Here is a 72,089-nt window from a genome sequence, read left to right as displayed (position 1 = left end):
ATTTCTGTGTTTCATCGTCAATAAGAAGGTCAGAGGGATAGAGAAAATTATAGTCAAGCATCGGAATCTATTACTAGTGTCACATGAATGGTTCAAAATATAGACAGTAAGAAGAGTCAGTTTACTTGTACTTAAGTCAGCATTGTGCCTTTTGTATTTAATTCCGATGCCATTTCTGTGTTTCATCGTCAATAAGAAGGTCAGAGGGATACAGTAAACCTGAAGTGAAGCATCGGAATCTGTAACTGGTGTCACAGGAATGGTTCAAACATAGACAGTAAGAAGAGTCAGTTTTCTTGTACTTAAGTCGGCATTGTGCCTTTTCTATTTAATTCCTATGCAATTACTGTGTTTCATCGTCAATAAGAAGGTCAGAGGGATACAGTAAACCTGAAGTGAAGCATCGGAATCTATAACTACTGTCACAGGAATGGTTCAAATCATAGCCAGTAAGAAGAGTCAGTTTTCTTGTACTTAAGTCGGCAGTGTAACTTTTGTATTGAATTGCGATGCGATCTCTGTGTTTCATCGTCAATATAAGGTCAGAGGGATACAGTAAACCTGATGTGAAGCATCGTAATCTATAACTAGAGTCACAGGAATGGTTCAAAACATAGACAGTAAGAAGAGTCAGTTTTCTTGTACATAAGTCGGCATTGTGCCTTTTGTAGTTAATTCCGATGCAATTTCTGTGTTTCGTCGTCAGTAAGAAGGTCCATGCGATACAGTAAACCTGAAGTGAAGGATCGGAATCTAAAACCGGTCTCACAGGAAAGGTTCAAAACATAGACAGTATGAAGAGCCAGCCCTCTTATACTTGAGTCGGCATTGTGCTTTTTGTATTTAATTCCGATGCAATTTCTGTGTTTCATCGTCAATAAGAAGATCAGAGGGATACAGTAAACCTGAAGTGAAGCATCGGAATCTATAACTAGTGACAATGGAATGGTTCAAACATAGACAGTAAGAAGAGTTAGTTTTCTGGTACTTATATCGGCATTGTGCCTTTTGTATTTAATTACGATGCTATTTCTGTTTTTCATCGTCAATAAGAAGGTAAGAGGGATACAGTAAACCTGAAGTGAAGCATCGGAATCTATAACTACTGTTACAGGAATGGTTCAAATCATAGCCAGTTAGATGAGTCAGTTTTCTTGTACTTAAGTCGGCATTGTGCCTTTTGTATTGAATTCCGATGCAATTTCCGTGTTCAATCGTCAATAAGAAGGTCAGAGGGATACAGTAAACCTGAAGTGAAGCGTCGGAATCTATAGCTAGTGTCACAGGATTGGTTCAAAACATAGTCAGTAAGAAGAGTCAGTTTTCTTGTACTTAAGTCGGCATTGTGTCTTTTGTATTTAATTCCGATGCTATTTCTGTGTTTCATCGTCAATAAGGAGGCCGGAGGGATACAGTAAACCTGAAGTGAAGCATCGGAATCTATAACTAGTGTCACATGAATGGTTCAAAACATAGACAGCAAGAAGAGTCAGTTTTCTTGTACGTAAGTTGGCGTTGTGCCTTTTGTATTTAATTCAGATGCAATTTCTGTGATTCATCGTCAATAAGAAGTTCAGAGGGATACAGTAAACCTGATGTGAAACATCGGAATCTATAACTAGTGTCACATGAATGGTTCACCACATAGACAGTAAGAAGAGTCAGTTATCTTGTACATAACTCAGCATTGGGACTTTTGTATTTAATTCCGATGCAATTTCTGTGTTTCATCGTCAATAAGAAGGTCAGTGGGATACAGTAAACCGGAAGTGAAGCATCGGAATCTGTAACTAGTGTCACATGAATGGTTCAACACATAGACAGTAAGAAGAGTCAGTTATCTTGTACATAACTCAGCATTGGGCCTTTTGTATTTAATTCCAATGCAATTTCTGTGTTTCATCGTCAATAAGAAGGTCAGTGGGATACAGTGAACCGAAAGTGAAGCATCGGAATCTATAACTAGTGTCACAGGAATGGTTGAAAACATAGAGAGTAAGAAGAGTCAGTTTTCTTGTACTTAAGTTGGCGTTGTGCCTTTTGTATTTAATTCAGATGCAATTTCTGTGATTCATCGTCAATAAGAAGTTCAGAGGGATACAGTAAACCTGATGTGAAACATCGGAATCTATAACTAGTGTCACATGAATGGTTCACCACATAGACAGTAAGAAGAGTCAGTTATCTTGTACATAACTCAGCATTGGGACTTTTGTATTTAATTCCGATGCAATTTCTGTGTTTCATCGTCAATAAGAAGGTCAGTGGGATACAGTAAACCGGAAGTGAAGCATCGGAAACTATAACTAGTGTCACAGGAATGGTTCATAACATAGACAGTAAGAAGAGTCAGTTTTCTTGTACTTAAGTCGGCATTGTGCCTTTTGTATTTAATTCCGATGCAATTTCTGTGTTTCACCGTCAATAAGAAGGTCAGAGGGATACAGTAAACCTGAAGTGAAGCATCGGAATCTATAACTAGTGTCACAGGCATGGTTCTAAACATAGACAGTAAGAAGAGTCAGTTTTCTTGTATTTAAGTCGCATTGTGCCTTTTGTATTTAATTCAGATGCAATTTCTGTGATTCATCGTCAATAAGAAGGTCAGAGGGATACAGTAACCCTGAAGTGAAGCATCGGAATCTATAACTAGTGTCACATGAATGGTTCAACACATAGACAGTAAGAAGAGTCACTTATCTTGTATATAAGTCAGCATTGGGTCTTTTGTATTTAATTCCGATGCAATTTCTGTGTTTCATTGTCAATAAGAAGGCCAGTGGGATACAGTAAACCGGAAGTGAAGCATCGGAATCTGTAACTAGTGTCACAGGAATGGTTCAAAACATAGACAGTAAGAAGAGTCATTTTTCTTGTACTTTAGTTGGCATTGTGCCTTTGTATTTAATTCAGATGCAATTTCTGTGACTCATCGTCAATAAGAAGGTCAGAGGGATACAGTAAACCTGAAGTGAAGCATCGGAATCTATAACTAGTGTCACATGAATGGTTCAACACATAGACAGTAAGAAGAGTCAGTTATCTTGTACATAACTCAGCATTGGGCCTTTTGTATTTAATTCCAATGCAATTTCTGTGTTTCATCGTCAATAAGAAGGTCAGTGGGATACAGTGAACCGAAAGTGAAGCATCGGAATCTATAACTAGTGTCACAGGAATGGTTCAAAACATAGACAGTAAGAAGAGTCAGTTTTCTTGTACTTAAGTTGGCGTTGTGCCTTTTGTATTTAACTCAGATGCAATTTCTGTGATTCATCGTCAATAAGAAGTTCAGAGGGATACAGTAAACCTGATGTGAAACATCGGAATCTATAACTAGTGTCACATGAATGGTTCACAACATAGACAGTAAGAAGAGTCAGTTATCTTGTACATAACTCAGCATTGGGACTTTTGTATTTAATTCCGATGCAATTTCTGTGTTTCATCATCAATAAGAAGGTCAGTGGGATACAGTAAACCGGAAGTGAAGCATCGGAAACTATAACTAGTGTCACAGGAATGGTTCATAACATAGACAGTAAGAAGAGTCAGTTTTCTTGTACTTAAGTCGGCATTGTGCCTTTTGTATTTAATTCCGATGCAATTTCTGTGTTTCATCGTCAATAAGAAGGTCAGAGGGATACAGTAAACCTGAAGTGAAGCATCGGAATCTATAACTAGTGTCACAGGCATGGTTCTAAACATAGCCAGTAAGAAGAGTCAGTTTTCTTGTATTTAAGTCGCATTGTGCCTTTTGTATTTAATTCAGATGCAATTTCTGTGATTCATCGTCAATAAGAAGGTCAGAGGGATACAGTAAACCTGAAGTGAAGCATCGGAATCTATAACTAGTGTCACATGAATGGTTCAACACATAGACAGTAAGAAGAGTCACTTATCTTGTATATAAGTCAGCATTGGGCCTTTTGTATTTAATTCCGATGCAATTTCTGTGTTTCATTGTCAATAAGAAGGCCAGTGGGATACAGTAAACCGGAAGTGAAGCATCGGAATCTGTAACTAGTGTCACAGGAATGGTTCAAGACATAGACAGTAAGAAGAGTCAGTTTTCTTGTACTTAAGACGGCATTGTGCCTTTTGTATTTAACTCCGATGCAATTTCTGTGTTTCATCGTCAATAAGAAGGTCAGAGGAATACAGAAAACTTGTAGTGAAGCATCGGAATCTATTACTAGTGTCACATGAATGGTTCAAAATATAGACAGTAAGAAGAGTCAGTTTTCTTGTACTTAAGTCGGAATTGTGCCTTTTCTATTTAATTCCTATGCAATTACTGTGTTTCATCGTCAATAAGAAGGTCAGAGGGATACAGTAAACCTGAAGTGAAGCATCGGAATCTATAACTGGTGTCACAGGAATGGTTCAAAACATAGACAGTAAGAAGAGTCAGTTTTCTTGTACCTGAGTCGGCATTGTGCCTTTTCTATTTAATTCCTATGCAATTACTATGTTTCATCGTCAATAAGAAGGTCAGAGGGATACAGTAAACCTGAAGTGAAGCATCGGAATCTATAACTACTGTCACAGGAATGGTTCAAATCATAGCCAGTAAGAAGAGTCAGTTTTCTTGTACTTAAGTCGGCAGTGTAACTTTTGTATTGAATTGCGATGCGATCTCTGTGTTTCATCGTCAATATAAGGTCAGAGGGATACAGTAAACCTGATGTGAAGCATCGTAATCTATAACTAGAGTCACAGGAATGGTTCAAAACATAGACAGTAAGAAGAGTCAGTTTTCTTGTACATAAGTCGGCATTGTGCCTTTTGTAGTTAATTCCGATGCAATTTCTGTGTTTCGTCGTCAGTAAGAAGGTCCATGCGATACAGTAAACCTGAAGTGAAGGATCGGAATCTAAAACCGGTCTCACAGGAAAGGTTCAAAACATAGACAGTATGAAGAGCCAGCCCTCTTATACTTGAGTCGGCATTGTGCTTTTTGTATTTAATTCCGATGCAATTTCTGTGTTTCATCGTCAATAAGAAGATCAGAGGGATACAGTAAACCTGAAGTGAAGCATCGGAATCTATAACTAGTGACAATGGAATGGTTCAAACATAGACAGTAAGAAGAGTTAGTTTTCTTGTACTTATATCGGCATTGTGCCTTTTGTATTTAATTACGATGCTATTTCTGTTTTTCATCGTCAATAAGAAGGTAAGAGGGATACAGTAAACCTGAAGTGAAGCATCGGAATCTATAACTACTGTTACAGGAATGGTTCAAATCATAGCCAGTTAGATGAGTCAGTTTTCTTGTACTTAAGTCGGCATTGTGCCTTTTGTATTGAATTCCGATGCAATTTCCGTGTTCAGTCGTCAATAAGAAGGTCAGAGGGATACAGTAAACCTGAAGTGAAGCGTCGGAATCTATAGCTAGTGTCACAGGAATGGTTCAAAACATAGTCAGTAAGAAGAGTCAGTTTTCTTGTACTTAAGTCGGCATTGTGTCTTTTGTATTTAATTCCGATGCTATTTCTGTGTTTCATCGTCAATAAGAAGGCCGGAGGGATACAGTAAACCTGAAGTGAAGCATCGGAATCTATGACTAGTGTCACATGAATGGTTCAAAACATAGACAGCAAGAAGAGTCAGTTTTCTTGTACTTAAGTTGGCGTTGTGCCTTTTGTATTTAATTCAGATGCAATTTCAGTGATTCATCGTCAATAAGAAGTTCAGAGGGGTACAGTAAACCTGATGTGAAACATCGGAATCTATAACTAGTGTCACATGAATGGTTCACCACATAGACAGTAAGAAGAGTCAGTTATCTTGTACATAATTCAGCATTGGGACTTTTGTATTTAATTCCGATGCAATTTCTGTGTTTCATCGTCAATAAGAAGGTCAGTGGGATACAGTAAACCGGAAGTGAAGCATCGGAATCTATAACTAGTGTCACAGGAATGGTTCAAAACATAGACAGTAAGAAGAGTCATTTTTCTTGTACTTTAGTTGGCATTGTGCCTTTGTATTTAATTCAGATGCAATTTCTGTGACTCATCGTCAATAAGAAGGTCAGAGGGATACAGTAAACCTGAAGTGAAGCATCGGAATCTATAACTAGTGTCACATGAATGGTTCAACACATAGACAGTAAGAAGAGTCAGTTATCTTGTACATAACTCAGCATTGGGCCTTTTGTATTTAATTCCAATGCAATTTCTGTGTTTCATCGTCAATAAGAAGGTCAGTGGGATACAGTGAACCGAAAGTGAAGCATCGGAATCTATAACTAGTGTCACAGGAATGGTTCAAAACATAGACAGTAAGAAGAGTCAGTTTTCTTGTACTTAAGTTGGCGTTGTGCCTTTTGTATTTAATTCAGATGCAATTTCTGTGATTCATCGTCAATAAGAAGTTCAGAGGGATACAGTAAACCAGATGTGAAACATCGGAATCTATAACTAGTGTCACATGAATGGTTCACCACATAGACAGTAAGAAGAGTCAGTTATCTTGTACATAACTCAGCATTGGGACTTTTGTATTTAATTCCGATGCAATATCTGTGTTTCATCGTCAATAAGAAGGTCAGTGGGATACAGTAAACCGGAAGTGAAGCATCGGAAACTATAACTAGTGTCACAGGAATGGTTCATAACATAGACAGTAAGAAGAGTCAGTTTTCTTGTACTTAAGTCGGCATTGTGCCTTTTGTATTTAATTCCGATGCAATTTCTGTGTTTCATCGTCAATAAGAAGGTCAGAGGGATACAGTAAACCTGAAGTGAAGCATCGGAATCTATAACTAGTGTCACAGGCATGGTTCTAAACATAGACAGTAAGAAGAGTCAGTTTTCTTGTATTTAAGTCGCATTGTGCCTTTTGTATTTAATTCAGATGCAATTTCTGTGATTCATCGTCAATAAGAAGGTCAGAGGGATACAGTAAACCTGAAGTGAAGCATCGGAATCTATAACTAGTGTCACATGAATGGTTCAACACATAGACAGTAAGAAGAGTCACTTATCTTGTATATAAGTCAGCATTGGGCCTTTTGTATTTAATTCCGATGCAATTTCTGTGTTTCATTGTCAATAAGAAGGCCAGTGGGATATAGTAAACCGGAAGTGAAGCATCGGAATCTGTAACTAGTGTCACAGGAATGGTTCAAAACATAGACAGTAAGAAGAGTCATTTTTCTTGTACTTTAGTTGGCATTGTGCCTTTGTATTTAATTCAGATGCAATTTCTGTGACTCATCGTCAATAAGAAGGTCAGAGGGATACAGTAAACCTGAAGTGAAGCATCGGAATCTATAACTAGTGTCACATGAATGGTTCAACACATAGACAGTAAGAAGAGTGAGTTATCTTGTACATAACTCAGCATTGGGCCTTTTGTATTTAATTCCAATGCAATTTCTGTGTTTCATCGTCAATAAGAAGGTCAGTGGGATACAGTGAACCGAAAGTGAAGCATCGGAATCTATAACTAGTGTCACAGGAATGGTTCAAAGCATAGACAGTAAGAAGAGTCAGTTTTCTTGTACTTAAGTTGGCGTTGTGCCTTTTGTATTTAATTCAGATGCAATTTCTGTGATTCATCGTCAATAAGAAGTTCAGAGGGATACAGTAAACCTGATGTGAAACATCGGAATCTATAACTAGTGTCACATGAATGGTTCACCACATAGACAGTAAGAAGAGTCAGTTATCTTGTACATAACTCAGCATTGGGACTTTTGTATTTAATTCCGATGCAATTTCTGTGTTTCATCGTCAATAAGAAGGTCAGTGGGATACAGTAAACCGGAAGTGAAGCATCGGAAACTATAACTAGTGTCACAGGAATGGTTCATAACATAGACAGTAAGAAGAGTCAGTTTTCTTGTACTCAAGTCGGCATTGTGCCTTTTGCATTTAATTCCGATGCAATTTCTGTGTTTCATCGTCAATAAGAATGTCAGAGGGATACAGTAAACCTGAAGTGAAGCATCGGAATCTATAACTAGTGTCACAGGCATGGTTCTAAACATAGACAGTAAGAAGAGTCAGTTTTCTTGTATTTAAGTCGCATTGTGCCTTTTGTATTTAATTCAGATGCAATTTCTGTGATTCATCGTCAATAAGAAGGTCAGAGGGATACAGTAAACCTGAAGTGAAGCATCGGAATCTATAACTAGTGTCACATGAATGGTTCAACACATAGACAGTAAGAAGAGTCACTTATCTTGTATATAAGTCAGCATTGGGCCTTTTGTATTTAATTCCGATGCAATTTCTGTGTTTCATTGTCAATAAGAAGGCCAGTGGGATACAGTAAACCGGAAGTGAAGCATCGGAATCTGTAACTAGTGTCACAGGAATGGTTCAAGGCATAGACAGTAAGAAGAGTCAGTTTTCTTGTACTTAAGGGGGCATTGTGCCTTTTGTATTTAACTCCGATGCAATTTCTGTGTTTCATCGTCAATAAGAAGGTCAGAGGAATACAGAAAACTTGTAGTGAAGCATCGGAATCTATTACTAGTGTCACATGAATGGTTCAAAATATAGACAGTAAGAAGAGTCAGTTTTCTTGTACTTAAGTCGGCATTGTGCCTTTTGTATTTAATTCCGATGCGATTTCTGTGTTTCATCGTCAATAAGAAGGTCAGAAGGATACAGTAAACCTGAAGTGTAGCATCGGAATCTATAACTAGTGTCACAGGAATGGTTCAAAACTTAGACAGTAAGAAGAGTCACTTTTCTTGAACTTAAGTAGGCATTGTGCTTTTTTTAAAATTCCGATGCGATTTGTGTGTTTCATCGTCATTAAGAAGGTCAGAGGGATACAGTAAACCTGAAGTGAAGCATCGGCATCTACACTCCTGGAAATTGAAATAAGAACACCGTGAATTCATTGTCCCAGGAAGGGGAAACTTTATTGACACATTCCTGGGGTCAGATACATCACATGATCACACTGACAGAACCACAGGCACATAGACACAGGCAACAGAGCATGCACAATGTCGGCACTAGTACAGTGTATATCCACCTTTCGCAGCAATGCAGGCTGCTATTCTCCCATGGAGAGGATAGTAGAGATGCTGGATGTAGTCCTGTGGAACGGCTTGCCATGCTATTTCCACCTGGCGCCTCAGTTGGACCAGCGTTCGTGCTGGACGTGCAGACCGCGTGAGACGACGCTTCATCCAGTCCCAAATATGCTCAATGGGGGACAGATCCGGAGATCTTGCTGGCCAGGGTAGTTGACTTACACCTTCTAGAGCACGTTGGGTGGCACGGGATACATGTGGACGTGCATTGTCCTGTTGGAACAGCAAGTTCCCTTGCCGGTCTAGGAATGGTAGAACGATGGGTTCGATGACGGTTTGGATGTACCGTGCACTATTCAGTGTCCCCTCGACGATCACCAGTGGTGTACGGCCAGTGTAGAAGATCGCTCCCCACACCATGATGCCGGGTGTTGGCCCTATGTGCCTCGGTCGTATGCAGTCCTGATTGTGGCGCTCACCTGCACGCGCCAAATACGCATACGACCATCATTGGCACCAATCCAGAAGCGACTCTCATCGCTGAAGACGACACGTCTCCATTCGTCCCTCCATTCACGCCTGTCGCGACACCACTGGAGGCGGGCTGCACGATGTAGGGGCGTGAGCGGAAGACGGCCTAACGGTGTGCGGGACCGTAGCCCAGCTTCATGGAGACGGTTGCGAATGGTCCTCGCCGATACCCCAGGAGCAACAATGTCCCTAATTTGCTAGGAAGTGGCGGTGCGGTCCCCTACGGCACTGCGTAGGATCCTACGGTCTTGGCGTGCATCCGTGCATAGCTGCGGTCCGGTCCCAGGTCGACGGGCACGTGCACCTTCCGACGACCACTGGCGACAATATCGATGTACTGTGGAGACCTCACGCCCCACGTGTTGAGCAATTCGGCGGTACGTCCACCCGGCCTCCCGCATGCCCACTATACGCCCTCGCTCAAAGTCCGTCAACTGCACATACGGTTCACGTCCACGCTGTCGCAGCATGCTACCAGTGTTAAAGACTGCGATGGAGCTCCGTATGCCACGGGAAACTGGCTGACACTGACGGCGGCGGAGCACAAATGCTGCGCAGCTAGCGCCCTTCGACGGCCAACACCGCGGTTCCTGGTGTGTCCGCTGTGCCGTGCGTGTGATCATTGCTTGTACAGCCCTCTCGCAGTGTCCGGAGCAAGTATGGTGGGTCTGACACACCGGTGTCAATGTGTTCTTTTTTCCATTTCCAGGAGTGTATAACTAGTGTCACAGGAATGGTTCAAAACATAGAGAGTAAGATGAGACAGTCTTCTTGTACTTAAGTCGGCATTGAACCTTTTGTATTTAATTCCGATGCAATCTCTGTGTTTCATCGTCAATATAAGGTCAGAGGGATACAGTAACCCTGAAGTGAAGCATCGGAATCTATAACTAGTGTCACAGGAATGGTTCAAAACATAGACAGTAAGAAGAGTCAGTTTTCTTGTACTTAAGTTGGCATTGTGCCTTTTGTATTTCATTCAGATGCAATTTCTGTGATTCATCGTCAATAAGAAGGTCAGAGGGATACAGTAAACCTGAAGTGAAGCATCGGAATCTATAACTAGTGTCACATGAATGGTTCAACACATAGACAGTAAGAAGAGTGAGTTATCTTGTACATAACTCAGCATTGGGAATTTTGTATTTAATTCCGATGCAATTTCTGTGTTTCATCGTCAATAAGAAGGTCAGTGGGATACAGTAAACCGGAAGTGAAGCATCAGAATGTGTAACTAGTGTCACAGGAATGGTTCAAATGATAGACAGTAAGAAGTGTCAGTTATCTTGTACTTAAGTCGGCTTTGTGCCTTATGTATTTAGTTCCGATGCAATTTCTGTGTTTCATCGTCAATATGAAGGTCAGAGGGATACAGTAAACCTGAAGTGAAGCATCGGAATCAATAACTAGTGTCACAGGAATGGTTCAAAACATAGACAGTAAGAAGAGTCAGTTTTCTTGTACTTAAATTGGCATTGAGCCTTTTGTATTTAATTCCGATGCAATTTCTGTGTTTCATCGTCAATAAGAAGGTCAGAGGGATACAGTAAACCTGAAGTGAAGCATCGGAATCTATAACTAGTGTCACAGGAATGGTTCAAAACATAGACAGTAAGAAGAGTCAGTTTTCTTGTACTTAAGTAGGCATTGTGCCTTTTGTATTTAATTCAGATGCAATTTCTGTGATTCATCGTCAATAAGAAGGTCAGAGGGATACAATTAACCTGAAGTGAAGCATCGGAATCTATAACTAGTGTCACATGAATGGTTCAACACATAGACAGTAAGAAGAGTCAGTTATCTTGTACATAACTCAGCATTGGGCCTTTTGTATTTAATTCCGATGCAATTTCTGTGTTTCATCGTCAATAAGAAGGTCAGTGGGATACAGTAAACCAGAAGTGAAGCATCGGAATCTATAACTAGTGTCACAGGAATGGTTCAAAACATAGACAGTAAGAAGAGTCAGTTTTCTTGTACTTAAGTCGGCATTGTGCCTTTTTAATTTAAATCCGATGCAATTTCTGTGTTTCATCGTCAATAAGAAGGTCAGAGGGATACAGAAAACTTGTAGTGAAGCATCGGAATCTATTACTAGTGTCACATGAATGGTTCAAATTATAGACAGTAAGAAGAGTCAGTTTTCTGGTACTTAAGTAGGCATTGTGCTTTTTTTTTAATTCAGATGCGATTTCTGTGTTTCATCGTCAATAAGAAGGTCAGAAGGATACAGTAAACCTGAAGTGTAGCATCGGAATCTATAACTAGTGTCACAGGAATGGTTCAAAACTTAGACAGTAAGAAGAGTCAGTTTTCTTGAACTTAAGTAGGCATTGTGCTTTTTTGTAAATTCCGATGCGATTTGTGTGTTTCATCGTCATTAAGAAGGTCAGAGGGATACAGTAAACCTGAAGTGAAGCATCGGCATCTATAACTAGTGTCACAGGAATGGTTCAAAACATAGAGAGTAAGATGAGACAGTCTTCTTGTACTTAAGTCGGCATTGATCATTTTGTATTTAATTCCGATGCAATCTTTGTGTTTAATCGTCAATATAAGGTCAGAGGGATACAGTAAACCTGAAGTTAAGCATCGGAATCTATAACTAGTGTCACAGGAATGGTTCAAACATAGACAGTAAGAAGAGTCAGTTTTCTTGTACATAAGTCGGCATTGTGCCTTTTGTATTTAATTCCGATGCAATCTCTGTGTTTCATCGTCAATATAAGGTCAGAGGGATACAGTAAACCTGAAGTGAAGCATCGGAATCTATAACTAGTGTCACAGGAATGGTTCAAATCATAGACAGTACGAAGAGTCAGTTTTCTTGTACATAAGTCGGCATTGTGCCTTTTGTATTTAATTCCAATGCAAATTTCTGTGTTTCGTCGTCATTAAGAAGGTCCATGCGATACAGTAAACCTGAAGTGAAACATCGGAATCTATAACTACTGTCACAGGAATGGTTCAAATCATAGCCAGTAAGAAGAATCAGTTTTCTTCTACTTAAGTCGGCACTGTGCCTTTTGTATTGAATTCTGATGCAATTTCTGTGTTCCATCGTCAATAAGAAGGTCAGAGGGATACAGTAAACCTGAAGTGAAGCATCGGAATCTATAGCTAGTGTCACAGGAATGGTTCAAAACATAGTCAGTAAGAAGAGTCATATTTCTTGTACTTAAGTCGGCATTGTGCCCTTTGTATTTAATTCCGATGCAATTTCTGTGTTTCATCGTCAATAAGAATGCCGGAGGGATACAGTAAACCTGAAGTGAAGCATCAGAATCTATAACTAGTGTCACATGAATGGTTCAAAACATAGACAGCAAGAAGAGTCAGTTATCCTGTACTTATGTCGGCATTGGGCCTTATGTATTTAGTTCCGATGCAATTTATGTGTTTCATCGTCAATACGAAGGTCAGAGGGATACAGTAAACCTGAAGTGAAGCATCGGAATCAATAACTAGTGTCACAGGAATGGTTCAAAACATAGAAGGTAAGAAGAGTCAGTTTTCTTGTACTTAAATCGGCATTGAGCATATTGTATTTAATTCCGATGCAATTTCTGTGTTTCATCGTCAATAAGAAGGTCAGAAGGATACAGTAGAGCTGAAGTGAAGCATCGGAATCTATAACTAGTGTCCCAGAAATACATCAAAACTTAGACAGTAAGAAGAGTCAGTTTTCTTGTACTTAAGTCGGCATTGTGCATTTTGTATTTAGTTCCGATGCAATTTCTGTGTTTCATCGTCAATATGAAGGTCAGAGGGATAGAGTGAACCTGAAGTGAAGCATCGGAATCTACAACTAGTGTCACAGGAAAGGTTCAAAACATAGACAGTACGAAGAGTCAGTTTTCTTGTACTTAAGTTGGCATTGTGCCTTTTGTATTTAATTCAGATGCAATTTCTGTGATTCATCGTCAATAAGAAGGTCAGAGGGATACAGTAAACCTGAAGTGAAGCATCGGAATCTATAACTAGTGTCACAAGAATGGTTCAACACATAGACAGTAAGAAGAGTCATTTATCTTGTATATAACTCAGCATTGGACCCTTTGTATTTAATTCCGATGCAATTTCTGTGTTTCATCGTCAATAAGAAGGTCAGTGGGATACAGTAAACCGGAAGTGAAGCATCGGAATCTATAACTAGTGTCACAGGAATGGTTCAAAACATACACAGTAAGAAGAGTCATTTTTCTTGTACTTAAGTTGGCATTGTGCCTTTTGTATTTAATTCAGATGCAATTTCTGTGATTCATCGTCAATAAGAAGGTCAGAGGGATACAGTAAACCTGAAGTGAAGCATCGGATTCTATAACTAGTGTCACATAAACGGTTCATCACATAGACAGTAAGAAGAGTCAGTTATCTTGTACATAACTCAGCATTGGGCCTTTTGTATTTAATTCCGATGCAATTTCTGTGTTTCATCGTCAATAAGAAGGTCAGAAGGATACAGTAGAGCTGAAGTGAAGCATCGGAATCTATAACTAGTGTCACATGAATGGTTCAACACATAGACAGTAAGAAGAGTCACTTATCTTGTATATAAGTCAGCATTGGGCCTTTTGTATTTAACTCCGATGCAATTTCTGTGTTTCATTGTCAATAAGAAGGCCAGTGGGATACAGTAAACCGGAAGTGAAGCATCGGAATCTATAACTAGTGTGACAGGAATGGTTCAAAACATAGACAGTAAGAAGAGTCAGTTTCCTTGTACTTATGTCGGCATTGTGCCTTTTGTATTTAACTCCGATGCAATTTCTGTGTTTCATCGTCAATAAGAAGGTAAGAGGAATACAGAAAACTTGTAGTGAAGCATCGGAATCTATTACTAGTGTCACATGAATGGTTCAAAATATAGACAGTAAGAAGAGTCAGTTTTCTTGTACTTAAGTCGGCATTGTGCCTTTTGTATTTTATTCCGATGCGATTTCTGTGTTTCATCGTCAATAAGAAGGTCAGAAGGATACAGTAAACCTGAGGTGTAGCGTCGGAATCTATAACTAGTGTCACAGGAATGGTTCAAAACTTAAACAGTAAGAAGAGTCTGTTTTCTTGAACTTAAGTAGGCATTGTGCTTTTTTTTAAATTCCGATGCGATTTGTGTGTTTCATCGTCATTAAGAAGGTCAGAGGGATACAGTAAACCTGAAGTGAAGCATCGGCATCTTTAACTAGTGTCACAGGAATGGTTCAAAACATAGAGAGTCAGATGAGACAGTATTCTTGTACTTAAGTCGGCATTAATTCCGATGCAATCTCTGTGTTTCATCGTCAATATATGGTCAGAGGGATACAGTAAACCTGAAGTGAAGCATCGGAATCTATAACTAGTGTCACAGGATTGGTTCAAAACATAGACAGTAAGAAGTGTCAGTTTTCTTGTACTTAAGTTGGCATTGTGCCTTTTGTATTTAATTCAGATGCAATTTCTGTGATTCATCGTCAATAAGAAGGTCAGAGGGATACAGTATACCTGAAGTGAAGCATCGGAATCTATAACTAGTGTCACAGGAATGGTTCAAAACATAGACAGTACGAAGAGTCAGTTTTCTTGTACATAACTCAGCCTTGGGCCTTTTGTATTTAATTCCGATGGAATTTCTGTGTTTCATCGTCAATAAGCTGGTCAGTGGGATACAGTAAACCTGAAGTGTAGCATCGGAATCTATAACTAGTGTCACAGGAATGGTTCAAAACTTAGACAGTAAGAAGAGTCAGTTTTCTTGAACTTAAGGAGGCATTGTGCTATTTTTTATATTCCGATGCGATTTGTGTGTTTCATCGTCATTAAGAAGGTCAGAGGGATACAGTAAACCTGAAGTGAAGCATCGGCATCTATAACTAGTGTCACAGGAATGGTTCAAAACATAGAGAGTAAGATGAGACAGTCTTCTTGTACTTAAGTCGGCATTGAACATATTGTATTTAATTCCGATGCAATCTTTGTGTTTCATCGTCAATATAAGGTCAGAGGGATACAGTAAACCTGAAGTTAAGCATCGGAATCTATAACTAGTGTCACAGGAATGGTTCAAACATAGACAGTAAGAAGAGTCAGTTTTCTTGTACATAAGTCGGCATTGTGCCTTGTATTTAATTCCGATGCAATCTCTGTGTTTCATCGTCAATATAAGGTCAGAGGGATACAGTAAACCTGAAGTGAAGCATCGGAATCTATAACTAGTGTCACAGGAATGGTTCAAAACATAGACAGTACGAAGAGTCAGTTTTCTTGTACATAAGTCGGCATTGTGCCCTTTTGTATTTAATTCCAATGCAATTTATGTGTTTCGTCGTCATTAAGAAGGTCCATGCGATACAGTAAACCTGAAGTGAATCATCGGAATCTATAACTACTGTCACAGGAATGGTTCAAATCATAGCCAGTAAGAAGAATCAGTTTTCTTCCACTTAAGTCGGCATTGTGCCTTTTGTATTGAATTCCGATGCAATTTCTGTGTTCCATCGTCAATAAGAAGGTCAGAGGGATACAGTAAACCTGAAGTGAAGCATCGGAATCTATAGCTAGTGTCACAGGAATGGTTCAAAACATAGTCAGTAAGAAGAGTCATATTTCTTGTACTTAAGTCGGCATTGTGCCTTTTGTATTTAATTCCGATGCAATTTCTGTGTTTCATCGTCAATAAGAATGCCGGAGGGATACAGTAAACCTGAAGTGAAGCATCAGAATCTATAACTAGTGTCACATGAATGGTTCAAAACATAGACAGCAAGAAGAGTCAGTTATCCTGTACTTATGTCGGCATTGGGACTTATGTATTTAGTTCCGATGCAATTTCTGTGTTTCATCGTCAATACGAAGGTCAGAGGGATACAGTAAACCTGAAGTGAAGCATCGGAATCAATAACTAGTGTCACAGGAATGGTTCAAAACATAGACAGTAAGAAGAGTCAGTTTTCTTGTACTTAAATCGGCATTGAGCCTTTTGTATTTAATTCCGATGCAATTTCTGTGTTTCATCGTCAATAAGAAGGTCAGAAGGATACAGTAGAGCTGAAGTGAAGCATCGGAATCTATAACTAGTGTCCCAGGAATACATCAAATCTTAGACAGTAAGAAGAGTCAGTTTTCTTGTACTTAAGTCGGCATTGTGCATTTTCTATTTAGTTCCGATGCAATTTCTGTGTTTCATCGTCAATAAGAAGGTAGTGGGATACAGTGAACCGAAAGTGAAGCATCGGAATCTATAACTAGAATCACAGGAATGGTTCAAAACATAGACAGTAAGAAGAGTCAGTTTTCTTGTACTTAAGTTGGCATTGTGCCTTTTGTATTTAATTCAGATACGATTTCTGTGATTCATCGTCAATAAGAAGGTCAGAGGGATACAGTAAACCTGATGTGAAGCATCGGAATCTATAACTAGTGTCACATGAATGGTTCAACACATAGACAGTAAGAAGAGTCAGTTATCTTGTACATAACTCAGCCTTGGGCCTTTTGTATTTAATTCCGATGCAATTTCTGTGTTTCATCGTCAATAAGAATGTCAGTGGGATACAGTAAACCGGATGTGAAGCATCGGAAACTATAACTAGTGTCACAGGAATGGTTCAAAACATAGACAGTAAGAAGAGTCAGTTTTCTTGTACTTAAGTCGGCATTGTGCCTTTTTATTTAATTCCGATGCAATTTCTGTGTTTCATCGTCAATAAGAAGGTCAGAGGGATACAGTAAACCTGAAGTGAAGCATCGGAATCTATAACTAGTGTACATGAATGGTTCAACACATAGACAAAAAGAAGAGTCAGTTATCTTGTACATAACTCAGCATTGGGCCTTTTGTATTTAATTCCGATGCAGTTTCTGTGTTTCATCGTCAATAAGAAGGACAGTGGGATACAGTAAACCAGAAGTGAAGCATCGGAATCTATAACTAGTGTCACATGAATGGTTCAACACATAGACAGTAAGAAGAGTCACTTATCTTGTATATAAGTCAGCATTGGGCCTTTTGTATTTAACTCCGATGCAATTTCTGCGTTTCATTGTCAATAAGAAGGCCAGTGGGATACAGTAAACCGGAAGTGAAGCATCGGAATCTATAACTAGTGTGACAGGAATGGTTCAAAACATAGACAGTAAGAAGAGTTAGTTTTCTTGTACTTAAGTCGGCATTGTGCCTTTTGTATTTAACTCCGATGCCATTTCTGTGTTTCATCGTCAATAAGAAGGTAAGAGGAATACAGAAAACTTGTAGTGAAGCATCGGAGTCTATTACTAGTGTCACATGAATGGTTCAAAATATAGACAGTAAGAAGAGTTAGTTTTCTTGTACTTAAGTCGGCATTGTGCCTTTTGTATTTAAATCCGATGCGATTTCTGTGTTTCATCGTCAATAAGAAGGTCAGAAGGATACAGTAAACTTGAAGTGTAGCATCGGAATCTATAACTAGTGTCACAGGAATGGTTCAAAACATAGAGAGTCAGATGAGACAGTATTCTTGTACTTAAGTCGGCATTGAACCTTTTGTATTTAATTCCGATGTAATCTCTGTGTTTCATCGTCAATATATGGTCAGAGGGATACAGTAAACCTGAAGTGAAGCATCGGAATCTATAACTAGTGTCACAGGAATGGTTCAAAACATAGACAGTAAGAAGAGTCAGTTTTCTTGTACTTAAGTTGGCATTGTGCCTTTTGTATTTAATTCAGATGCAATTTCTGTGATTCATCGTCAATAAGAAGGTCAGAGGGATACAGTATACCTGAAGTGAAGCATCGGAATCTATAACTAGTGTCACATGAATGGTTCAACACATAGACAGTAAGAAGAGTCAGTTATCTTCTACATAACTCAGCATTGGGCCTTTTGTATTTAATTCCTATGCAATTTCTGTGTTTCATCGTCAATAAGAAGGTCAGTGGGATACAGTAAACCGGAAGTGAAGCATCGGAATGTATAACTAGTGTCACAGGAATGGTTCAAAATATAGACAGTAAGAAGAGTCAGTTATTTGTACTGAAGTCGGCTTTGTGCCTTATGTATTTAGTTCCGATGCAATTTCTGTGTTTCATCGTCAATATGAAGGTCAGAGGGATACAGTAAAGCTGAAGTGAAGCATCGGAATCAATAACCAGTGTCACAGGAATGGTTCAAAACATAGACAGTAAGAAGAGTCAGTTTTCTTGTACTTAAATTGGCATTGAGCCTTTTGTATTTAATTCCGATGCAATTTCTGTGTTTCATCGTCAATAAGAAGGTCAGAGGGATACAGTAAACCTGAAGTGAAGCATCGGAATCTATAACTAGTGTCACAGGAATGGTTCAAAACATAGACATTAAGAAGAGTCAGTTTTCTTGTACTTAAGTTGGCATTGCGCCTTTTGTATTTAATTCAGATTCAATTTCTGTGATTCATCGTCAACAAGAAGGTCAGAGGGATACAATTAACCTGAAGTGAAGCATCGGAATCCATAACTAGTGTACATGAATGGTTCAACACTTAGACAAAAAGAAGAGTCAGTTATCTTGTACATAACTCAGCATTGGGCCTTTTGTATTTAATTCCGATGCAGTTTCTGTGTTTCATCGTCAATAAGAAGGACAGTGGGATACAGTAAACCAGAAGTGAAGCATCGGAATCTATAACTAGTGTCACAGGAATGGTTCAAAACATAGACAGTAAGAAGAGTTAGTTTTCTTGTACTTAAGTCGGCATTGTGCCTTTTGTATTTAACTCCGATGCCATTTCTGTGTTTCATCGTCAATAAGAAGGTAAGAGGAATACAGAAAACTTGTAGTGAAGCATCGGAGTCTATTACTAGTGTCACATGAATGGTTCAAAATATAGACAGTAAGAAGAGTTAGTTTTCTTGTACTTAAGTCGGCATTGTGCCTTTTGTATTTAAATCCGATGCGATTTCTGTGTTTAATCGTCAATAAGAAGGTCAGAAGGATACAGTAAACTTGAACTGTAGCATCGGAATCTATAACTAGTGTCACAGGAATGGTTCAAAACATAGAGAGTCAGATGAGACAGTATTCTTGTACTTAAGTCGGCATTGAACCTTTTGTATTTAATTCCGATGTAATCTCTGTGTTTCATCGTCAATATATGGTCAGAGGGATACAGTAAACCTGAAGTGAAGCATCGGAATCTATAACTAGTGTCACAGGAATGGTTCAAAACATAGACAGTAAGAAGAGTCAGTTTTCTTGTACTTAAGTTGGCATTGTGCCTTTTGTATTTAATTCAGATGCAATTTCTGTGATTCATCGTCAATAAGAAGGTCAGAGGGATACAGTATACCTGAAGTGAAGCATCGGAATCTATAACTAGTGTCACATGAATGGTTCAACACATAGACAGTAAGAAGAGTCAGTTATCTTCTACATAACTCAGCATTGGGCCTTTTGTATTTAATTCCTATGCAATTTCTGTGTTTCATCGTCAATAAGAAGGTCAGTGGGATACAGTAAACCGGAAGTGAAGCATCGGAATGTATAACTAGTGTCACAGGAATGGTTCAAAATATAGACAGTAAGAAGAGTCAGTTATCTTGTACTGAAGTCGGCTTTGTGCCTTATGTATTTAGTTCCGATGCAATTTCTGTGTTTCATCGTCAATATGAAGGTCAGAGGGATACAGTAAAGCTGAAGTGAAGCATCGGAATCAATAACCAGTGTCACAGGAATGGTTCAAAACATAGACAGTAAGAAGAGTCAGTTTTCTTGTACTTAAATTGGCATTGAGCCTTTTGTATTTAATTCCGATGCAATTTCTGTGTTTCATCGTCAATAAGAAGGTCAGAGGGATACAGTAAACCTGAAGTGAAGCATCGGAATCTATAACTAGTGTCACAGGAATGGTTCAAAACATAGACATTAAGAAGAGTCAGTTTTCTTGTACTTAAGTTGGCATTGCGCCTTTTGTATTTAATTCAGATTCAATTTCTGTGATTCATCGTCAACAAGAAGGTCAGAGGGATACAATTAACCTGAAGTGAAGCATCGGAATCCATAACTAGTGTACATGAATGGTTCAACACTTAGACAAAAAGAAGAGTCAGTTATCTTGTACATAACTCAGCATTGGGCCTTTTGTATTTAATTCCGATGCAGTTTCTGTGTTTCATCGTCAATAAGAAGGACAGTGGGATACAGTAAACCAGAAGTGAAGCATCGGAATCTATAACTAGTGTCACAGGAATGGTTCAAAAAATAGACAGTAAGAAGAGTCAGTTTTCTTGTACTTAAGTCGGCATTGTGCCTTTTGTATTTAAATCCGATGCAATTTCTGTGTTTCATCGTCAATAAGAAGGTCAGAGGGTTACAGAAATCTTGTAGTGAAGCATCGGAATCTATTACTAGTGTCACATGAATGGTTCAAATTATAGACAGTAAGAAGAGACAGTTTTCTGGTACTTAAGTAGGCATTGTGCTTTTTTTTAAATTCAGATGCGATTTCTGTGTTTCATCGTCAATAAGAAGGTCAGAGGGATACAGTAAACCTGAAGTGAAGCATCGGAATCAATAACTAGTGTCACATGAATGGTTCAAAACATAGACAGTAAGAAGAGTCAGTTTTCTTGTACTTAAGTCGGCATTGTGCTTTTTGTATTTAATTCCGATGCAATTTCTGTGTTTCATCGTTAATAAGAAGGTCAGAGGGACACTGTAAACCTGAAGTGAAGCATCGGAATCAATATTTAGTGTCGCAGGAATGGTTCAAAACATAGACAGTAAGAAGAGTCAGTTATCTTGTACATAACTCAGCATTGGGCCTTTTGTATTTAATTCCAATGCAATTTCTGTGTTTCATCGTCAATAAGAAGGTCAGTGGGATACAGTAAACCGGAAGTGAAGCATCGGAAACTATAACTAGTGTCACAGGAATGGTTCATAACATAGACAGTAGGAAGAGTCAGTTTTCTTGTACTTAAGTCGGCATTGTGCCTTTTGTATTTAATTCCGATGCAATTTCTGTGTTTCATCGTCAATAAGAAGGTCAGAGGGATACAGTAAACCTGAAGTGAAGCATCGGAATCTATAACTAGTGTCACAGGCATGGTTCTAAACATAGACAGTAAGAAGAGTCAGTTTTCTTGTATTTAAGTCGCATTGTGCCTTTTGTATTTAATTCAGATGCAATTTCTGTGATTCATCGTCAATAAGAAGGTCAGAGGGATACAGTAAACCTGAAGTGAAGCATCGGAATCTATAACTAGTGTCACATGAATGGTTCAACACATAGACAGTAAGAAGAGTCACTTATCTTGTATATAAGTCAGCATTGGGCCTTTTGTATTTAATTCCGATGCAATTTCTGTGTTTCATTGTCAATAAGAAGGCCAGTGGGATACAGTAAACCGGAAGTGAAGCATCGGAATCTGTAACTAGTGTCACAGGAATGGTTCAAAACATAGACAGTAAGAAGAGTCATTTTTCTTGTACTTTAGTTGGCATTGTGCCTTTGTATTTAATTCAGATGCAATTTCTGTGACTCATCGTCAATAAGAAGGTCAGAGGGATACAGTAAACCTGAAGTGAAGCATCGGAATCTATAACTAGTGTCACATGAATGGTTCAACACATAGACAGTAAGAAGAGTGAGTTATCTTGTACATAACTCAGCATTGGGCCTTTTGTATTTAATTCCAATGCAATTTCTGTGTTTCATCGTCAATAAGAAGGTCAGTGGGATACAGTGAACCGAAAGTGAAGCATCGGAATCTATAACTAGTGTCACAGGAATGGTTCAAAACATAGACAGTAGGAAGAGTCAGTTTTCTTGTACTTAAGTTGGCGTTGTGCCTTTTGTATTTAATTCAGATGCAATTTCTGTGATTCATCGTCAATAAGAAGTTCAGAGGGATACAGTAAACCTGATGTGAAACTTCGGAATCTATAACTAGTGTCACACGAATGGTTCACCACATAGACAGTAAGAAGAGTCAGTTAACTTGTACATAACTCAGCATTGGGACTTTTGTATTTAATTCCGATGCAATTTCTGTGTTTCATCGTCAATAAGAAGGTCAGTGGGATACAGTAAACCGGAAGTGAAGCATCGGAAACTATAACTAGTGTCACAGGAATGGTTCATAACATAGACAGTAAGAAGAGTCAGTTTTCTTGTACTTAAGTCGGCATTGTGCCTTTTGTATTTAATTCCGATGCAATTTCTGTGTTTCATCGTCAATAAGAATGTCAGAGGGATACAGTAAACCTGAAGTGAAGCATCGGAATCTATAACTAGTGTCACAGGCATGGTTCTAAACATAGACAGTAAGAAGAGTCAGTTTTCTTGTATTTAAGTCGCATTGTGCCTTTTGTATTTAATTCAGATGCAATTTCTGTGATTCATCGTCAATAAGAAGGTCAGAGGGATACAGTAAACCTGAAGTGAAGCATCGGAATCTATAACTAGTGTCACATGAATGGTTCAACACATAGACAGTAAGAAGAGTCACTTATCTTGTATATAAGTCAGCATTGGGCCTTTTGTATTTAATTCCGATGCAATTTCTGTGTTTCATTGTCAATAAGAAGGCCAGTGGGATACAGTAAACCGGAAGTGAAGCATCGGAATCTGTAACTAGTGTCACAGGAATGGTTCAAGGCATAGACAGTAAGAAGAGTCAGTTTTCTTGTACTTAAGACGGCATTGTGCCTTTTGTGTTTAACTCCGATGCAATTTCTGTGTTTCATCGTCAATAAGAAGGTCAGAGGAATACAGAAAACTTGTATTGAAGCATCGGAATCTATTACTAGTGTCACATGAATGGTTCAAAATATAGACAGTAAGAAGAGTCAGTTTTCTTGTACTTAAGTCTGCATTGTGCCTTTTGTATTTAATTCCGATGCGATTTCTGTGTTTCATCGTCAATAAGAAGGTCAGAAGGATACAGTAAACCTGAAGTGTAGCATCGGAATCTATAACTAGTGTCACAGGAATGGTTCAAAACTTAGACAGTAAGAAGAGTCACTTTTCTTGAACTTAAGTAGGCATTGTGCTTTTTTTAAAATTCCGATGCGATTTGTGTGTTTCATCGTCATTAAGAAGGTCAGAGGGATACAGTAAACCTGAAGTGAAGCATCGGCATCTACACTCCTGGAAATTGAAATAAGAACACCGTGAATTCATTGTCCCAGGAAGGGGAAACTTTATTGACACATTCCTGGGGTCAGATACATCACATGATCACACTGACAGAACCACAGGCACATAGACACAGGCAACAGAGCATGCACAATGTCGGCACTAGTACAGTGTATATCCACCTTTCGCAGCAATGCAGGCTGCTATTCTCCCATGGAGAGGATAGTAGAGATGCTGGATGTAGTCCTGTGGAACGGCTTGCCATGCTATTTCCACCTGGCGCCTCAGTTGGACCAGCGTTCGTGCTGGACGTGCAGACCGCGTGAGACGACGCTTCATCCAGTCCCAAATATGCTCAATGGGGGACAGATCCGGAGATCTTGCTGGCCAGGGTAGTTGACTTACACCTTCTAGAGCACGTTGGGTGGCACGGGATACATGCGGACGTGCATTGTCCTGTTGGAACAGCAAGTTCCCTTGCCGGTCTAGGAATGGTAGAACGATGGGTTCGATGACGGTTTGGATGTACCGTGCACTATTCAGTGTCCCCTCGACGATCACCAGTGGTGTACGGCCAGTGTAGAAGATCGCTCCCCACACCATGATGCCGGGTGTTGGCCCTATGTGCCTCGGTCGTATGCAGTCCTGATTGTGGCGCTCACCTGCACGCGCCAAATACGCATACGACCATCATTGGCACCAATCCAGAAGCGACTCTCATCGCTGAAGACGACACGTCTCCATTCGTCCCTCCATTCACGCCTCTCGCGACACCACTGGAGGCGGGCTGCACGATGTAGGGGCGTGAGCGGAAGACGGCCTAACGGTGTGCGGGACCGTAGCCCAGCTTCATGGAGACGGTTGCGAATGGTCCTCGCCGATACCCCAGGAGCAACAATGTCCCTAATTTGCTAGGAAGTGGCGGTGCGGTCCCCTACGGCACTGCGTAGGATCCTACGGTCTTGGCGTGCATCCGTGCATAGCTGCGGTCCGGTCCCAGGTCGACGGGCACGTGCACCTTCCGACGACCACTGGCGACAATATCGATGTACTGTGGAGACCTCACGCCCCACGTGTTGAGCAATTCGGCGGTACGTCCACCCGGCCTCCCGCATGCCCACTATACGCCCTCGCTCAAAGTCCGTCAACTGCACATACGGTTCACGTCCACGCTGTCGCAGCATGCTACCAGTGTTAAAGACTGCGATGGAGCTCCGTATGCCACGGGAAACTGGCTGACACTGACGGCGGCGGAGCACAAATGCTGCGCAGCTAGCGCCCTTCGACGGCCAACACCGCGGTTCCTGGTGTGTCCGCTGTGCCGTGCGTGTGATCATTGCTTGTACAGCCCTCTCGCAGTGTCCGGAGCAAGTATGGTGGGTCTGACACACCGGTGTCAATGTGTTCTTTTTTCCATTTCCAGGAGTGTATAACTAGTGTCACAGGAATGGTTCAAAACATAGAGAGTAAGATGAGACAGTCTTCTTGTACTTAAGTCGGCATTGAACCTTTTGTATTTAATTCCGATGCAATCTCTGTGTTTCATCGTCAATATAAGGTCAGAGGGATACAGTAACCCTGAAGTGAAGCATCGGAATCTATAACTAGTGTCACAGGAATGGTTCAAAACATAGACAGTAAGAAGAGTCAGTTTTCTTGTACTTAAGTTGGCATTGTGCCTTTTGTATTTCATTCAGATGCAATTTCTGTGATTCATCGTCAATAAGAAGGTCAGAGGGATACAGTAAACCTGAAGTGAAGCATCGGAATCTATAACTAGTGTCACATGAATGGTTCAACACATAGACAGTAAGAAGAGTGAGTTATCTTGTACATAACTCAGCATTGGGAATTTTGTATTTAATTCCGATGCAATTTCTGTGTTTCATCGTCAACAAGAAGGTCAGTGGGATACAGTAAACCGGAAGTGAAGCATCAGAATGTGTAACTAGTGTCACAGGAATGGTTCAAATGATAGACAGTAAGAAGTGTCAGTTATCTTGTACTTAAGTCGGCTTTGTGCCTTATGTATTTAGTTCCGATGCAATTTCTGTGTTTCATCGTCAATATGAAGGTCAGAGGGATACAGTAAACCTGAAGTGAAGCATCGGAATCAATAACTAGTGTCACAGGAATGGTTCAAAACATAGACAGTAAGAAGAGTCAGTTTTCTTGTACTTAAATTGGCATTGAGCCTTTTGTATTTAATTCCGATGCAATTTCTGTGTTTCATCGTCAATAAGAAGGTCAGAGGGATACAGTAAACCTGAAGTGAAGCATCGGAATCTATAACTAGTGTCACAGGAATGGTTCAAAACATAGACAGTAAGAAGAGTCAGTTTTCTTGTACTTAAGTGGGCATTGTGCCTTTTGTATTTAATTCAGATGCAATTTCTGTGATTCATCGTCAATAAGAAGGTCAGAGGGATACAATTAACCTGAAGTGAAGCATCGGAATCTATAACTAGTGTCACATGAATGGTTCAACACATAGACAGTAAGAAGAGTCAGTTATCTTGTACATAACTCAGCATTGGGCCTTTTGTATTTAATTCCGATGCAATTTCTGTGTTTCATCGTCAATAAGAAGGTCAGTGGGATACAGTAAACCAGAAGTGAAGCATCGGAATCTATAACTAGTGTCACAGGAATGGTTCAAAACATAGACAGTAAGAAGAGTCAGTTTTCTTGTACTTAAGTCGGCATTGTGCCTTTTTAATTTAAATCCGATGCAATTTCTGTGTTTCATCGTCAATAAGCAGGTCAGAGGGATACAGAAAGCTTGTAGTGAAGCATCGGAATCTATTACTAGTGTCACATGAATGGTTCAAATTATAGACAGTAAGAAGAGTCAGTTTTCTGGTACTTAAGTAGGCATTGTGCTTTTTTTTTAATTCAGATGCGATTTCTGTGTTTCATCGTCAATAAGAAGGTCAGAAGGATACAGTAAACCTGAAGTGAAGCATCGGAATCTATAACTAGTGTCACAGGAATGGTTCAAATCATAGACAGTACGAACAGTCAGTTTTCTTGTACATAAGTCGGCATTGTGCCTTTTGTATTTAATTCCAATGCAAATTTCTGTGTTTCGTCGTCATTAAGAAGGTCCATGCGATACAGTAAACCTGAAGTGAAACATCGGAATCTATAACTACTGTCACAGGAATGGTTCAAATCATAGCCAGTAAGAAGAATCAGTTTTCTTCTACTTAAGTCGGCATTGTGCCTTTTGTATTGAATTCCGATGCAATTTCTGTGTTCCATCGTCAATAAGAAGGTCAGAGGGATACAGTAAACCTGAAGTGAAGCATCGGAATCTATAGCTAGTGTCACAGGAATGGTTCAAAACATAGTCAGTAAGAAGAGTCATATTTCTTGTACTTAAGTCGGCATTGTGCCTTTTGTATTTAATTCCGATGCAATTTCTGTGTTTCATCGTCAATAAGAATGCCGGAGGGATACAGTAAACCTGAAGTGAAGCATCAGAATCTATAACTAGTGTCACATGAATGGTTCAAAACATAGACAGCAAGAAGAGTCAGTTATCCTGTACTTATGTCGGCATTGGGCCTTATGTATTTAGTTCCGATGCAATTTATGTGTTTCATCGTCAATACGAAGGTCAGAGGGATACAGTAAACCTGAAGTGAAGCATCGGAATCAATAACTAGTGTCACAGGAATGGTTCAAAACATAGACAGTAAGAAGAGTCAGTTTTCTTGTACTTAAATCGGCATTGAGCCTATTGTATTTAATTCCGATGCAATTTCTGTGTTTCATCGTCAATAAGAAGGTCAGAAGGATACAGTAGAGCTGAAGTGAAGCAGCGGAATCTATAACTAGTGTCCCAGAAATACATCAAAACTTAGACAGTAAGAAGAGTCAGTTTTCTTGTACTTAAGTCGGCATTGTGCATTTTGTATTTAGTTCCGATGCAATTTCTGTGTTTCATCGTCAATATGAAGGTCAGAGGGACAGAGTGAACCTGAAGTGAAGCATCGGAATCTACAACTAGTGTCACAGGAAAGGTTCAAAACATAGACAGTACGAAGAGTCAGTTTTCTTGTACTTAAGTTGGCATTGTGCCTTTTGTATTTAATTCAGATGCAATTTCTGTGATTCATCGTCAATAAGAAGGTCAGAGGGATACAGTAAACCTGAAGTGAAGCATCGGAATCTATAACTAGTGTCTCAAGAATGGTTCAACACATAGACAGTAAGAAGAGTCATTTATCTTGTATATAACTCAGCATTGGACCCTTTGTATTTAATTCCGATGCAATTTCTGTGTTTCATCGTCAATAAGAAGGTCAGTGGGATACAGTAAACCGGAAGTGAAGCATCGGAATCTATAACTAGTGTCACAGGAATGGTTCAAAACATACACAGTAAGAAGAGTCATTTTTCTTGTACTTAAGTTGGCATTGTGCCTTTTGTATTTAATTCAGATGCAATTTCTGTGATTCATCGTCAATAAGAAGGTCAGAGGGATACAGTAAACCTGAAGTGAAGCATCGGATTCTATAACTAGTGTCACATAAACGGTTCATCACATAGACAGTAAGAAGAGTCAGTTATCTTGTACATAACTCAGCATTGGGCCTTTTGTATTTAATTCCGATGCAATTTCTGTGTTTCATCGTCAATAAGAAGGTCAGAAGGATACAGTAGAGCTGAAGTGAAGCATCGGAATCTATAACTAGTGTCACATGAATGGTTCAACACATAGACAGTAAGAAGAGTCACTTATCTTGTATATAAGTCAGCATTGGGCCTTTTGTATTTAACTCCGATGCAATTTCTGTGTTTCATTGTCAATAAGAAGGCCAGTGGGATACAGTAAACCGGAAGTGAAGCATCGGAATCTATAACTAGTGTGACAGGAATGGTTCAAAACATAGACAGTAAGAAGAGTCAGTTTCCTTGTACTTAAGTCGGCATTGTGCCTTTTGTATTTAACTCCGATGCAATTTCTGTGTTTCATCGTCAATAAGAAGGTAAGAGGAATACAGAAAACTTGTAGTGAAGCATCGGAATCTATTACTAGTGTCACATGAATGGTTCAAAATATAGACAGTAAGAAGAGTCAGTTTTCTTGTACTTAAGTCGGCATTGTGCCTTTTGTATTTTATTCCGATGCGATTTCTGTGTTTCATCGTCAATAAGAAGGTCAGAAGGATACAGTAAACCTGAGGTGTAGCATCGGAATCTATAACTAGTGTCACAGGAATGGTTCAAAACTTAAACAGTAAGAAGAGTCTGTTTTCTTGAACTTAAGTAGGCATTGTGCTTTTTTTTAAATTCCGATGCGATTTGTGTGTTTCATCGTCATTAAGAAGGTCAGAGGGATACAGTAAACCTGAAGTGAAGCATCGGCATCTTTAACTAGTGTCACAGGAATGGTTCAAAACATAGAGAGTCAGATGAGACAGTATTCTTGTACTTAAGTCGGCATTAATTCCGATGCAATCTCTGTGTTTCATCGTCAATATATGGTCAGAGGGATACAGTAAACCTGAAGTGAAGCATCGGAATCTATAACTAGTGTCACAGGATTGGTTCAAAACATAGACAGTAAGAAGTGTCAGTTTTCTTGTACTTAAGTTGGCATTGTGCCTTTTGTATTTAATTCAGATGCAATTTCTGTGATTCATCGTCAATAAGAAGGTCAGAGGGATACAGTATACCTGAAGTGAAGCATCGGAATCTATAACTAGTGTCACAGGAATGGTTCAAAACATAGACAGTACGAAGAGTCAGTTTTCTTGTACATAACTCAGCCTTGGGCCTTTTGTATTTAATTCCGATGGAATTTCTGTGTTTCATCGTCAATAAGCTGGTCAGTGGGATACAGTAAACCTGAAGTGTAGCATCGGAATCTATAACTAGTGTCACAGGAATGGTTCAAAACTTAGACAGTAAGAAGAGTCAGTTTTCTTGAACTTAAGGAGGCATTGTGCTATTTTTTATATTCCGATGCGATTTGTGTGTTTCATCGTCATTAAGAAGGTCAGAGGGATACAGTAAACCTGAAGTGAAGCATCGGCATCTATAACTAGTGTCACAGGAATGGTTCAAAACATAGAGAGTAAGATGAGACAGTCTTCTTGTACTTAAGTCGGCATTGAACATTTTGTATTTAATTCCGATGCAATCTTTGTGTTTCATCGTCAATATAAGGTCAGAGGGATACAGTAAACCTGAAGTTAAGCATCGGAATCTATAACTAGTGTCACAGGAATGGTTCAAACATAGACAGTAAGAAGAGTCAGTTTTCTTGTACATAAGTCAGCATTGTGCCTTTTGTATTTAATTCCGATGCAATCTCTGTGTTTCATCGTCAATATAAGGTCAGAGGGATACAGTAAACCTGAAGTGAAGCATCGGAATCTATAACTAGTGTCACAGGAATGGTTCAAAACATAGACAGTACGAAGAGTCAGTTTTCTTGTACATAAGTCGGCATTGTGCCTTTTGTATTTAATTCCAATGCAATTTCTGTGTTTCGTCGTCATTAAGAAGGTCCATGCGATACAGTAAACCTGAAGTGAATCATCGGAATCTATAACTACTGTCACAGGAATGGTTCAAATCATAGCCAGTAAGAAGAATCAGTTTTCTTCCACTTAAGTCGGCATTGTGCCTTTTGTATTGAATTCCGATGCAATTTCTGTGTTCCATCGTCAATAAGAAGGTCAGAGGGATACAGTAAACCTGAAGTGAAGCATCGGAATCTATAGCTAGTGTCACAGGAATGGTTCAAAACATAGTCAGTAAGAAGAGTCATATTTCTTGTACTTAAGTCGGCATTGTGCCTTTTGTATTTAATTCCGATGCAATTTCTGTGTTTCATCGTCAATAAGAATGCCGGAGGGATACAGTAAACCTGAAGTGAAGCATCAGAATCTATAACTAGTATCACAGGAATGGTTCAAAACATAGACAGTAAGAAGAGTCAGTTTTCTTGTACTTAAGTTGGCATTGTGCCTTTTGTATTTAATTCAGATACAATTTCTGTGATTCATCGTCAATAAGAAGGTCAGAGGGATACAGTAAACCTGATGTGAAGCATCGGAATCTATAACTAGTGTCACATGAATGGTTCAACACATAGACAGTAAGAAGAGTCACTTATCTTGTATATAAGTCAGCATTGGGCCTTTTGTATTTAACTCCGATGCAATTTCTGCGTTTCATTGTCAATAAGAAGGCCAGTGGGATACAGTAAACCGGAAGTGAAGCATCGGAATCTATAACTAGTGTGACAGGAATGGTTCAAAACATAGACAGTAAGAAGAGTCAGTTTTCTTGTACTTAAGTCGGCATTGTGCCTTTTGTATTTAACTCCGATGCCATTTCTGTGTTTCATCGTCAATAAGAAGGTAAGAGGAATACAGAAAACTTGTAGTGAAGCATCGGAGTCTATTACTAGTGTCACATGAATGGTTCAAAATATAGACAGTAAGAAGAGTTAGTTTTCTTGTACTTAAGTCGGCATTGTGCCTTTTGTATTTAAATCCGATGCGATTTCTGTGTTTCATCGTCAATAAGAAGGTCAGAAGGATACAGTAAACCTGAAGTGTAGCATCGGAATCTATAACTAGTGTCACAGGAAGGTTCAAAACATAGAGAGTCAGATGAGACAGTATTCTTGTACTTAAGTCTTCATTGAACCTTTTGTATTTAATTCCGATGTAATCTCTGTGTTTCATCGTCAATATATGGTCAGAGGGATACAGTAAACCTGAAGTGAAGCATCGGAATCTATAACTAGTGTCACAGGAATGGTTCAAAACATAGACAGTAAGAAGAGTCAGTTTTCTTGTACTTAAGTTGGCATTGTGCCTTTTGTATTTAATTCAGATGCAATTTTTGTGATTCATCGTCAATAAGAAGGTCAGAGGGATACAGTATACCTGAAGTGAAGCATCGGAATCTATAACTAGTGTCACATGAATGGTTCAACACATAGACAGTAAGAAGAGTCAGTTATCTTCTACATAACTCAGCATTGGGCCTTTTGTATTTAATTCCTATGCAATTTCTGTGTTTCATCGTCAATAAGAAGGTCAGTGGGATACAGTAAACCGGAAGTGAAGCATCGTAATGTATAACTAGTGTCACAGGAATGGTTCAAAATATAGACAGTAAGAAGAGTCAGTTATCTTGTTCTGAAGTCGGCTTTGTGCCTTATGTATTTAGTTCCGATGCAATTTCTGTGTTTCATCGTCAATATGAAGGTCAGAGGGATACAGTAAACCTGAAGTGAAGCATCGGAATCAATAACCAGTGTCACAGGAATGGTTCAAAACATAGACAGTAAGAAGAGTCAGTTTTCTTGTACTTAAATTGGCATTGAGCCTTTTGTATTTAATTCCGATGCAATTTCTGTGTTTCATCGTCAATAAGAAGGTCAGAGGGATACAGTAAACCTGAAGTGAAGCATCGGAATCTATAACTAGTGTCACAGGAATGGTTCAAAACATAGACATTAAGAAGAGTCAGTTTTCTTGTACTTAAGTTGGCATTGTGCCTTTTGTATTTAATTCAGATGCAATTTCTGTGATTCATTGTCAATAAGAAGGTCAGAGGGATACAATTAACCTGAAGTGAAGCATCGGAATCCATAACTAGTGTACATGAATGGTTCAACACATAGACAAAAAGAAGAGTCAGTTATCTTGTACATAACTCAGCATTGGGCCTTTTGTATTTAATTCCGATGCAGTTTCTGTGTTTCATCGTCAATAAGAAGGACAGTGGGATACAGTAAACCAGAAGTGAAGCATCGGAATCTATAACTAGTGTCACAGGAATGGTTCAAAACATAGACAGTAAGAAGAGTCAGTTTTCTTGTACTTAAGTCGGCATTGTGCCTTTTGTATTTAAATCCGATGCAATTTCTGTGTTTCATCGTCAATAAGAAGGTCAGAGGGATACAGAAATCTTGTAGTGAAGCATCGGAATCTATTATTAGTGTCACATGAATGGTTCAAATTATAGACAGTAAGAAGAGACAGTTTTCTGGTACTTAAGTAGGCATTGTGCTTTTTTTTAAATTCAGATGCGATATCTGTGTTTCATCGTCAATAAGAAGGTCAGAGGGATACAGTAAACCTGAAGTGAAGCATCGGAATCAATAACTAGTGTCACATGAATGGTTCAAAACATAGACAGTAAGAAGAGTCAGTTTTCTTGTACTTAAGTCGGCATTGTGCTTTTTGTATTTAATTCCGATGCAATTTCTGTGTTTCATCGTTAATAAGAAGGTCAGAGGGACACTGTAAACCTGAAGTGAAGCATCGGAATCAATATTTAGTGTCGCAGGAATGGTTCAAAACATAGACAGTAAGAAGAGTCAGTTTTCTTGTACTTAATTCGGCATTGTGCCTTTTGTATTTCCTTCCGATGCAATTACTGTGATTCATCGTCAATAAGGAGGTCTTAGGGATACAGTAAGCCTGAAGTGAAGCATCGGAATCTATAACTAGTGTCACATGAGTGGTTCAACACATAGACAATAAGAAGAGTCAGTTATCTTGTACATAAGTCAGCATTGGGCCTTTTGTATTTAATTCCGATGCAATTTCTGTTTTTCATCGTCAATAAGAAGGTCAGTGGGATACAGTAAACCGGAAGTGAAGCATCGGAAGCTATAACTAGTGTCACAGGAATGGTTCAAAACATAGACAGTAAGAAGAGTCAGTTTTCTTGTACTTAAGTCGGCATTGCGCCTTTTGTATTAAAATCCGATGCAATTTCTGTGTTTCATCGTCAATAAGAAGGTCAGAGGGATACAGAAAACTTGTAGTGAAGCATCGGAATCTATTACTAGTGTCACATGAATGGTTCAAAATATAGACAGTAAGAAGAGTCAGTTTTCTTGTACTTAAGTAGAAATGGTGCTTTTTTTCATTCAGATGCGATTTCTGTATTTCATCGTCAATAAGAAGGTCAGAGGGATTCAGTAAACCTGAAGTGAAGCATCGGAATCTATAACTAGTGTCACATGAATGGTTCAAAACATAGACAGTAAGAAGAGACAGTTTTCTTGTACTTAAGTAGGCATTGTGCTTTTTTTTCATTCAGATGCGATTTCTGTATTTCATCGTCAATAAGAAGGTCAGAGGGATTCAGTAAACCTGAAGTGAAGCATCGGAATCTATAACTAGTGTCACATGAATGGTTCGAAACATAGACAGTAAGGAGAGTCAGTTTTCTTGTACTTAAGTCGGCATTGTGCATTTTGTATTTAATTCAGATGCAATTACTGTGTTTCATCGTCAATAAGAAGGTCAGTGGGATACAGTAAACCGAAAGAGAAGCATCGGAAACTATAACTAGTGTCACAGGAATGGTTCAAATCATAGAGAATAAGAATAGTCAGTTTTCCTGTACTTTAATCGGCATTTAGCATTTTGTATTTAATTCCGATGCAATTTCTGTGTTTCATCGTCAATAAGAAGGTCAGAGGCATACAGTAGAGCTGAAGTGAAGCATCGGAATCTACAACTAGTGTCACAGGAATGGATCAAAACGTAGACAGTAAGAAGTGTCAGTTTTCTTGTACTTAAGTCGGCATTGTGCCTTTTGTATTTAATTCCGATGCAAATTCTGTGTTTCATCGTCAATAAGAAGGTCAGAGGGATACAGTAAACCTGAAGTGAAGCATCGGAATCTATAACTAGTGTCACAGGAATGGTTCAAAACATAGACAGTAAGAAGAGTCAGTTTTCTTGTACTTAAGTCGGCATTGTGCCTTTTGTATTTAATTCAGATGCAATTTCTGTGTTTCATCGTCAATAAGAAGGTCAGAGGGATACAGAAAACTTGTAGTGAAGCATCGGAATCTATTACTAGTGTCACATGAATGGTTCAAAATATAGACAGTAAAAAGAGTGAGTTTCCTTGTACTTAAGTCGGCATTGGGCCCTTTTGTATTTAATTCCGATGCAATTTCTGTGTTTCATCGTCAATAAGAAGGTCAGAGGGATACAGTAAACCTGAAGTGAAGCATCGGAATCTACAACTAGTCTCACAGGAATGGTTCAAAAGATAGACAGTAAGAAGAGTCAGTTATCTTGTACCTAAGTCGGCTTTGTGCCTTATGTATTTAGTTCCGATGCAATTTCTGTGTTTCATCGTCAATATGAAGGTCAGAGGGATAGAGTAAACCTGAAGTGAAGCATCGGAATCAATAACTAGTGTCACAGGAATGGTTCAAACATAGACAGTAAGAAGAGTCAGTTTTCTTGTACTTAAATTGGCATTGAGCCTTTTGTATTTAGTTCCGATGCAATTTCTGTGTTTCATCGTCAATAAGAAGGTCAGAGGGATACAGTAAACCTGAAGTGAAGCATCGGAATCTATAACTAGTGTCACAGGAATGGTTCAAAACATAGACAGTAAGAAGAGTCAGTTTTCTTGTACTTAAGTTGGCATTGTGCCTTTTGTATTTAATTCAGATGCAATTTCTGTGATTCATCGTCAATAAGAAGGTCAGAGGGATACAATTAACCTGAAGTGAAGCATCGGAATCTATAATTAGTGTCACATGAATGGTTCAACACATAGTCAAAAAGAAGAGTCAGTTATCTTGTACATAACTCAGCATTGGGCCTTTTAGTATTTAATTCCGATGCAATTTCTGTGTTTCATCGTCAATAAGAAGGTCAGTGGGATACTGTAAACCAGAAGTGAAGCATCGGAATCTATAACTAGTGTCACAGGAATGGTTCAAAACATAGACAGGAGGAAGAGTCAGTTTTCTTGTACTTAAGTCGGCATTGTGCCTTTTGTATTTAAATCCGATGCAATTTCTGTGTTTCATCGTCAATAAGAAGGTCAGAGGGATACAGAAAACTTGTAGTGAAGCATCGGAATCTATTACTAGTGTCACATGAATGGTTCAAATTATAGACAGTAAGAAGAGTCAATTTTTTGGTACTTAAGTAGGCATTGTGCTTTTTTTTAAATTCAGATGCGATTTCTGTGTTTCATCGTCAATAAGAAGGTCAGAGGGATACAGTAAACCTGAAGTGAAGCATCGGAATCAATAACTAGTGTCACATGAATGGTTCAAAACATAGACAGTAAGAAGAGTCAGTTTTCTTGTACTTAAGTCGGCTTTGTGCTTTTTGTATTTAATTCCGATGCAATTTCTGTGTTACATCGTTAATAAGAAGGTCAGAGGGACACTGTAAACCTGAAGTGAAGCATTGGAATCAATATTTAGTGTCGCAGGAATGGTTCAAAACATAGACAGTGAGAAGAGTCAGTTTTCTTGTACTTAATTCGGCATTGTGCCTTTTGTATTTACTTCCGATGCAATTTCTGTGATTCATCGTCAATAAGGAGGTCTGAGGGATACAGTAAACCTGAAGTGAAGCATCGAAATCTATAACTAGTGTCACATGAGTGGTTCAACACATAGACAATAAGAAGAGTCAGTTATCTTGTACATAAGTCAGCATTGGGCCTTTTGTATTTAATTCCGATGCAATTTCTGTTTTTCATCGTCAATAAGAAGGTCAGTGGGATACAGTAAACCGGAAGTGAAGCATCGGAATCTATAACTAGTGTCACAGGAATGGTTCAAAACATAGACAGTAAGAAGAGTCAGTTTTCTTGTACTTAAATCGGCATTGCGCTTTTTGTATTAAAATCCGATGCAATTTCTGTGTTTCATCGTCAATAAGAAGGTCAGAGGGATACAGAAAACTTGTAGTGAAGCATCGGAATCTATTACTAGTGTCACATGAATGGTTCAAAATATAGACAGTAAGAAGAGTCAGTTTTCTTGTACTTAAGTAGGCATTGTGCTTTTTTTTTCATTCAGATGCGATTTCTGTATTTCATCGTCAATAAGAAGGTCAGAGCGATTCAGTAAACCTGAAGTGAAGCATCGGAATCTATAACTAGTGTCACATGAATGGTTCAAAACATAGACAGTAAGAAGAGTCAGTTTTCTTGTACTTAAGTCGGCATTGTGCTTTTTGTATTTAATTCCGATTCAATTTCTGTGTTTCATCGTCAATAAGATGGTCAGAGGGACACTGTAAACCTGAAGTGAAGCATCGGAATCAATATTTAGTGTCGCAGGAATGGTTCAAAACATAGACAGTAAGAAGAGTCAGTTTTCTTGTACTTATTTCGGCATTGTGCCTTTTCTATTTAATTCCGATGCAATTTCTGTGTTTCATCGTCAATGAGAAGGTCAGAGGGATACAGTAAACCTGAAGTGAAGCATCGGCATCCATAACTAGTGTCACAGGAATGGTTCAAAACATAGACAGTAAGAAGAGTCAGTTTTCTTGTACTTAAGTCGGCATTGTTCCTTTTAGATTTAGTTCCGATATAATTTCTATGTTTAATCGTCAATAGGAAGGTCAGCGGGATTCAGTAAACCTGAAGAGAAGCATCGGAATCAATAACTAGTGTCACAGGAATGGTTCAAAACATAGACAGTAACAAGAGTCAGTTTTCTTGTACTTAAATTGGCATTGAGCCTTTTGTATTTAATTCCGATGCAATTTCTGTGTTTCATCGTCAATAAGAAGGTCAGAGGGATACAGTAGAGCTGAAGTGAAGCATCGGAATCTATAACTAGTGTCACAGGAATGGATCAAAACGTAGACAGTAAGAAGAGTCAGTTTTCTTGTACTTAAGTCGGCATTGTGCCATTTGTATTTAATTCCGATGCAATTTCTGTGTTTCATCGTCAATAAGAAGGTCAGAGGGATACAGTAAACCTGAAGTGAAGCATCGGAATCTATAACTAGTGTCACAGGAATGGTTCAAAACATAGACAGTAAGAAGAGTCAGTTTTCTTGTACTTAAGTTGGCATTGTGCCTATTGTATTTAATTCAGATGCAATTTCTGTGATTCATCGTCAATAAGAAGGTCAGAGGGATACAATTAACCTGAAGTGAAGCATCGGAATCTATAATTAGTGTCACATGAATGGTTCAACACATAGACAAAAAGAAGAGTCAGTTATCTTGTACATAACTCAGCATTGGGCCTTTTAGTATTTAATTCCGATGCAATTTCTGTGTTTCATCGTCAATAAGAAGGTCAGTGGGATACTGTAAACCAGAAGTGAAGCATCGGAAACTATAACTAGTGTCACAGGAATGGTTCAAAACATAGACAGGAGGAAGAGTCAGTTTTCTTGTACTTAAGTCGGCATTGTGCCTTTTGTATTTAAATCCGATGCAATTTCTGTGTTTCATCGTCAATAAGAAGGTCAGAGGGATACAGAAAACTTGTAGTGAAGCATCGGAATCTATTACTAGTGTCACATGAATGGTTCAAATTATAGACATTAAGAAGAGTCAGTTTTTTGGTACTTAAGTAGGCATTGTGCTTTTTTTTAAATTCAGATGCGATTTCTGTGTTTCATCGTCAATAAGAAGGTCAGAGGGATACAGTAAACCTGAAGTGAAGCATCGGAATCAATAACTAGTGTCACATGAATGGTTCAAAACATAGACAGTAAGAAGAGTCAGTTTTCTTGTACTTAAGTCGGCTTTGTGCTTTTTGTATTTAATTCCGATGCAATTTCTGTGTTTCATCGTTAATAAGAAGGTCAGAGGGACACTGTAAACCTGAAGTGAAGCATTGGAATCAATATTTAGTGTCGCAGGAATGGTTCAAAACATAGACAGTAAGAAGAGTCAGTTTTCTTGTACTTAATTCGGCATTGTGCCTTTTGTATTTACTTCCGATGCAATTTCTCTGATTCATCGTCAATAAGGAGGTCTGAGGGATACAGTTAACCTGAAGTGAAGCATCGAAATCTATAACTAGTGTCACATGAGTGGTTCAACACATAGACAATAAGAAGAGTCAGTTATCTTGTACATAAGTCAGCATTGGGCCTTTTGTATTTAATTCCGATGCAATTTCTGTTTTTCATCGTCAATAAGAAGGTCAGTGGGATACAGTAAACCGGAAGTGAAGCATCGGAATCCATAACTAGTGTCACAGGAATGGTTCAAAACAAAGACAGTAAGAAGAGTCAGTTTTCTTGTACTTAAATCGGCATTGCGCCTTTTGTATTAAAATCCGATGCAATTTCTGTGTTTCATCGTCAATAAGAAGGTCAGAGGGATACAGAAAACTTGTAGTGAAGCATCGGAATCTATTACTAGTGTCACATGAATGGTTCAAAATATAGACAGTAAGAAGAGTCAGTTTTCTTGTACTTAAGTAGGCATTGTGCTTTTTTTTTCATTCAGATGCGATTTCTGTATTTCATCGTCAATGAGAAGGTCAGAGGGATTCAGTAAACCTGAAGTGAAGCATCGGAATCTATAACTAGTGTCACATGAATGGTTCAAAACATAGACATTAAGAAGAGTCAGTTTTCTTGTACTTAGGTCGGCATTGTGCCGTTTCTATTTAATTCCGATTCAATTTCTGTGTTTCATCGTCAATAAGATGGTCAGAGGGACACTGTAAACCTGAAGTGAAGCATCGGAATCAATATTTAGTGTCGCAGGAATGGTTCAAAACATAGACAGTAAGAAGAGTCAGTTTTCTTGTACTTAAGTCGGCATTGTTCCTTTTCGATTTAGTTCCGATATAATTTCTATGTTTAATCGTCAATAGGAAGGTCAGAGGGATTCAGTAAACCTGAAGAGAAGCATCGGAATCAATAACTATTGTCACAGGAATGGTTCAAAACATAGACAGTAACAGGAGTCAGTTTTCTTGTACTTAAATTGGCATTGAGCCTTTTGTATTTAATTCCGATGCAATTTCTGTGTTTCATCGTCAATAAGAAGGTCAGAGGGATACAGTAGAGCTGAAGTGAAGCATCGGAATCTATAACTAGTGTCACAGGAATGGATCAAAACGTAGACACTAAGAAGAGTCAGTTTTCTTGTACTTAAGTCGGCATTGTGCCTTTTGTATTTAATTCCGATGCAATTTCTGTGTTTCATCGTCAATAAGAAGGACAGAGGGATACAGTAAACCTGAAGTGAAGCATCGGAATCTATAACTAGTGTCACAGGAATGGTTCAAAACATAGACAGTAAGAAGAGTCAGTTTTCTTGTACTCAAGTCGGCATTGTGCCTTTTGTATTTAATTCAGATGCAATTTCTGTGTTTCATCGTCAATAAGAAGGTCAGAGGGATACAGAAACCTTGTAGTGAAGCATCGGAATCTATTACTAGTGTCACATGAATGGTTCAAAATATAGACAGTAAAAAGAGTGAGTTTTCTTGTACTTAAGTCGGCATTGTGCCTTTTGTATTTAATTCCGATGCAATTTCTGTGTTTCATCGTCAATAAGAAGGTCAGAGGGATACAGTAAACCTGAAATGAAGCATCGGAATCTGTAACTAGTGTCACAGGAATGGTTCAAAACATAGACAGTAAGAAGAGTCAGTTTTCTTGTACATAAGTCGGCATTGTGCCTTTTGTATTTAATTCCGATGCAATCTCTGTGTTTCATCGTCAATATAAGGTCAGAGAGATACAGTAAACCTGAAGTGAAGCATCGGAATCTATAACTAGTGTATCATGAATGGTTCAATACATAGACAGTAAGAAGAGTCAGTTTTCTTGTACATAAGTCGGCATTGTGCCTTTTGTATTTAATTCCGATGCAATCTCTGTGTTTCATCGTCAATATAAGGTCAGAGGGATACAGTAAACCTGAAGTGAAGCATCGGAATCTATAACTAGTGTCACATGAATGGTTCAATACATAGACAGTAAGAAGAGTCAGTTTTCTTGTACATAAGTCGGCATTGTGCCTTTTGTATTTAATTCCAATGCAATTTCTGTGTTTCGTCGTCAGTAAGAAGGTCCATGCGATACAGTAAACCTGAAGTGAAGCATCGGAAACTAAAACCGGTCTCACAGGAAAGGTTCAAAACATAGACAGTATGAAGAGCCAGCCTTCTTGTACTTGAGTCGGCATTGTGCCTTTTGTATTTAATTCAGATGAAATTTCTGTGTTTCATCGTCAATAATACGGTCAGAGGGATACAGTAAACCTGAAGTGAAGCATCGGAATCTATAACTAGTGTCAATGGAATGGTTCAAAACATAGACAGTAAGAGGAGTCAGTTTTCTTGTACTTAAGTCGGCATTGTGCCGTTTGTATTTAAGTCCGATGCAATTTCTCTGTTTCATCGTCAATAAGAAGGTCAGAGGGATACAGTAAACCTGAAGTGAAGCATCGGAATCTATAACTAGTGTCACATGAATGGTTCAACACATAGACAGTAAGAAGAGTCAGTTTTCTTGTACTTAAGTCGGCATTGTGCCTTTTGTATTTAATTCTGATGCAATTTCTGTAATTCATCGTCAATAAGAAGGTCAGAGGGATACAGTAAACCTGAAGTGAAGCATCGGAATCTATAACTAGTGACACAGGAATGGTTCAAAACATAGACAGTAAGAAGAGTCAGTTTTCTTGTACTTAAGTTGGCATTGTGCCTTTTGTATTTAATTCAGATGCAATTTCTGTGATTCATCGTCAATAAGAAGGTCAGAGGGATACAGTAAACCTGAAGTGAAGCATCGGAATCTATAACTAGTGTCACATGAATGGTTCAACACATAGACAGTAAGAAGAGTCAGTTATCTTTTACATAACTCTGCATTGGGCCTTTTGTATTTAATTCCGATGCAATTTCTATGTTTCATCGTCATTAAGAAGGTCAGTGGGATGCAGTAAACCGGAAGTGAAGCATCGGAATCTATAACTAGTGTCACAGGAATGGTTCAAAACATAGACAGTAAGAAGAGTCAGTTTTCTTGTACTTACGTCGGCATTGTGCCTTTTGTATTTAATTCCGATGCAATTTCTGTGTTTCATCGTTAATAAGAAGGTCAGAGGGATGCAGAATACTTGTAGTGAAGCATCGGAATCTATAACTAGTGTCACATGAATGGTTCAAAATATAGACAGTAAGAAGAGTCAGTTTTCTTGTACTTAAGTCGGCATTGTGCCTTTTGTATTTAATTCCGATGCAATTTCTGTGTTTCATCGTCAATAAGAAGGTCAGAGGGATACAGTAAACCTGAAGTGAAGAATCGGAATCTATAACTAGTGTCACAAGAATGGTTCAAAACATAGCAGCAAGAAGAGTCGGTTTTCTTGTACTAGGTCGGCATTGTGCCTTTTGTATATAATTCCGATGCAATTTCTGTGTTTCATAAACAATAAGAAGGTCAGAGGGATACAGTAAACCTGAAGTGAAGCATCTGAATCTATAACTAGTGTCACAGGAATGGTTCAAAACTTAGACAGTAAGAAGAGTCAGTTTTCTTGAACTTAAGTATTCATTGTGCTTTTTTTAAAATTCAGATGTGATTTCTGTGTTTCATCGTCAATAAGAAGGTCAGAGGGACACTGTAAACCTGAAGTGAAGCATCGAAATCAATATTTAGGGTCACAGGAATGGTTCAAACATAGCCAGTAAGAAGAATCAGTTTTCTTGTACTTAATTCGGCATTGTGCCTTTTGTATTTAATTCCGATGCAATTTCTGTGTTTCATCGTGAATAAGAAGGTCAGAGGGATACAGTAAACCTGAAGTGAAGCATCGGCATCTATAACTAGTGTCACACGAATGGTTCAAAACATAGACAGTAACAAGAGTCAGTTTTCTTGTACTTAAGTCGGCATTGTTCCTTTTCTATGTAATTCCGATGTAACTTCTAAGTTTAATCGTCAATAAGAAGGTCAGAGGGATTCAGTAAACCTGAAGAGAAGCATCGGAATCTATAACTAGTGTCACAGGAATGGATCATAACATAGACAGTAAGAAGAGTCAGTTTTCTTGTACTTAAGTCGGCATTGTGCCTTTTGTATTTAATTCCGAAGCAATTTCTGTGATTCATCGTCAATAAGAAGGTCAGAGGGATACAGTAAACCAGCAGTAAAGCATCGGAAGCTATAACTAGTGTCACATGAATGGTTTAAAACATAGACAGTAAGAGGAGTCAGTTTTCTTGTACTTAAGTCGGCATTGTAATTTTTGTATTTAATTCCGATGCAATTTCTGTGTTTCATCGTCAATAAGAAGGTCAGAGGGATACAGTAAACATCAAGTGAAGCATCGGAATCAATAACTAGTGTTACAGGAATCTTTCAAAACATAGACAGTAAGAAGAGTCAGTTTTCTTGTACTTAGGTCGGCGTTGTGCCTTTTGTATTTAATTCCGATGCAATTTCTGTGTTTCATCGTGAATAAGAAGGTCAGAGGGATACAGTAAACCTGAAGTGAAGCATCGGAATCTATAACTAGTGTCACAGGAATGGTTCAAAACAAAGACAGTAAGAAGAGTCAGCTTTCTTGTACTTAAGTCAGCATTGTGCATTTTGTATTCAATTCAGATGCAATTTCAGTGTTTCATCGTCAATAAGAAGGTCAGAGGGATACAGTGAACCTGAAGTAAAGCAACGGAAGCTATAACTAGTGTCACATGAATGGTTTAAAATAAAGACAGTAAGAAGAGTCGGTTTCCTTGCACTTAAGTCGGCATTGTGCCTTTTGTATTTAATTCCGATGCAATTTCTGTGTTTCATCGTCAATAAGAAGGTATGAGGGATACAGTAAACCTTAAGTGAAGTATCGGAATCTATAACTAGTGTCACAGGAATCTTTCAAAACATAGACAGTAAGAAATGTCAGTTTTGTTGTACTTAAGTGGGCGTTGTGCCTTTTGTATTTAATTCCGATGCAATTTCTGTGTTTCATCGTCAATAAGAAGGTCAGAGGGATACAGTGAACGTGAAGTGAAGCATCGGAAACTATAACTAGTGACACAGGAATGGTTCAAAACAAAGACAATAAGAAGAGTCAGTCTTCTTGTACTTAAGTCGGCATTATGCCTTTTGAATTTCATTCCGATGCAAATTCTGTGTTTCGTCGTCAATAAGAAGATCCAAGGGATACATTAAGCCTGAAGTGAAGCATCGGAGTCTATAACTAGTTTCACGTGAATGGTTCAAAACATAGACAGTAAGAAGAGTCAGTTTTCTTGTACTTAAGTTGGCATTGCCAATTTTGTATTTAATTCCGATGCAATTTCTGTGTTTCATCGACAATAGGATCGTCAGAGGGTACAGTAAACTTGAAGTGAAGCATCGGAATCTATAACTAGTGTCACTGGAATGGTTCAAAACATAGACAGTACGAAGAGTCAGTTTTCTTGTACTTAAGTCGGCATTGTGCCTTTTGTATTTAATTCCGATGCAATTTCTGTGTTTCGTGCTCAATAAGAAGGTCCATGGGATACAGTAAACCTGAAGTGAAGCATCGGAATCTATCATCAGTGTCTCATCAATGGTTCAAAACATAGAGAGTTAGAAGAGTCAGTTGTCTTGTACTTAAGTCGGCATTGTGCCTTTTGTGTTTAATTCCGATTCAATTTCTGTGTTTCATCGTCAATAAGAAGGTCAGAGGGATACAGTCAACCTGAAGTGAAGCATCGCAATCTATAACTAGTGTCACAGGAATGGTTCAACACATAGACAGTAAGAAGAGTCAGTTATCTAGTACTTAAGTCGGCATTGTGCCTTTTGTTTTTAATTCCGATGCTATTTCTGTGTTTCATCGTCAATAAGAAGGTCAGAGGGATACTGTAAACCGGATGTGAAGCATCGGAATCTATAACTAGTGTCACAGGAATGGTTCAAAACATAGACAGTAAGAAGAGTCAGTTTTCTTGTACTTAAGTCGGCATTGTGCCTTTTGTATTTAATTCCGATGCAATTTCTGTGTTTCGTCGTCAATAAGAAGGTCAGAGGGATACAGTAAACCTGAAGTGAAGCATCGGAATCTATAACTAGTGTCACAGGAATGGTTCAAAACATATCCAGTAAGAAGTGTCAGTTTTCTTGTACTTAAGTCGGCATTGCGCCTTTTGTATTGAATTCCGATGCAATTTCTGTGTTGCATCGTCAATAAGAAGGTCAGAGGGATACAGTAAACCTGAAGTGAAGCATCGGAATTAATAACTAGTGTTACAGGAGTGGATCAAACATAGACAGTAAGATGAGCCAGTTTTCTTGTACTTAAGTCGGCATTGTGCCTTTTGTATTTAATTCCGATGCAATTTCTGTGTTTCATCGTCAAAAAGAGGGTCAGAGGGATACAGAAAACCTGAAGTGAAGCATCGGAATCTATCATTAGTGTCACATCAATGGTTCAAAACATAGAGACTTAGCAGAGTCCGTTTTCTTGTACTTAAGTCGGCATTGTGCCTTTTGTATTTAATTCCGATTCAATTTCTGTGTTTCATGGTCAATAAGAAGGTCAGAGGGATACAGTCAACCTGAAGTGAAGCATCGGAATCTATAACTAGTGTCACAGGATTGGTTCAACACATAGACAGTAAGAAGAGACAGTTATCTAGTACTTAAGTCGGCATTGTGCCTTTTGTATTTAATTCCGATGCAATTTCTGTGTTTCGTCGTCAATAAGAAGGTCAGAGGGATACAGTAAACCTGAAGTGAAGCATCGGAATCTATAACTAGTGTCACAGGAATGGTTCAAAACATAGACAGTAAGAAGAGTCAGTTTTCTTGTACTTAAGTCGGCATTGTGCCTTCTGTATGTAATTCCGATGCAATTTCTGTGTTTCATCGTCAATAAGAAGGTCAGAGGGATACAGTAAACCTGTAGTGAAGCATCGGAATCTATTACTAGTGTCACATGAATTGTTCAAAATATAGACAGTAAGAAGAGTCAGTTTTCTTGTACTTAAGTCGGCATTGTGAATTTTGTATTTAATTCCGATGTAATTTCTGTGTTTCATCGTCAATAAGAAGATCAGAGGGATACAGTAAACCTGAAGTGAAGCATCGGAATCTATAACTAGTGACACAGGAATGGTTCAAAACATAGCAGTAAGAAGATTCGGTTTTCTTGTACTTATGTCGGCATTGTGCCTTTTGTATCTAATTTCGATGCAATTTCTTTGTTTCATCAACAATAGGAAGGTCAGAGGGATACAGTAAACCTGAAGTGAAGCATCGGAATCTATAACTAGTGTCACAGGAATAGTTCAAAACATAGACAGTAAGAAGAGTCAGTTTCCTTGTACTTATGTCGCCATTGTGCCTTTTGTATTTAATTCCGATGCAATTTCTGTGTTTCATCAACAACAAGAAGGTAAGAGGGATACAGTAAACCTGAAGTCAAGCATCGGAATCTATAACTAGCGTCACAGGAATGGTTCAAAACTTTGACAGTAAGAAGAGTCAGTTTTCTTGTACTTAATTCGGCATTGTGCCTTTTGTATTTAATTCCGATGCAATTTCTGTGTTTCATCGTCAATAAGAAGGTCAGAGGGATACAGTGAACCTGAAGTAAAGCAACGGAAGCTATAACTAGTGTCACATGAATGGTTTAAAATAAAGACAGTAAGAAGAGTCGGTTTCCTTGCACTTAAGTCGGCATTGTGCCTTTTGTATTTAATTCCGATGCAATTTCTGTGTTTCATCGTCAATAAGAAGGTATGAGGGATACTGTAAACCTTAAGTGAAGTATCGGAATCTTTAACTAGTGTCACAGGAATCTTTCAAAACATAGACAGTAAGAAATGTCAGTTTTGTTGTACTTAAGTCGGCGTTGTGCCTTTTGTATTTAATTCCGATGCAATTTCTGTGTTTCATCGTCAATAAGAAGGTCAGAGGGATACAGTGAACGTGAAGTGAAGCATCGGAAACTATAACTAGTGTCACAGGAATGGTTCAAAACAAAGACAATAAGAAGAGTCAGTCTTCTTGTACTTAAGTCGGCATTATGCCTTTTGAATTTCATTCCGATGCAAATTCTGTGTTTCGTCGTCAATAAGAAGATCCAAGGGATACATTAAGCCTGAAGTGAAGCATCGGAGTCTATAATTAGTTTCACGTGAATGGTTCAAAACATAGACAGTAAGAAGAGTCAGTTTTCTTGTACTTAAGTTGGCATTGTCCCTTTTGTATTTAATTCCGATGCAATTTCTGTGTTTCATCGACAATAGGATCGTCAGAGGGTACAGTAAACTTGAAGTGAAGCATCGGAATCTATAACTAGTGTCACTGGAATGGTTCAAAACATAGACAGTAAGAAGAGTCAGTTTTCTTGTACTTAAGTCGGCATTGTGCCTTTTGTATTTAATTCCGATGCAATTTCTGTGTTTCGTGCTCAATACGAAGGTCCATGGGATACAGTAAACCTGAAGTGAAGCATCGGAATCTATCATTAGTGTCTCATCAATGGTTCAAAACATAGAGAGTTAGAAGAGTCAGTTTTCTTGTACTTAAGTCGGCATTGTGCCTTTTGTGTTTAATTCCGATTCAATTTCTGTGTTTCATCGTCAATAAGAAGGTCAGAGGGATACAGTCAAGCTGAAGTGAAGCATCGCAATCTATAACTAGTGTCACAGGAATGGTTCAACACATAGACAGTAAGAAGAGTCAGTTATCTAGTACTTAAGTCGGCATTGTGCCTTTTGTTTTTAATTCCGATGCTATTTCTGTGTTTCATCGTCAATAACAAGGTCAGAGGGATACAGTAAACCGGATGTGAAGCATCGGAATCTATAACTAGTGTCACAGGAATGGTTCAAAACATAGACAGTAAGAAGAGTCAGTTTTCTTGTACTTAAGTCGGCATTGTGCCTTTTGTATTTAATTCCGATGCAATTTCCGTGTTTCGTCGTCAATAAGAAGGTCAGAGGGATACAGTAAATCTGAAGTGAAGCATCGGAATCTATAACTAGTGTCACAGGAATGGTTCAAAACATATCCAGTAAGAAGTGTCAGTTTTCTTGTACTTAAGTCGGCATTGCGCCTTTTGTATTGAATTCCGATGCAATTTCTGTGTTGCATCGTCAATAAGAAGGTCAGAGGGATACAGTAAACCTGAAGTGAAGCATCGGAATTAATAACTAGTGTTACAGGAGTGGATCAAACATAGACAGTAAGAAGAGCCAGTTTTCTTGTACTTAAGTCGGCATTGTGCCTTTTGTATTTAATTCCGATGCAATTTCTGTGTTTCATCGTCAAAAAGAGGGTCAGAGGGATACAGAAAACCTGAAGTGAAGCAACGGAATCTATCATTAGTGTCACATCAATGGTTCAAAACACAGAGAGTTAGAAGAGTCAGTTTTCTTGTACTTAAGTCGGCATTGTGCTTTTGTATTTAATTCCGATTCAATTTCTGTGTTTCATGGTCAATAAGAAGGTCAGAGGGATACAGTCAACCTGAAGTGAAGCATCGGAATCTATAACTAGTGTCACAGGATTGGTTCAACACATAGACAGTAAGAAGAGACCGTTATCTAGTACTTAAGTCGGTATTGTGCCTTTTGTTTTTAATTCCGATGCTATTTCTGTGTTTCATCGTCAATAAGAAGGTCAGAGGGATACAGTAAACCGGATGTGAAGCATCGGAATCTATAACTAGTGTCACAGGAATGGTTCAAAACATAGACAGTAAGAAGAGTCAGTTTTCTTGTACTTAAGTCGGCATTGTGCCTTCTGTATGTAATTCCGATGCAATTTCTGTGTTTCATCGTCAATAAGAAGGTCAGAGGGATACAGTTAACCTGTAGTGAAGCATCGGAATCTATTACTAGTGTCACATGAATTGTTCAAAATATAGACAGTAAGAAGAGTCAGTTTTCTTGTACTTAAGTCGGCATTGTGAATTTTGTATTTAATTCCGATGCAATTTCTGTGTTTCATCGACAATAAGAATATCAGAGGGATACAGTAAACCTGAAGTGAAGCATCGGAATCTATAACTAGTGTCACAGGAATGGTTCAAAACATAGCAGTAAGAAGATTCGGTTTTCTTGTACTTATGTCGGCATTGTGCCTTTTGTATCTAATTTCGATGCAATTTCTTTGTTTCATCAACAATAGGAAGGTCAGAGGGATACAGTAAACCTGAAGTGAAGCATCGGAATCTATAACTAGTGTCACAGGAATAGTTCAAAACATAGACAGTAAGAAGAGTCAGTTTCCTTGTACTTATGTCGCCATTGTGCCTTTTGTATTTAATTCCGATGCAATTTCTGTGTTTCATCAACAACAAGAAGGTCAGAGGGATACAGTAAACCTGAAGTCAAGCATCGGAATCTATAACTAGCGTCACAGGAATGGTTCAAAACTTTGACAGTAAGAAGAGTCAGTTTTCTTGTACTTAATTCGGCATTGTGCCTTTTGTATTTAATTCCGATGCAATATCTGTGTTTCATCGTCAATAAGCAGGTCAGAGGGATACAGTAAATCTGAAGTGAAGCATCGGAATCTATAACTAGTGTCACATGAATGGTTCAAAACATGGACAGAAAGAAGAGTCAGTTTTCTTGTACTTAAGTCGGCATTGTTTTGTTTTCTATTTAATTCCGATGCAATTTCTATGTTTCATCGTCAATAAGAACGTCAGAGGGATACAGTAAACCTGAAGTGAAGCATCGGAATCTATAACTAGTGTCACAGGAATGGTTCAAAACTTAGACAGTAAGAAGAGTCAGTTTTCTTGAACTTAAGTATTCATTGTGCTTTTTTTTAAATTCAGATGCGATTTCTGTGTTTCATCGTCAATAAGAAGGTCAGAGGGATACTGTAAACCTGAAGTGAAGCATCGGAATCTATAACTAGTGTCACATGAATGGTTCAAAACATAGACAGTAAGAAGAGTCAGTTTTCTTGTACTTAAGTCGGCATTGTGCTTTTTGTATTTAATTCCAATGCAATTTCTGTGTTTCATCGTCAATAAGAAGGTCAGAGGGACACTGTAAACCTGAAGTGAAGCATCGGAATCAATATTTAGTGTCACAGGAATGGTTCAAACATAGCCAGTAAGAAGAATCAGTTTTCTTATACTTAATTCGGCATTGTGCCTTTTCTATTTAATTCCGATGCAATTTCTGTGTTTCATCGTGAATAAGAAGGTCAGAGGGATACAGTAAACCTGAAGTGAAGCATCGGCATCTATAACTAGTGTCACAGGAATGGTTCAAAACATAGACAGTAACAAGAGTCAGTTTTCTTGTACTTATGTCGGCATTGTTCCTTTTCTATGTAATTCCGATGTAATTTCTAAGTTTAATCGTCAATAAGAAGGTCAGAGGGATTCAGTAAACCTGAAGTGAAGCATCGGAATCTAAAACTACTGTCACAGGAATGGATCAAAACATAGACAGTAAGAAGAGTCAGTTTTCCTGTACTTAAGTCGGCATTGTGCCTTTTGTATTTAATTCCGAAGCAATTTCTGTGATTCATCGTCAATAAGAAGGTCAGAGGGATTTAGTTAACCAGCAGTAAAGCATCGGAAGCTATAACTAGTGTCACATGAATGGTTTAAAACATAGACAGTAAGAAGAGTCAGTTTTCTTGTACTTAAGTCTGCATTGTAATTTTTGTATTTAATTCCGATGCAATTTCTGTGTTTCATCGTCAATAAGAAGGTCAGAGGGATACAGTAAACCTAAAGTGAAGCATCGGAATCAATAACTAGAGTTACAGGAATCTTTCAAAACATAGACAGTAAGAAGAGTCAGTTTTCTTGTACTTAAGTCGGCGTTGTGCCTTTTGTATTTAATTCCAATGCAATTTCTGTGTTTCATCGTGAATAAGTAGGTCAGAGGGATACAGTAAACCTGAAGTGAAGCATCGGAATCTATAACTAGTGTCACAGGAATGGTTCAAAACAAAGACAGTAAGAAGAGTAAGTTTTCTTGTACTTAAGTAGGCATTGTGCATTTTGTATTTAATTCAGATGCAATTTCAGTGTTTCATCGTCAATAAGAAGGTCAGAGGGATACAGTGAACCTGAAGTAAAGCAACGGAAGCTATAACTAGTGTCACATGAATGGTTTAAAGTAAAGACAGTAAGAAGAGTCGGTTTCCTTGGACTTAGGTCGGCATTGTGCCTTTTGTATTTAATTCCGATGCAATTTCTGTGTTTCATCGTCAATAAGAAGGTATGAGGGATACAGTAAACATGAAGTGAAGCATCGGAATCTATAACTAGTGTCACAGGAATCTTTCAAAACATAGACAGTAAGAAATGTCAGTTTTGTTGTACTTAAGTCGGCGTTGTGCCTTTTGTATTTAATTCCGATGCAATTTCTGTGTTTCATCGTCAATAAGAAGGTCAGAGGGATACAGTGAACGTGAAGTGAAGCATCGGAAACTATAACTAGTGTCACAGGAATGGTTCAAAACAAAGACAATAAGAAGAGTCAGTCTTCTTGTACTTAAGTCGGGATTGTGCCTTTTGAATTTCATTCCGATGCAAATTCTGTGTTTCGTCGTCAATAAGAAGATCCAAGGGATACATTAAGCCTGAAGTGAAGCATCGGAATCTATAACTAGTTTCACGTGGATGGTTCAAAACATAGACAGTAAGAAGAGTCCGTTTTCTTGTACTTAAGTTGGCATTGTCCTTTTTGTATTTAATTCCGATGCAATTTCTGTGTTTCATCGACAATAAGATCGTCAGAGGGTACAGTAAACTTGAAGTGAAGCATCGGAATCTATAACTAGTGTCACTGGAATGGTTCAAAACATAGACAGTAAGAAGAGTCAGTTTTCTTGTACTTAAGTCGGCATTGTGCCTTTTGTATTTAATTCCAATGCAATTTCTGTGTTTCGTGCTCAATAAGAAGGTCCATGGGATACAGTAAACCTGAAGTGAAGCATCGGAATCTATCATTAGTGTCTCATCAATGGTTCAAAACATAGAGAGTTAGAAGAGTCAGTTTTCTTGTATTTAAGTAAGCATTGTGCCTTTTGTATTTAATTCCGATTCAATTTCTGTGTTTCATCGTCAATAAGAAGGTCAGAGGGATACAGTCAACCTGAAGTGAAGCATCGCAATCTATAACTAGTGTCACAGGAATGGTTCAACACATAGACAGTAAGAAGAGTCAGTTATCTAGTACATAAGTCGACATTGTGCCTTTTGTTTTTAATTCCGATGCTATTTCTGTGTTTCATCGTCAATAAGAAGGTCCGAGAATTACAGTAAGCCGGATGTGAAGCATCGGAATCTATAACTAGTGTCACAGGAATGGTTCTAAACATAGACAGTAAGAAGAGTCGGTTTTCTTGTACTTAAGTCGGCATTGTGCCTTTTGTATTTAATTCCGATGCAATTTCTGTGTTTCGTCGTCAATAAGAAGGTCAGAGGGATACAGTAAACCTGAAGTGAAGCATCGGAATCTATAACTAGTGTCACAGGAATCTTTCAAAACATAGACAGTAAGAAATGTCAGTTTTGTTGTACTTAAGTCGGCGTTGTGCCTTTTGTATTTAATTCCGATGCAATTTCTGTGTTTCATCGTCAATAAGAAGGTCAGAGGGATACAGTGAACGTGAAGTGAAGCATCGGAAACTATAACTAGTGTCACAGGAATGGTTCAAAACAAAGACAATAAGAAGAGTCAGTCTTCTTGTACTTAAGTCGGGATTGTGCCTTTTGAATTTCATTCCGATGCAAATTCTGTGTTTCGTCGTCAATAAGAAGATCCAAGGGATACATTAAGCCTGAAGTGAAGCATCGGAATCTATAACTAGTTTCACGTGGATGGTTCAAAACATAGACAGTAAGAAGAGTCAGTTTTCTTGTACTTAAGTTGGCATTGTCCCTTTTGTATTTAATTCCGATGCAATTTCTGTGTTTCATCGACAATAAGATCGTCAGAGGGTACAGTAAACTTGAAGTGAAGCATCGGAATCTATAACTAGTGTCACTGGAATGGTTCAAAACATAGACAGTAAGAAGAGTCAGTTTTCTTGTACTTAAGTCGGCATTGTGCCTTTTGTATTTAATTCCAATGCAATTTCTGTGTTTCGTGCTCAATAAGAAGGTCCATGGGATACAGTAAACCTGAAGTGAAGCATCGGAATCTATCATTAGTGTCTCATCAATGGTTCAAAACATAGAGAGTTAGAAGAGTCAGTTTTCTTGTACTTAAGTAAGCATTGTGCCTTTTGTATTTAATTCCGATTCAATTTCTGTGTTTCATCGTCAATAAGAAGGTCAGAGGGATACAGTCAACCTGAAGTGAAGCATCGGAATCTATAACTAGTGTCACAGGAATGGTTCAACACATAGACAGTAAGAAGAGTCAGTTATCTAGTACTTAAGTCGACATTGTGCCTTTTGTTTTCAATTCCGATGCTATTTCTGTGTTTCATCGTCAATAAGAAGGTCAGAGAATTACAGTAAGCCGGATGTGAAGCATCGGAATCTATAACTAGTGTCACAGGAATGGTTCTAAACATAGACAGTAAGAAGAGTCGGTTTTCTTGTACTTAAGTCGGCATTGTGCCTTTTGTATTTAATTCCGATGCAATTTCTGTGTTTCGTCGTCAATAAGAAGGTCAGAGGGATACAGTAAACCTGAAGTGAAGCATCGGAATCTATAACTAGTGTCACAGGAGTGGTTCAAAACATATCCAGTAAGAAGAGTCAGTTTTCTTGTACTTAAGTCGGCATTGTGCCTTTTGTATTTAATTCCGATGCAATTTCTGTGTTTCATCGTCAAAATGAGGGTCAGAGGGATACAGTAAACCTGTAGTGAAGCATCGGAATCTATCATTAGTGACACATCAATGGTTCAAAACATAGAGAGTTAGAAGAGTCAGTTTTCTTGTACTTAAGTCGGCATTGTGCCTTTTGTATTTAATTCCGATTCAATTTCTGTGTTTCAAGGTCAATAAGAAGGTCAGAGGGATACAGTCAACCTGAAGTGAAGCATCGGAATCTATAACTAGTGTCACAGGAATGGTTCTACACATAGACAGTAAGAAGAGTCAGTTATCTAGTACTTAAGTCGGTATTGTGCCTTTTGTTTTTAATTCCGATGCTATTTCTGTGTTTCATCGTCAATAAGAAGGTCAGAGGGATACAGTAAACCGGATGTGAAGCATCGGAATTTATAACTAGTGTCACAGGAATGGTTCAAAACATAGACAATTAGAACAGTCAGTTTTCTTGTACTTAAGTCGGCATTGCGCCTTTTGTATTTAATTCCGATGCAATTTCTGTGTTTCATCGACAATAAGAAGGTCAGAGGGATACAGTAAACCTGTAGTGAAGCATCGGAATCTATTACTAGTGTCACATGAATTGTTCAAAATATAGACAGTAAGAAGAGTCAGTTTTCTTGTACTTAAGTCGGCATTGTGCATTTTGTATTTAATTCCGATGCAATTTCTGTGTTTCATCGTCAACAAGAAGGTCAGAGGGATACAGTAAACCTGAAGTGAAGCATCGGAATCTGTAACTAGTGTCACAGGAATAGTTCAAAACATAGACAGTAAGAAGAGTCAGTTTTCTTGTACTTAAGTCGGCATTGTGCCTTTTGTATTTAATTCCAATGCAATTTCTGTGTTTCGTGCTCAATAAGAAGGTCCATGGGATACAGTAAACCTGAAGTGAAGCATCGGAATCTATCATTAGTGTCTCATCAATGGTTCAAAACATAGAGAGTTAGAAGAGTCAGTTTTCTTGTACTTAAGTAAGCATTGTGCCTTTTGTATTTAATTCCGATTCAATTTCTGTGTTTCATCGTCAATAAGAAGGTCAGAGGGATACAGTCAACCTGAAGTGAAGCATCGCAATCTATAACTAGTGTCACAGGAATGGTTCAACACATAGACAGTAAGAAGAGTCAGTTATCTAGTACTTAAGTAAGCATTGTGCCTTTTGTATTTAATTCCGATTCAATTTCTGTGTTTCATCGTCAATAAGAAGGTCAGAGGGATACAGTCAACCTGAAGTGAAGCATCGCAATCTATAACTAGTGTCACAGGAATGGTTCTAAACATAGACAGTAAGAAGAGTCAGTTTTCTTGTACTTAAGTCGGCATTGTGCCTTTTGTATTTAATTCCGATGCAATTTCTGTGTTTCGTCGTCAATAAGAAGGTCAGAGGGATACAGTAAACCTGAAGTGAAGCATCGGAATCTATAACTAGTGTCACAGGAGTGGTTCAAAACATATCCAGTAAGAAGAGTCAGTTTTCTTGTACATAAGTCGGCATTGTGCCTTTTGTATTTAATTTCGATGCAATTTCTGTGTTTCATCAACAATAGGAAGGTCAGAGGGATACAGTAAATCTGAAGTGAAGCATCGGAATCTATAACTAGTGTCACAGGAATAGTTCAAAACATAGACAGTAAGAAGAGTCAGTTCCCTTGTACTTATGTCGGCATTGAGCCTTTTGTATTTAATTCCGATGCAATTTCTGTGTTTCATCAACAACAAGAAGGTCAGAGGGATACAGTAAACCTGAAGTCAAGCATCGGAATCTATAACTAGTGTCACAGGAATAGTTCAAAACATAGACAGTAAGAAGAGTCAGTTTTCTTGTACTTAAGTCGGCATTGTTTTGTTTTCTATTTAATTCCGATGCAATTTCTATGTTTCATCGTCAATAAGAAGGTCAGAGGGATACAGTAAACCTGAAGTGAAGCATCGGAATCTATAACTAGTGTCACAGGAATCTTTCAAAACATAGACAGTAAGAAAATTCAGTTTTCTTGTACTTAAGTCGGCGTTGTGACTTTTGTATTTAATTCCGATGCAATTTCTGTGTTTCATCGTCAATAAGAAGGTCAGTGGGATACAGTAAACCGGAAGTGAAGCATCGAAATCTATAACTAGTGTCACAGGAATGGTTCAAAACATAGACAGTAAGAAGAGTCAGTTTTCTTGTACTTAAGTCGGCATTGTGCCTTTTGTATTTAATTCCGATGCAATTTCTGTGTTTCATCGTCAATAAGAAGGTCAGAGGGATACAGAAAACTTGTAGTGAAGCATCGGAATCTATTACTAGTGTCACATGAATGGTTCAAAATATAGACAGTAAGAAGAGTCAGTTTTCTTGTACTTAAGTCGGCATTGAGCCTTTTGTATTTAATTCCGATGCAATTTCTGTGTTTCTTCGTCAATAAGAAGGTCAGAGGGATACAGTAAATCTGAAGTGAAGCATCGGAATCTATAACTAGTGTCACATGAATGGTTCAAAACATGGACAGTAAGAAGAGTCATTTTTCTTGTACTTAAGGCGGCATTGTGCTTTTTGTGTTTAATTCCGATGCAATTTCTGTGTTTCATCGTCAATAAGAAGGTCAGAGGGACACTGTAAACCTGAAGTGAAGCATCGGAATCAATATTTAGTGTCGCAGGAATGGTTCAAAACATAGACAGTAAGAAGAGTCAGTTTTCTTGTACTTAATTCGGAATTGTGCCTTTTCTATTTAATTCCGATGCAATTTCTGTGTATCATCGTCAATAAGAAGGTCAGAGGGATACAGTAAACCTGAAGTGAAGCATCGGCGTCTATAACTAGTGTCACAGGAATGGTTCAAGACATAGACAGTAAGAAGAGTCAGTTTTCTTGTACTTAAGTCGGCATTGTTCCTTTGCTATTTAATTCCGATGTAATTTCTATGTTTAATTGTCAATATGAAGGTCAGAGGGATTCAGTAATCCTGAAGTGAAGCATCGGAATCTATAACTAGTGTCATAGGAATGGATCAAAGCATAGACAGTAAGAAGAGTCAGTTTTCTTGTACTTAAGCCGGCATTGTGCCTTTTGTTTTTTAATTCCGAAGCAATTTCTGTGTTTCATCGTCAATAAGAAGGTCAGAGGGATACAGTGAACCTGAAGTAAAGCATCGGAAGCTATAACTAGTGTCACATGAATGGTTTAAATTATAGACAGTAAGAAGAGTCGGTTTCCTTGTACTTAAGTCGGCAATGTGCCTTTTGTATTTAATTCCGATGCAATTTCTGTGTTTCATCGTCAATAAGAAGGTCAGAGGGATACAGTAAACCTGAAGTGAAGCATCGGAATCAATAACTAGTGTCACAGGAATCTTTCAAAACATAGACAGTAAGAAGAGTCAGTTTTCTTGTACTTAAGTCGGCGTTGTGCCTTTTCTATTTAATTCTGATGCAATTACTGTGTTTCATTGTCAATAAGAAGGTCAGAGGGATACAGTAAACCTGAAGTGAAGCATCGGAATCTATAACTAGTGTCACAGGAATGGTTCAAAACAAAGACAGTAAGAAGAGTCAGCTTTCTTGTACTTAAGTCAGCATTTTGCATTTTGTATTTAATTCCAATGCAATTTCAGTGTTTCATCGTCAATAAGAAGGTCAGAGGGATACAGTGAACCTGAAGTAAAGCATCGGAAGCTATAACTAGTGTCACATGAATGGTTTAAATTATAGACAGTAAGAAGAGTCGGTTTCCTTGTACTTAAGTCGGCAATGTGCCTTTTGTATTTAATTCGGATGCAATTTCTGTGTTTCATCGTCAATAAGAAGGTCCGAGGGATACAGTAAACCTGAAGTCAAGCATCAGAATCTATAACTAGTGTCACAGGAATGGTTCAAACAAAGACAGTAAGAAGAGTCAGTCTTCTTGTACTTAAGTCGGCATTGTGCCATTTGAATTTAATTCCGATGCAAATTCTGCGTTTCGTCGTCAATAAGAAGGTCCAAGGGATACATTAAACATGAAGTGAAGCATCGGATTCTATAACTAGTGTCACATGAATGGTTCAAAACATAGACAGTAAGAAGAGTCAGTTTTCTTGTACTTAAGTTGGCATTGTCCATCTTGTATTTAATTCCGATGCAATTTCTGTGTTTCATCGTCAATAAGATCGTCAGAGGGTACAGTAAACCTGAAGTGGAGCATCGGAATCTATAACTAGTGTCACTGGAATGGTTCAAAACATAGACAGTAAGAAGAGTCAGTTTTCTTGTACTTAAGTCGGCATTTTGTATTTAATTCCGATGCAATTTCTGTGTTTCATCGTCAATAAGAAGGTCAGAGGGATACAGTAAACCTGAAGTGAAGCATCGGAATCTATAACTAGTGTCACAGGAATGTTTCAAAACATAGCAGTAAGAAGATTCGGTTTTCTTGTACTTATGTCGGCTTTGTGCCTTTTGTATTTAATTTCGATGCAATTTCTGTGTTTTATCAAATAGGAAGGTCAGAGGGATACAGTAAACCTGAAGTGAAGCATCGGAATCTATAACTAGTGTCACAGGAGTGGTTCAAAACTTTGACAGTAAGAAGAGTCAGTTTTCTTGTACTTAAGTTGGCATTGTCCATCTTGTATTTAATTCCGATGCAATTTCTGTGTTTCATCGTCAATAAGAAGGTCAGAGGGATACAGTAAACCTGAAGTGAAGCATCGGAATCTATAACTAGTGTCACATGAATGGTTCAAAACATAGACAGTAAGAAGAGTCAGTTTTCTTGTACTTAAGTCGGCATTGTTCCTTTTCTATTTAATTCCGATGCAATGTTTCATCGTCAATAAGAAGGTCAGAGGGATACAGTAAACCTGAAGTGAAGCATCGGAATCTATAACTAGTGTCACAGGAATCTTTCAAAACATAGACAGTAAGAAAATTCAGTTTTCTTGTACTTAAGTCGGCGTTGTGCCTTTTGTATTTAATTCCGATGCAATTTCTGTGTTTCATCGTCAATAAGACGGTCAGAGGGATACAGTAAACCTGAAGTGAAGCATCGGAATCTATAACTAGTGTCACAGGAATGGTTCAAAACAAAGACAGGAAGAAGAGTCAGTTTTCTTGTACGTAAGTCGGCATTGTGCCTTTTGTATTTAATTCCGATGCAATTTCAGTGTTTCATCGTCAATAAGTTGGTCAGAGGGATACAGTGATCCTGAAGTGATGCATCGGAAACTATAACTTGTGTCACAGGAATGGTTCAAGACATAGACAGTAACAAGAGTCAGTTTCCTTGTACTTAAGTAGGCATTGTGCCTTTTGTATTTAATTCCGATGCAATTTCTGTTTTTCGTCGACAATAAGAAAGTCACAGGGATACAGTAAACCTGAAGTGAATCATCGGAATCTATAACTAGTGTCACAGGAATGGTTTTAAAGTATAAACTGTAAGAAGAGTCAGTTTTCTTGTACTTAAGTCGGCATTGTGCCTTTTGTATTTAAATCCGATGCAATTTTAGTGTTTCATCGTCAATAAGAAGGTCAGAGGGATACAGTAAACCTGAAGTTTATCATCGGAATATATAACTAGTGTCACAGGAATGGTTCAAATCATAGACAGTAAGAAGAGTCAGTTTTCTTGTACTTAAGTCGGCATTGTGCGTTTTGTATTTAATTCCGATGCAATTTCTGTGTTACATCGTCAATAAGAAGGTCAGAGGTATACAGTAAACCTGAAGTGAAGCATCTGAAAATATAACTAGTGTCACAGGAATGGTTCAAACATAGACAGTAAGAAGCGTCAGTTTTCTTGTACTTAAGTCGGCTTTGTGTCTTTTGTATTTAATTCCGATGCAATTTCTGTGTTTCTTCGTCAATAAGAAGGTCAGAGGGATACAGTAAACCTGAAGTGAAGCATCGGAATCTATAACTAATGTCTCATGAATGGTTCAAACATAGACAGTAAGAAGAGTCAGTTTTCTTGTACATAAGTCGGCATTGTGCCTTTTGTATTTCATTCCGATGCAATCTCTGTGGTACATCGTCAATACGAAGGTCAGAGGGATACAGTAAACCTGAAGTGAAGCATCTGAAAATATAAGTAGTGTCACAGGAATGGTTCAAAACATACAGAGTAAGAAGAGTCAGTTTTCTGGTACTTAAGTCGGTATTGTGCCTATTGTATTTAATTCCGATGCAATTTCTGTGTTTCATCGTCAATAAGAAGGTCAGAGCGATACAGTAAACCTGAAGTGAAGCATCGGAATCAATATTTAGTGTCACAGGAATGGTTCAAAACATAGACAGTAAGAAGAGTCAGTTTTCTGGTACTTAATTCGGCATTGTGCCTTTTGTATTTAATTCCGATGCAATTTCTGTGTTTCATCGTCAATAAGAAGGTCAGAGGGATACAGTAAACCTGAAGTGAAGCAACAGCAACTATAACTAATGTCACAAGAATGGTTCAAAATATAGACTGTAAGAAGAGTCAGCTTTCTTGTACTTAAGTCGGCATTGTTCCTTTTCTATTTAATTCCGATGCAATTTCTATGTTTCATCGTCAATAAGAGGGTCAGAGGGATACAGTAAACCTAAAGTGAAGCATCGGAATCTATAACTAGTGTCACAGGAATGGTTCAAAGCATTGACAATAAGAAGAGTCAGTTTTCTTTTACTTAAGTCGGCATTGTGCTTTTTGTATTTAATTCCGATGCAATTTCTGTGTTTCATCAACAATAAGAAGGTCAGCGGGACACAGTAAACCTGAAGTGAAGCATCGGAATCTATAACTAGTGTCACAGGAATGGTTCAAAACGTAGACAGTATTAAGAGTCAGTTTTCTTGTACTTAAGTCGTCAATGTGCCATTTGTATTTAATTCCGATGCAATATCTGTGTTTCATCGTCAATAAGAAAGTCAGAGGGATACAGTAAACCAAAAGTGAAGCAGCGGAATCAATAACTAGTGTCACAGGAATGGTTCAGAACATAGACTGTAAGAAGAGTCAGTTTTCTTGTACTTAAGTCGGCATTGTGCCTTTTGTATTTAACTCCGATGCAATTTCTGTGTTTCATCGTCAATAAGAAGGTCAGAGGGATACAGTAAACCTGAAGTGAAGCTTCGGAATCTGTAACTAGTGTCACAGGAATGGTTCAAAACATAGTTAGTGAGAAGTGTTCTGTTTTCCTGTACTTAAGTCGGCATTGTGCCTTTTGTATTAAATTCCGATTCAATTTCTGTGTTTCATCGTCAAAGGGGTACAGTAAAACTGAAGTGAAGCATCGGAATCTATAACTAGTGTCACATGCATGGTTCAAACATAGACAGTAAGAAGAGTCAGCTTTCTTGTACATAAGTCGGCATTGTGCCTTTTGGATCTAATTCCGATGCAATTTCTGTGTTTCATCGTCAATAACAAGGTCAGAGGTATACAGTAAACCTGAAGTGAAGCATCGGAAACTATAATTAGAGTCACATGAATGGTTCGAAACATAGAGAGTAAGAAGAGTCAGTTTTCTTGTACTTAAGTCGGCATTGTGCCTTTTGTATTTAATTCCGATGCAATATCTATGTTTCACCGTCAATAAGAAGGTCAGAGGGATACTGTAAACGTGAAGTGAAGCATCGGAATCTATAACTAGTGTCACAGGAATGGTTCAAAACATAGACAGTAAGAAGAGTCAGTTTTCTTGTACTTAAGTCGGCATCGTGCTTTTTGTGTTTAATTCCGTTGCAATTTCTGTATTTCATCGTCAATAAGAAGGTCAGAGGGATACAGTAAACCTGAGGTTAAGCATCGGAATCTATAACTAGTATCACAGGAATTGTTCAAAGCATAGCCAGTAAGAAGAGTCATTTTTCTTGTACTTAAGTCGGCATTGTGCCTTTTGTGTTTAATTACGTTGCAATATCTGTGTTTCATCGTCAATAAGAAGGTCAGAGGGATTCAGTAAACCTGAGGTTAAGCATCGGAATCTATAACTAGTGTCACAGGAATGGTTCAAAACACAGACTGTAAGAAGAGTCAGTTTTCTTGTACTTAAGTCGGCATTGTGCCTTTTGTATTTAACTCCGATGGAATTTCTGTGTTTCATCGTCAATAAGAAGGTCAGAAGGATACAGTAAACCTGAAGTGAAGCATCGGAATCTATAATTTGTGTCACAGGAATGGTTCAAAACAGAGACAGTAAGAAGAGTTCAGTTTTCCTGTACGTAAGCCGGCATTGTGCCTTTTGTATTTAATTCCGATGCAATTTCTGTGTTTCATCGTCAGAGGGATACAGTAAAACTGAAGTGAAGCATCGGAATCTATAACTAGTGTCACATGAATGGTTCAAACATAGACAGTAAAAAGAGTCAGTTTTCTTGTACATAAGTCAGCATTGTGCCTTTTGTATTTAATTCCGATGCAATTACTGTGTTTCATCGTCAATAAGAAGGTCAGAGGGATACAGTAAACCTGAAGTGATGCATCGGAAACTATAATTAGTGTCCCATGAATGGTTCGAAACATAGAGAGTAAGAAGAGTCAGTTTTCTTGTACTTAAGTCGGCATTGTGCCTTTTGTATTTAATTCCGATGCAATTTCTTTGTTTCACCGGCAATAAGAAGGTCAGAGGGATACAGTAAACCTGAAGTGAAGCATCGGAATCTATAACTAGTGTCACAGGAATGGTTCAAAACATAGACAGTAAGAAGAGTCAGTTTTCTTGTACTTAAGTCGGCATTGTGCCTTTTGTGTTTAATTCCGTTGCAATTTCTGTGTTTTATCGTCAATAAGAAGGTAAGAGGGATACAGTAAACCTGAAGTGAAGCATCGGAATCTATAACTAGTGTCACAGGAATGGTTCAAAACAAAGACAGGAAGAAGAGTCTGTTTTCTTGTACTTAAGTCGGCATTGTGCCTTTTGTATTTAATTCCGATGCAATTTCAGTGTTTCATCGTCAATAAGTAGGTCAGTGGGATACAGTGATCCTGAGGTTAAGCATCGGAATCTATAACTAGTGTCACAGGAATGGTTCAAAACACAGACTGTAAGAAGAGTCAGTTTTCTTGTACTTAAGTCGGCATTGTGCCTTTTGTATTTAACTCCGATGGAATTTCTGTGTTTCATCGTCAATAAGAAGGTCAGAAGGATACAGTAAACCTGAAGTGAAGCATCGGAATCTATAATTTGTGTCACAGGAATGGTTCAAAACAGAGACAGTAAGAAGAGTTCAGTTTTCCTGTACTTAAGCCGGCATTGTGCCTTTTGTATTTAATTCCGATGCAATTTCTGTGTTTCATCGTCAGAGGGATACAGTAAAACTGAAGTGAAGCATCGGAATCTATTACTAGTGTCACATGAATGGTTCAAACATAGACAGTAAAAAGAGTCAGTTTTCTTGTACATAAGTCAGCATTGTGCCTTTTGTATTTAATTCCGATGCAATTTCTGTGTTTCATCGTCAATAAGAAGGTCAGAGGGATACAGTAAACCTGAAGTGATGCATCGGAAGCTATAATTAGTGTCCCATGAATGGTTCGAAACATAGAGAGTAAGAAGAGTCAGTTTTCTTGTACTTAAGTCGGCATTGTGCCTTTTGTATTTAATTCCGATGCAATTTCTTTGTTTCACCGGCAATAAGAAGGACAGAGGGATACAGTAAACCTGAAGTGAAGCATCGGAATCTATAACTAGTGTCACAGGAATGGTTCAAAACATAGACAGTAAGAAGAGTCAGTTTTCTTGTACTTAAGTCGGCATTGTGCCTTTTGTGTTTAATTCCGTTGCCATTTCTGTGTTTCATCGGCAATAAGAAGGTAAGAGGGATACAGTAAACCTGAAGTGAAGTATCGGAATCTATAACTAGTGTCACAGGAATGGTTCAAAACAAAGACAGTAAGAAGAGTCAGTTTTCTTGTACTTAAGTCGGCATTGTGCATTTTGTATTTAATTCCGATGCAATTTCAGTGTTTCATCGTCAATAAGTAGGTCAGTGGGATACAGTGATCCTGAAGTGAAGCATCGGAAACTATAACTAGTGTCACAGGAATGGTTCAAGACATAGACAGTAACAAGGGTCAGTTTCCTTGTTCTTAAGTAGGCATTGTGCCTTTTGTATTTAATTCCGATGCAATTTCTGTTTTTCATCGACAATAAGAAGGTCAGAGGGATACAGTAAACCTGAAGTGAATCATCGGAATCTATAACTAGTGTCGCAGGAATGGTTTTAAAGCATAAACTGTAAGAAGAGTCAGTTATCTTGTACTTAAGTCGGCATTGTGCCTTTTGTATTTAATTCCGATGCAATTTCTGTGTTTCATCGTCAATAAGAAGGTCAGAGGTATACAGTAAACCTGAAGTGAAGCATCTGAAAATATAACTAGTGTCACAGGAATGGTTCAAACATAGACAGTAAGAAGAGTCAGTTTTCTTGTACTTAAGTCGGCATTGTGCCTTTGTATTTAATTCCGATGCAATTTCTGTGTTTATCGTCAATAAGAAGGTCAGAGCGATACAGTAAACCTGAAGTGAAGCATCGGAATCAATATTTAGCGTCACAGGAATGGTTCAAAACATAGACGGTAAGAAGAGTCATTTTTCTTGTACTTAATTCGGCATTGTGCCTTTTCTATTTAATTCCGATGCAATTTCTGTGTTTCATCGTCAATAAGAAGGCCAGAGGGATTCAGTAAACCTGAAGTGAAGCAACAGCAACTATAACTAATGTGACAGAAATGGTTCAAAACATAGACAGTAAGAAGAGTCAGTTTTCTTGTACTTAAGTCGGCATTGTTCCTTTACTATTTAATTCCGATGCAATTTCTATGTTTCATCGTCAATAAGAAGGTCAGAGGGATACAGTAAACCTAAAGTGAAGCATCGGAATTTATAACTAGTGTCACAGGAATGGTTCAAAACATTGACAGTAAGAAGAGTCAGTTTTCTTTTACTTAAGTCGGCATTGTGCTTTTTGTATTTAATTTCGATGCAATTTCTGTGTTTCATCAACAATAAGAAGGTCAGCGGGATACAGTAAACCTGAAGTGAAGCATCGGAATCTATAACTAGTGTCACAGGAATGGTTCAAAACTTATAGAGTAAGAAGAGTCAGTTTTCTTGTACTTAAGTTGGCATTGTGAATTTTGTATTTAATTCCGATGCAATTTCTGTGCTTCATAGTCAATAAGAAGGTCAGAGGGATACAGTAAACCTGAAGTGAAGCATCGGAATCTATAACTAGTGCCACATGAATGGTTCAAAACATAGACAGTAAGAAGAGTCAGTTTTCTTGTACTTAAGTCGGCATTGTGCCTTTTGTATTTAATTCCGTTGCAATTACTGTGTTTCATCGTCAATAAGAAGGTCAGAGGGATACAGTAAACCTGAATTGAAGCATCGGAATCCTTATTTAGTGCCACAGGAATGGTTCAAAACATAGACAGTAACAAGAGTCAGTTTTCTTTTACTTAAGTCGGCATTGTGCTGTTCTATTTAATTCCGATGCAATTTCTGTGTTTCATCGTCAATAAGGTCAGAGGGATACAGTAAACCTAAAGTGATGCATCGGAATCTATAACTAGTGTCACAAGAATGGTTCAAAATATAGACAATTAGAGGAGTCAGTTTTCTTTTACTTATGTCGGCATTGTGCTTTTTGTATTTAATTCCGATGCAATTTCTGTGTTTCATCAACAATAAGAGGGTCAGCGGGATACAGTAAACCTGAAGTGAAGCATCGGAATCTATAACTAGTGTCCCAGGATTAGATCAAAACATAGACAGTAAGAAGAGTCAGTTTTCTTGTACTTAAGTCGGCATTGTGCCTTTTGTAGTTATTTCCGATGCAATTTTTGTGTTCCATCGTCAAAAGAAGGTCACAGGGATACAGTAAACCTGGAGTAAAGCATCGGAATCTATAACTAGTGTCACAGAAATGGTTCAAAACGTAGACAGTAATAAGAGTCAGTTTTCTTGTACTTAAGTCGACAATGTGCCTTTTGTATTTAATTCCGATGCAATTTCTGTGTTTCATCGTCAATAAGAAGGTCAGAGGAATACAGTAAACCTAAAGTGAAGCATCGGAATCTATAACTAGTGTCACAGGAATGGTTCAAAACATAGACAGTAAGAAGAGTCAGTTTTCTTGTACTTAAGTCGTCAATGTGCCATTTGTATTTAATTCCGATGCAATTTCTGTGTTTCATCGTCAATAAGAAAGTCAGAGGGATACAGTACCCCAGAAGTGAAGCAGCGGAATCTATAACTAGTGTCACAGGAATGGTTCAGAACATAGACAGTAAGAAGAGTCAGTTTTCTTGTACTTAAGTCGGCATCGTGCTTTTTGTGTTTAATTCCGTTGCAATTTCAGTATTCCATCGTCAATAAGAAGGTCAGAGGAATACAGTAAACCTGAAGTGAAGCATCGGAATCTATAACTAGTGTCACAGGAATGGTTCAAAGCATAGTTAGTAAGAAGAGTTCTGTTTTCCTGTACTTAAGTCGGCATTGTGCCTTTTGTATTTAATTCCGATGCAATTTCTGTGTTTCATCGTCAAAGGGGTACAGTAAAACTGAAGTGAAGCATCGGAATCTATAACTAGTGTCACATGCATGGTTCAAACATAGACAGTAAGAAGAGACAGCTTTCTTGTACATAAGTCGGCATTGTGCCTTTTGTATTTATTTCCGATGCAATTTCTGTGTTTCATCGTCAATAAGAAGGTCAGAGGGATACAGTAAACCTGAAGTGATGCATCGGAAACTATAATTAGTGTCCCATGAATGGTTCGAAACATAGAGAGTAAGAAGAGTCAGTTTTCTTGTACTTAAGTCGGCATTGTGCCTTTTGTATTTAATTCCGATGCAATTTCTTTGTTTCACCGGCAATAAGAAGGTCAGAGGGATACAGTAAACCTGAAGTGAAGCATCGGAATCTATAACTAGTGTCACAGGAATGGTTCAAAACATAGACAGTAAGAAGAGTCAGTTTTCTTGTACTTAAGTCGGCATTGTGCCTTTTGTGTTTAATTCCGTTGCAATTTCTGTGTTTCATCGTCAATAAGAAGGTAAGAGGGATACAGTAAACCTGAGGTTAAGCATCGGAATGTATACCTAGTATCACAGGAGTGGTTCAGACATAGACAGTAAGAAGAGTCAGTTTTCTTGTACTTAAGTCGGAATTGTGCCTTTTGTATTTAATTCCAATGAAATTTCTGTGTTTCATCGTCAATAAGAAGGTCATAGGGATACAGTAAACCTGAAGTGAAGCATCGGAATCTATTACTAATGTCACAGGAATGGTTCAAATCATATACAGTACGAAGAGTCAGTTTTCTTGGACTTAAGTCGGAATCGTGCTTTTTGTATTTAATTCCAATGCGATTTCTGCGTTTCATCGTCAATAAGAAGGTCAGAGGGATACAGTAAACCTGAAGTGAAGCATTGGAATCAATATGTAGTGTCACAGGAATGGTTCAAAACACAGACAGTAAGAAGAGTCCGTTATCTTGTACTTAAGTCGGCATTGTGCCATTTGTATTCAATTCCGATGCAATTTCTGTGTTTCATCGTCAATAAGAAGGTCAGAGGAAAACAGTAAACCTGAAGTGAAGATTTGGAATCTATAACTAGTGTCACAGGAACGGTTCAAAACATAGACATTAAGAAGAGTCAGTTTTCTCTCACTTACGTCGTCATTGTGCCATTTGTATTTAATTCCGATGCAATTTCTGTGTTTCATCGTAAATAAAAAGGTCAGAGTAATACAGTAAACCTGAAGTGAAGCATCGGAAACTATAACTAGTGTCACAGGAATGGTTCAAAACATAGACTGTAAGGAGAGTCAGTTTTCTTGTACTTAAGTCGGCATTGTGTCTTTTGTAAATAACTCCAATGCAATTTCTGTGTTTCATCGTCAATAAGAAGGTCAGAGGGATACAGTAAATCTGAAGTGAAGCATTGGAATCTATAACTAGTGTCACAGGAATGGTTCAAAACATAGACAGTAAGAAGATTTAATTTTCTTGTACTTAAGTCGGCATTGTGCCTATTGTATTTAATTCCGATCCAATTTCTGTGTTTCATCGTCAATAAGAAGGTCAGAGGGATACAGTAAACCTGAAGTGAAGCATCTGAATCACTAACTAGTGTCACAGGAATGGTTCAAACATAGACTATAAGAAGAGTCAGTTTTCTTGTACGTAAGTCGGCATTGTGTCTTTTGTATTTAATTCAGATGCAATTTCTGTGTTTCATCGTCAATAAGATGGTCAGAGGGATACAGTAAACCTGAAGTGCAGCATCGGAATCTATCATTAGTGTCACATCAATGGTTCAAAACATAGAGAGTAAGAAGGGTCAGTTTTGTTGTACATAAGTAGGCATTGTGCCTTTTGTATTTAATTCCGATGCAATTTCTCTGTTTCATCGTCAATAAGAAGGTCAGAGGGATACAGTAAACCTGAAGTGAAGCATCGGAATCAATAAGTAGTGTCACAGAAAAGGTTCAAACATAGACAGTAAGAAGAGTCAGTTTTCTTGTACTTAAGTCGGCATTGTGCCTTTTGTATTTAATTCCGCTGCAATTTCTGTGTTTCATCGTCAATAAGAAGGTCAGAGGGATACAGTAAACCTGAAGTGAAGCATCGGAATCTATAATTAGTGTTACACGAATGGTTCAAAACATAGACAGTAAGAAGAGCCAGTTTTCTTGTACTTAAGTCGGCATTGTGCCTTTTGTATTTAACTCCGATGGAATTTCTGTGTTTCATCGTCAATAAGAGGGTCAGAAGGATACAGTAAACCTGAAGTGAAGCATCGGAATCTATAATTTGTGTCACAGGAATGGTTCAAAACAGAGACAGTAAGAAGAGTTCAGTTTTCCTGTACTTAAGCCGGCATTGTGCCTTTTGTATTTAATTCCGATGAAATTTCTGTGTTTCATCGTCAGAGGGATACAGTAAAACTGAAGTGAAGCATCGGAATCTATAACTAGTGTCACATGAATGGTTCAAACATAGACAGTAAAAAGAGTCAGTTTTCTTGTACATAAGTCAGCATTGTGCCTTTTGTATTTAATTCCGATGCAATTTCTGTGTTTCATCGTCAATAAGAAGGTCAGAGGGATACAATAAACCTGAAGTGATGCATCGGAAACTATAATTAGTGTCCCATGAATGGTTCGAAACATAGAGAGTAAGAAGAGTCAGTTTTCTTGTACTTAAGTCGGCATTGTGCCTTTTGTATTTAATTCCGATGCAATTTCCTTGTTTCACCGGCAATAAGAAGGTCAGAGGGATACAGTAAACCTGAAGTGAAGCATCGGAATCTATAACTAGTGTCACAGGAATGGTTCAAAACATAGACAGTAAGAAGAGTCAGTTTTCTTGTACTTAAGTCGGCATTGTGCCTTTTGTGTTTAATTCCGTTGCAATTTCTGTGTTTCATCGTCAATAAGAAGGTAAGAGGGATACAGTAAACCTGAAGTGAAGCATCGGAATCTATAACTAGTGTCACAGGAATGGTTCAAAACAAAGACAGGAAGAAGAGTCTGTTTTCTTGTACTTAAGTCGGCATTGTGCCTTTTGTATTTAATTCCGATGCAATTTCAGTGTTTCATCGTCAATAAGTAGGTCAGTGGGATACAGTGATCCTGAGGTTAAGCATCGGAATCTATAACTAGTGTCACAGGAATGGTTCAAAACACAGACTGTAAGAAGAGTCAGTTTTCTTGTACTTAAGTCGGCATTGTGCCTTTTGTATTTAACTCCGATGGAATTTCTGTGTTTCATCGTCAATAAGAAGGTCAGAAGGATACAGTAAACCTGAAGTGAAGCATCGGAATCTATAATTTGTGTCGCAGGAATGGTTCAAAACAGAGACAGTAAGAAGAGTTCAGTTTTCCTGTACTTAAGCCGGCATTGTGCCTTTTGTATTTAATTCCGATGCAATTTCTGTGTTTCATCGACAGAGGGATACAGTAAAACTGAAGTGAAGCATCGGAATCTATAACTAGTGTCACATGAATGGTTCAAACATAGACAGTAAAAAGAGTCAGTTTTCTTGTACATAAGACAGCATTGTGCCTTTTGTATTTAATTCCGATGCAATTTCTGTGTTTCATCGTCAATAAGAAGGTCAGAGGTATACAGTAAACCTGAAGTGAAGCATCTGAAAATATAACTAGTGTCACAGGAATGGTTCAAACATAGACAGTAAGAAGAGTCAGTTTTCTTGTACTTAAGTCGGCATTGTGCCTTTGTATTTAATTCCGATGCAATTTCTGTGTTTATCGTCAATAAGAAGGTCAGAGCGATACAGTAAACCTGAAGTGAAGCATCGGAATCAATATTTAGCGTCACAGGAATGGTTCAAAACATAGACGGTAAGAAGAGACAGTTTTCTTGTACTTAATTCGACATTGTGCCTTTTCTATTTAATTCCGATGCAATTTCTGTGTTTCATCGTCAATAAGAAGGCCAGAGGGATACAGTAAACCTGAAGTGAAGCAACAGCAACTATAACTAATGTGACAGGAATGGTTCAAAACATAGACAGTAAGAAGAGTCAGTTTTCTTGTACTTAAGTCGGCATTGTTCCTTTACTATTTAATTCCGATGCAATTTCTATGTTTCATCGTCAATAAGAAGGTCAGAGGGATACAGTAAACCTAAAGTGAAGCATCGGAATCTATAACTAGTGTCACAGGAATGGTTCAAAACATTGACAGTAAGAAGAGTCAGTTTTCTTTTACTTAAGTCGGCATTGTGCTTTTTGTATTTAATTCCGATGCAATTTCTGTGTTTCATCAACAATAAGAAGGTCAGCGGGATACAGTAAACCTGAAGTGAAGCATCGGAATCTATAACTAGTGTCACAGGAATGGTTCAAAACTTATAGAGTAAGAAGAGTCAGTTTTCTTGTACTTAAGTCGGCATTGTGCCTTTGTATTTAATTCCGATGCAATTTCTGTGTTTATCGTCAATAAGAAGGTCAGAGCGATACAGTAAACCTGAAGTGAAGCATCGGAATCAATATTTAGCGTCACAGGAATGGTTCAAAACATAGACGGTAAGAAGAGACAGTTTTCTTGTACTTAATTCGGCATTGTGCCTTTTCTATTTAATTCCGATGCAATTTCTGTGTTTCATCGTCAATAAGAAGGCCAGAGGGATACAGTAAACCTGAAGTGAAGCAACAGCAACTATAACTAATGTGACAGGAATGGTTCAAAACATAGACAGTAAGAAGAGTCAGTTTTCTTGTACTTAAGTCGGCATTGTTCCTTTACTATTTAATTCCGATGCAATTTCTATGTTTCATCGTCAATAAGAAGGTCAGAGGGATACAGTAAACCTAAAGTGAAGCATCGGAATCTATAACTAGTGTCACAGGAATGGTTCAAAACATTGACAGTAAGAAGAGTCAGTTTTCTTTTACTTAAGTCGGCATTGTGCTTTTTGTATTTAATTCCGATGCAATTTCTGTGTTTCATCAACAATAAGAAGGTCAGCGGGATACAGTAAACCTGAAGTGAAGCATCGGAATCTATAACTAGTGTCACAGGAATGGTTCAAAACTTATAGAGTAAGAAGAGTCAGTTTTCTTGTACTTAAGTTGGCATTGTGCCTTTTGTATTTAATTCCGATGCAATTTCTGTGTTTCATAGTCAATAAGAAGGTCAGAGGGATACAGTAAACCTGAAGTGAAGCATCGGAATCTATAACTAGTGTCACATGAATGGTTCAAAACATAGACAGTAAGAAGAGTCAGTTTTCTTGTACTTAAGTCGGCATTGTGCCTTTTGTATTTAATACCGTTGCAATTACTGTGTTTCATTGTCAATAAGAAGGTCAGAGGGATACAGTAAACCTGAAATGAAGCATCGGAATCCTTATTTAGTGTCACAGGAATGGTTCAAAACATAGACAGTAACAAGAGTCAGTTTTCTTGTACTTAAGTCGGCATTGTGCTGTTCTATTTAATTCCGATGCAATTTCTGTGTTTCATCGTCAATAAGGTCAGAGGGATACAGTAAACCTAAAGTGATGCATCGGAATCTATAACTAGTGTCACAAGAATGGTTCAAAATATAGTCAATTAGAGGAGTCAGTTTTCTTTTACTTATGTCGGCATTGTGCTTTTTGTATTTAATTCCGATGCAATTTCTGTGTTTCATCAACAATAAGAAGGTCAGCGGGATACAGTAAACCTGAAGTGAAGCATCGGAATCTATAACTAGTGTCACAGGAATGGATCAAAACATAGACAGTAAGAAGAGTCAGTTTTCTTGTACTTAAGTCGGCATTGTGCCTTTTGTAGTTATTTCCGATGCAATTTTTGTGTTCCATCGTCAAAAGAAGGTCACAGGGATACAGTAAACCTGGACTAAAGCATCGGAATCTATAACTAGTGTCACAGAAATGGTTCAAAACGTAGACAGTAATAAGAGTCAGTTTTCTTGTACTTAAGTCGACAATGTGCCTTTTGTATTTAATTCCGATGCAATTTCTGTGTTTCATCGTCAATAAGAAAGTCAGAGGGATACAGTACCCCAGACGTGAAGCAGCGGAATCTATAACTAGTGTCACAGGAATGGTTCAGAACATAGACAGTAAGAAGAGTCAGTTTTCTTGTACTTATGTCGGCATCGTGCTTTTTGTGTTTAATTCCGTTGCAATTTCAGTAGTTCATCGTCAATAAGAAGGTCAGAGGAATACAGTAAACCTGAAGTGAAGCATCGGAATCTATAACTAGTGTCACAGGAATGGTTCAAAGCATAGTTAGTAAGAAGAGTTCTGTTTTCCTGTACTTAAGTCGGCATTGTGCCTTTTGTATTTAATTCCGATGCAATATCTGTGTTTCATCGTTAAAGGGGTACAGTAAAACTGAAGTGAAGCATCGGAATCTATAACTAGTGTCACATGCATGGTTCAAACATAGACAGTAAGAAGAGACAGCTTTCTTGTACATAAGTCGGCATTGTGCCTTTTGTATCTAATTCCGATG

The sequence above is a fragment of the Schistocerca americana genome, unplaced genomic scaffold (assembly GCF_021461395.2).
Source record: "Schistocerca americana isolate TAMUIC-IGC-003095 unplaced genomic scaffold, iqSchAmer2.1 HiC_scaffold_13, whole genome shotgun sequence".
Lineage (NCBI taxonomy): Eukaryota > Metazoa > Arthropoda > Insecta > Orthoptera > Acrididae > Schistocerca > Schistocerca americana.
The sequence above is the reverse complement of the archived record's forward strand: the minus strand, read 5'-3'. Positions refer to the sequence as shown.